This window comes from Hakea prostrata, chromosome 1, assembly GCF_041222555.1.
Source record: "Hakea prostrata isolate BN-2017 chromosome 1, UWA_Hpros_2, whole genome shotgun sequence".
Lineage (NCBI taxonomy): Eukaryota > Viridiplantae > Streptophyta > Magnoliopsida > Proteales > Proteaceae > Hakea > Hakea prostrata.
The window spans coordinates 40,272,406-40,344,494 of NC_142600.1; the positions used below are offsets into that span (position 1 = coordinate 40,272,406).

The 72,089-nt window shown below is 40.5% G+C and overlaps 1 protein-coding gene across 1 annotated transcript; it reads left to right on the forward strand.

Moving 5' to 3' along the window:
* Positions 1-5,386: 5,386 nt before the first annotated feature.
* LOC149028949 (uncharacterized) lies at positions 5,387-47,629 on the forward strand. Its single transcript, XM_089139623.1, has 6 exons — positions 5,387-5,747; positions 5,888-6,067; positions 45,611-45,692; positions 45,780-45,887; positions 46,052-46,210; positions 46,794-47,629. The coding sequence occupies exons 1-6, from the start codon at positions 5,490-5,492 to the stop codon at positions 47,003-47,005; spliced, it is 999 nt and encodes a 332-aa protein (XP_088995749.1). The 5' UTR covers positions 5,387-5,489; the 3' UTR covers positions 47,006-47,629.
* Positions 47,630-72,089: the final 24,460 nt, after the last annotated feature.

The following is a 72,089-nucleotide window of genomic DNA, read 5'->3' on the forward strand; positions in this document are numbered from 1 at the left end:
ACAAAATCTCATCTAGAAATCCAATTGCTTCCTAATCATTGGGTAAACTTCCCTTCTCCAAAAGACTCTCTCTTTACAGGTTATATACCATACCAATGGTGTAAAGCTGTCCCCCTGTTCCCCAGTAACACATCCACACTCTTCCATTTAAATTTAGTTGATTAAAGTAGATATCCTAATGGTTCCAATTTTATTCATGTTGTGGCATCTGTAATCTATCCCCACTTCATAGTGAATCATTGCACCCTTATAAAATAGACTTTCCTCATTAAAGAAAAGAAATTTAGGAAGACAAATATGAACATCTAATTATATGAGGTTAAGAGTTTCAATCTCCTTGGGGCCATTAAAATAGTAAGGGAAATTTTCAATGCCACCTTCTGAGTTATTAATTTCAGACAGGCCTCTATTATTAACATGTTAGTCTCAATTAATGTTTATTTATCTATTTTCAATTTTACCCCCACATCCTAAGTTTAAAAACATTACTCATGATGCATATCTTCCAAACTTTGTGAGGATTTACGATTGGGAGGGGAAGCAATCACAAATATTAGAGGGAGACAAAAAAACAAGTCAAGTGTGGATTCTTTGTGTATGGTTATTCTTGTCCATTTAAAATATTTAACTTATTTACATTAACACTTAACTGTGATTTTTAATGGTAAGGGGTGCCTTTAATATATTTTTAGCTTACATGGATCTAATTGATAAATTGGATAGCATAGAGGGTGGCATTAATATTAGGGAGTAACTCAAGGGTGGCACTGAGAATTTCCCAAATAGTTATCCCTCTTATATAAAACTATCTTAGGGATGTCAATCTTGGGCCCGGACCGAAAAACTAAGCCGAACTAATCTAGTAAAAACCAACTTGCGCCGGACTGATTATTAAACAAGTTGCTCTAGAAACCGGGCATATTACAAAGAAGTTAGTCCAGTTAAGACCGAGTTAAAGTAGCCTAAGACCGGCATGGTTAGACATGACCCAAGACCGAACCGGATTGGTTAAAATAGGCGGTTGAAAGTCTAATCTTTTTTGACCAATGGCAATAGGCCGTATTAGGCCAATGGACACCCGGGTTGACATCCTGTCTGCCCTCCCAGCCGGTACCCTATCTGGCATACCCGAGAGTGTGATCCACAGCCCGAAGATCAGGTATCGAGTGATCAACCTCCCACATAAACAATAACATAATCATGAACAATCATAACAAGAGTGCGGAAGATAAATCATAGATCCAATAAAGAAAGAATGAATCATAAATGAATCAGAATAATAGATATAATCAGAGTATCAAACAGATAAGTAAAGTGAGGCAAAAATCCCACTTTACAACCAGCGGAAAAGTAGCTCTAAAGAATAAACTAGACAAAACCTAATCCCAGTAGCAAGTACATTGGGTAACTAAATTGTTCTCCACTTTATAGACAACATCCTTGTAAGTGTAAATCTCATAAATGGCACAAGGACGCTTCCACTCAATGGTCGGACTAAGCATCGTACGGAGCATAACCACTCGCGGGATCTTCGGAGTAATTGTGGTAACCGCAATCACCTTCCCCGGAGATATGCCTCTTCGCCTTGCGCTTCTTCATAGGGACCGTCATAGTACTCAAGACTGCAGGATAGTCTAACAACATTGTACAATAAAGGAATGAGTTTCAAAGAAACTCGGTAAGGCGATTAAAAATCCATAATAACATAAATGGCAGGATTCCGAACAAACATAAATGCAATATGATATGAGACAAACAATGAATGAATGACTCTAACTCTATGTATGCTGGTCTCTATTGGCAGACATGCTTTAAGTCATAGCACCGTACTTCTTTAGGAAGGTCCACTCACATCCTCAACCATTTAAGATATCTTGGATTCTCTCACGGATCATTTCACCGGTCTTGAGCAATCGATTGGTAATGGGTCCTTCATCCCTCGGGACAAACCTTGGCGGGGGTTAAGTCAACACACTCTCTCACAACCATTTGGTATAAGTATTGGCGCATGTCGGGGTAAAACCTAGCCAAATGCAAGTCTTCTACTTAGTTACATCAAGTCGGATCCAGATACGTCCATTCCTCGTCCCTGACGATCCTTTCCGGTATCCTTCACACTAGAGTCCTCATAGTCCCTGACTACGGACTCACCAACCCTATTGATCATCCACATATGGTAAACGGGAAGCTCTCACGTCCTCTCACGGGTTGGTTACCGGTCTTAAGCGCCCGTGAGCCCAAGTCTAACCATATGCAACCCTACCAATAAATGGCCCCCACAATGTGATTCCCTGTCCTCTCACGGGTTGGTTACCGGTCTTGAGCGCCCATGAATCCCCATTGCTACCACGGGTCGTTCGGTCTCAATACCCCTCCGATTAGGGTCTCGACATAACAGGACATCCTAGCCAAACACTACTAGACAATCCTAGATATGTCATCCAACAGTTTAGGAAGGTGTCCAGAGGGCATCTCCGGAAACATCCCATAATATTCCCGTAGTAGTCCAAGAATAGAAGTGTCAAAAGGACACCTCTCCTTTCCAAACCATACTTAAGCATACACATGCATCAATTCATATCATCACATATATGGTAACTTCATATATGGAAAGAAATCAATAATTACAATCACTTTTATAACATTGGTAAGTAAATCATACATGAATCAATTTAATATGAATAAGTAATGCTACCGTAATCAAAGTTATGCAACAGTAGTATATCATTGTAAGAATCTAATTTAGGAATCATATCTATGATATTCAAATATAGAAACTAGATTCATGCTATCTATGTAATTAAGGAAATAACCATCCTTACCTTTTATAACTCGCAAAGGAATCCTAAGAAATCAAGTAAGATCTCGGCAAACTTGAGAAGAAGGTCCTAAACAAATATATACAACATATTAGGAAAGATCCCTAACAGAAAAGATACCAAAACATCCAACATAGACCAATTCTGGAGTTGCTGTACTCATTGGTCGAGTGGATTGGTCGATCTGGTCCAATCGACCAATCGATCGACCAATGCGACGATAGCCTAAAAAACAGAGTTTTAAGATATGAAATCCGAATTTGGTGGTTCAAAAGGGTACTAATCAAGGGGTAGACTACATCAGTAGTATTCTAACATATAGGGGACCTCAAAACACTAATCCAATCAAGATATCAAGATCCAAATTAGGAAACAAAAAGTTACCATAATTAAATCAACCATGGATCTTGATGAATTTGAAATAGAAAACAAAGACAAGAACAATAGGAGGATGGATCATTGCTTCAGGTAATGGTATCATGAAAACATACTTAGATCTTCAAGGAAAAAGCTTAGAAGCATAAATCTAAATAAGGAAATAAAACCTACCATATATGTAACTATCATGATTCATGAAGAACACATAGTATGGTAGAAGAGAACAGCTAGAGATTGATAGATCATAGATCATGAAAAGAAAACACAGCGATTAACTACTAACATGATCAATCATAGAAGATCCAAAGAGATCAGAATTCAGATTAGAAGTTTAACAAAGATTAGATCATGGTTTGATCATGATTCCTTCAAAAGCTTGCAATGATCATGGTTAAGATCATTGTTCTAGCCTCAAATCCTTAGGATGATCATGAGAACATGTTCAGAGATGTTTGCAACAGAGAATGCAGCATCTCTTCTACTGTCTCAACTCAAAAAGGAAAGAAAAACAAAGATGGAGGAGAAGAAGAGAGAGTAGACATACCTTTTGATGCAAAAAGAAGAGTTTCGACGAAGATCCGTCAAGAAAACACCAAGGATGCAAGAGAGATGACTTGCAGAGGTCTTTGGTTCGTTCCAGAGAGTTTGGAGGCAGCAAATACGAAGTGGACTTGAGATTGGACTTAAATAGAGCAAGAACAACCTAATTGCCAAAGACAGCACTCATTGGTCGAGTGGATTGGTCGATCTGGTCCGATCGACCAATCGGTCGACCAATCTCGACAAAGAAGACCAAAAACAGGGAATTGAAGGTCCAGATCAAATCCAATCCTAAAGGGGTTTTGCACACAAGTCAAGTGACTTATCTAATAGGTAGAAATGCCTTCAAACCAAGATAGAGAGCACTCCAAGTCCATCAACTAATCAGATCTTCATCAGGATTCAGTTTCCATAAATAGAACCTCATCATCAACTTTCATGGATTCAAAGCCAGACACCAAGTCCTCTACTGGGATGGCCCAAAGCTGACTTCTTACTTTACTTCGGGTCATCGGACCTACAAATAACAAGGTTTCCGGGTCAAGGTTAGGGCTGGGTTTTACACATCCTCTGCGGCACTCAATGTAGCGGCCATCCAGCGGCCGCTACTGGATGAACGCCACGTGGAGTGTTTGAAATCGTAACCGTCCACTTCTTATTCTTAGGAAAACATGTTTAAACCGGTCCAATAGCACGGCCCACTGATCGAACCTTGAGCAACACACAACTATCCTCGTCCCTACCTCTTCCCTCGCCGACCCGAAACAACATCATCGTTGCAATCATAACTCAACTCACGAAATCTCTGCAATGTAGACCGTCAAAATCATGGGAGCAATACCGATGCTGATTCTAGCAACGATTCAACCCACCAAGAGCCAAGCAAAGTTTGGATCCAAACCCATAATAAAGCTCCTAGAAAAAGATTATGGAAGCAAACAATATGCCGGAGCAAAGACGGATCCAGTCGGAAACTTGTCCAGGTTCGGCGGAGCCCAGTAAGGAGCAGACATTGATGATTCCCATTGGAATTTCTATCTGGGTATTGCTTATCTTTATATTGTTTTTTTTATGTCAGTTGTAGCTCTGCAAATAAGTCATAAGTACGGTACTTGAATAAAGAAGAACAAGAAAAAAATAAGAAATTAAACAACTGATAGATTAATGACCCTATGCAGTTCTTGAGTGCAAATTAAAGGAGTACTGACCATAGCCTAGTAAAATAGAAACCATTGAAGCTATACTTGCAGAAATCATAGAAAATTTGTTTCTCCTCCATTTGCTCTACGATACAAGTGGTTCCGATTACTGCCATTGTCGTAGCTCAGATTACCGGTAGACTTGGTGAGAAGAGTCATTCCATTTCGTGAGTTGAGTTATGATTGCAACGACGACGTTGTTTCGGGTCGGCAAGGGAAGAGGTAGGGACGAGGATTGTTGTGTGTTGCTCAAGGTTTGATCGGTGGGCCGCGCTATTGGACCGGTTTAAACATGTTTTCCTAAGAATAAGAAGTGGACGGTTACGATTTCAAACATTCCTCGTGGCGCTCATCCAGTAGCGGCCGCTGGATGGCCGCTACATTGAGCGCCGCAGACGATGTCAACCCGTCCATGGACACCCCTGCTATTGGTTAAAAAAAAAAAAAAAGAAAATTACCGGCAACCATTTTACGAACTGATAATTGGCGGAAAGGTTTTAGGCAGAAAGATTGAGGCGTTGTACTGTTCTACTGTTCTACGGTGATTTTTCCGATGACGATGAAAGCCGTGGTGATAACGAGCTTTGGCGGTCCCGGAGTTCTTGTGCTGCAAGAAGTGGAAACCCCTAAATTCGGAGACGACGAAGTGTTGATAAAGGTTGAAGCCACCGCACTGAACAGAGCTGATACGCTTCAAAGGAAAGGATCATATCCTTCTCCCAAAGGTGCCAGTCCATATCCGGGCCTTGAGTGTTCCGGAGTCATCGAAGCTGTCGGGAAGAACGTTAGCAGATGGAAAATTGGCGATCAGGTTTTTGAATTCGTTCGCCACCATTGCCGCAATTCTTTTTTTGTTTCTCTTTCTTTTGATCATTTACTCTGCATTTGTGAAAATGCTGGTTCATTTCATCATCTCGAATTTTGTGGTGATTCATGAAATGAATTGCTCAGGTGTGTGCTCTTCTTAGTGGAGGAGGCTATGCAGAAAAAGTAGCTGTGCCTTCTGGTCAAGTTCTTCCTGTTCCACCTGGTGTTTCTTTGAAGGATGCTGCGGCTTTCCCTGAGGTGGCATGTACTGTCTGGTCTACTGTTTTTATGATGAGTCGGTTATCAGCAGGGGAAACTTTCCTGGTACATCCTTCTTCCCCCGCCCCCCTTTTATGGTTCGTATATTTATGTTATTTGGCTTATCTGTGAGAACTAATGGTTGCCAGAGTGAGTTCCACATATCCACTTCACATGCTAGCATGTCCAGGGAAATGAAATTTCATTTTTATCTTCATATGTTCAACATCTCAACTCTTAAGGGGAGACTCCTGTGTGTTGCTTGCTGCCTTAGGGTCCACTCTGTTGGCATGTTAGTTAGAATGACTGGGTACTGCATGAACCCAAAAAAAAAAAAAAAAGGATTCAGCCTGGCGTGTTTGAAATCATTTGGCTGATATTCAGATGGAGGTCACTTAGATCCATGCCTTTTGCTCAATTCTCAAAAATGATGCTGTGTTGGAAAGTCAATCAATTTCAAACTGTGGAGGGAATGCTTACAATTGTTGCCGTACACCATTTCTTAGTTCCTCATTGGTTTTTCAATAAGTAGCCGCATTGGGATAAGAAGCCTTTGTAGTCAGACTTAACATTGATTGAAGAAGTTGTTGGAGAGAAGGCACTGGTTAGGTATCTAAACACTGGGTAGTATGCAGCAGCAGCTGTCAATTGTGCAATGTGCAGTCTAGTCTGACTTTGAGTGGTGTGAGTTGTCCTCAGTCTCCTCTGGGTCCTCCCTGTTGAGAAATGTTGATATCCGCAAAATGTCAAGCTGATGGGTCAGTTAGCCCGCAGTGACAATGTAAGGCAAGGCTTGGGCTAACAGAACTTAATTATAATGGGGTCTTTAGCGGTAGTAGTCTAGTAGATGAATTATTTTAAGTCTAATTAAATCCCAACTCTGCTTTAAGTTAGATCATGATTAGGAGTTTTAGTTTTAGTTTGCCTTTACAAGCTATCATATCCATGCAATCCAATGCCAGAACTTAACTGCTGGTTGGTAGTATCAAAGAGAACTGATAACAGAATATGGTCAATCAGCATATTAGAAACTAATCTTATCAGATGAGGTTAAACTCTGGTTGAAGATTAATAAGGAATTTAACAGCATGCAACATTCAGCCTAATTGAATTGCTGGATGCTGAGATACCAAGATGTCTCAGAAATAGGAAGTAACTGATACACGAAAACTGATGTAGATCAAAGCATGAAGTATAGAAGGACCAAAATCAGATACAAAACATAGTTACCGTTCATGTGAACAATTTCACAGCCAAAAGTTATCTTTTTCAGGGCTGAGTTTTAGATATCTTGTGGATGGAGATATAAGGCCGTGAAAGATTCTGTTATTTAGGTTGTTCTAATTTCAGTTTGTTACTATTAAGGATTTTTTATTTGGAGTTTGTCTGCTGGGTTTTATAAGAAGTGTATATTTTGGTTGAAAGCTACTTTGTAGTAAACACTTTCTATTTTGGGTTGACCCTGTATAATGTATGACGCTCCTAGAGGCTTCCGCAAAATGTAAAGAATAAAGTTATGTTGCTTTTTCAGCTCATTGTGCTGAGCAAGGCGGAGAAAGGTCAGATACTAGATCATTTTTTTCAACAGTTAAGTATATGTGAGTGAGAGATCCAAGACTGAGAGTACCATCTTAATGTAGCACTAGAGCTAGAATAGGTATAATCCCAGGCAGGATCTGATGTGAAAAAGGATTGATCCCCCTATAATTGGGTCCAGACACCTAGGCCCAACTGGCGCACCAAAGGGCTGGCTGAACCCTTATAGGGGTATTTTGGTCATTTTGACAAAGTTCGGGTGTCTTAGGTCTGGATCCCATGAGTCCAGTGTTTGTCTGGACCATAGTTGTCATGGCAACGAGGCGATGCAAGGCGGTTTTAGCTAGTTGGGGCGATGAGTCGACGAGGCACCCTCCGAGGCGCTTTTGAGGTGGTCGAGCGTTTTAAGTGAAATTTTTACTTTTTAGTGTACATCTCATACACTAATTCATTATAAACATATCTTATATATAATAAAAAAACTAATATTAGCCATTTAGCCTACCTCAAGTCATCCAACATACTATAAACCACACATAGTAGGTCCTAAATAAATTTCAAGTATCATACTATTATTAATAAGAATCAAGATACGATAAAATGTAACTAAATAGTAAACGCATAGATGCATGAGCAAAACAAATAAACACTAAACAACATATCTTCATTAAATGTCACCAACACCAGCACCACCTACAACTCCACGGCTCCACCTCCACCAGCACCTACAACTCCACCTCTTCTAAATTGTAGAGCTGTAGCCAAATATCCTCACAAGTAAAAGAAGAAAATGAAACAAAGCATATTATATCTAAATAAAAAGTGTTAAATATTTAAGCAAACAATCCCACTTATCTAAAATCTAAATCCAAATCCCAAATAAACCAACACACCCATATCCAAAATTCCCAATAAAAATCCACAATCCATATCCAAAATTCCCAATAGAAAAGTATAAGTCAGCTAGTCATAATCATCATCAAGCAAATTGGTAGCAAGTGGGAGATATTTCTTGTTGCTCCAAAGAGGTAGACCTCAAACCAAAATCATCTGCAATGTTCTCATCATCATGCAAATCTTCCTCTTCCATGTCTCCATCAGACTCAGAGTCATGTTCCTCAACCACCCTCTCCAAAGACCTGCGATGTAACATATATTAACTCCAGCAGATGTTGATCCACTTGGTTGACATCCCCTCGGTCTATTCTGGCCCTCAAGTGATGAAGATGCCCCTATAGCTCTATCAACAGTGCTCCAAGTAAGATCACCCTCAAGATGGACTAAATCATCAGGGTGATTAACGATCCACTCACTGCTCCAGTCAAGCTCATCAAGGAGTAGTGGATCATAATTTCTACTCTTTAATCGCCTTTCATTGAACCTTTCTTGAAGACGGCGATTGTACTGAACAAAAGCTAGATCATTCAACCTCTCATGTTCCAGCCTATTCCTCTTCTTGGTGTGAATCTGAATTCATGAGCAATTGAAAAGAATCCCAAATCATTCTTCTAAATTTAAATTTAAAAGAACTTTTAAATACTTGAATCACTTAATACTTACAAACTCAAATGTGCTCCAATTCCATTCACAACCAGAGGAAGAACAACAAAGGCCTAGTATCCTCCGTGCAATCCTTGTAAGCTCAAAAGCAATTCCTCCATGTGTATCCCACCATGTAATTATAGTATTAAAAAAAAAAAAAGATTAACTTAATAGGTAGAGTTACAAACCAAATAAGTATACCTAAAAATAAAATATACAAGTAAAAACTTACGAGGACTCATAGTTGTACGCTGTCTGATAGCCATAGCTGTGGAGAAAGGACCTCTACCTTGCTTGTATTCACTTGCCCAGGACAATATCTTATCTTGTCGATGTGCATTAGGCACTAGTCTTCCAACAACTTCATTGAAAGAAGCTTGGAGAGAAGTGATCAACTCATAATTATCTACATCATTAAAGTTGTAGAACTTCCCAAGGATTAAAAAAAAAGGCTGCACCATATAGAGGTCTCTCCATCTGACACTCCCATCGTCTATCAATTATTTGTATGACTTTCTTCCAGAGTCGTTCTTTGCCTCCAAAATTTTCTTTTATTCTTCTCTTAGCTCTTGCATGGCTACAAACACTTCAGGCAATGTGGGTCTTTCATCAACATCCACAATCCTCAATACAATCATAAGAGGTTGTGATGCTCTAATACAATCCTCCACACCATGCCAAAATGCTGTAGAAAAAGTTGTTTTAGCTACTTTCTTTCCTGCTTCTCAAAAATGAACAAGTGCCTTAAATCATCCTTGTGTATCAATAACCTTTGCAATGTCAATAATGAAGTGGCAAACCTAGTCACTGCAGCCCTCCCAAGATCCCTTCCATTTGTCTTCTATCTCAAGGCCTCCAGCAATCTTGTGTGCCTATAAATGAAAGTGCTAATTCTCTTCCCCTGAATTATCACTTTCTTATACTGTTTCAAATTCCCAATGTCCTCTAGCATCAAATCAAGATAGTGGGCTGCACAAGGAGTCCAATATAATTTAGTCCTATTCTCCATTAATAATGCCCCTACTACTTTGTAATTTGAGGCATTATCAGTCACCACTTGAATTATATGCTCTTCCCCAATTTCTTCAACTTTGCTATCCAATAACTGAAAGAGCATGTTTGCATTTTGCACTTGGCTAGATGCATCCACAGAACCAAGGAAGAATGTTCCCTCTGGACAATTGACAAGAAAATTGATGAGATGCCTACCCTTTTTGTCAGTCCACCCATCAGACATGAGTTTGCATCCATACATCTTCCAATACTTTTCATAATTTTTCCTCATTTCCATTTTTCTTTCTTTTGCACTCTTCAACAAAGACACCCTGACTTCATGGTAACTTGGGGGCATATACCCAGAACGATATTGTGCAATAGACTCGACCATCACCTCAAAGCTTTTAGCTTTAACTGCATTGAATGGAATGCCACACTGATACATCCAATCAGCAATGTGGTTATCCACTCGCTTCTTTTCTTCGGCAGATCTCATTCTATTCAAGATGGTTGTTTGAGTAGCACCCTTAGCCCTCCTTTCTTCAACAAGTTTTTCGGGAGTGCGTCTAACATGCATATCCATGGGACCCCTTACTGGTGCCTTATTAAGGGCACTTTTCAGTCTCTTTGATGCAGTCCCAGAGCTTGGTATCTTGGAGCACACCTCAACCTCAGACCCTACACTAGGTAATGTACCTCCTCCAGTAGAGGGCCTAGAGGCAAAAATAGGATGTTCTCCAATTTGAATGTCATCATACTCATTATTCAAATCAGTAACAACAGCCCTCTTTTTATTTTTCACCAACACTGCATTCATCTCTTTGGCAATTGCTGTAGTGGTCTTGGTGCACTTCACAACATCCCCATATCCACCCACTAGATGTTGCTTCAATCTTTTAATTCCTCCTTTAATGTTTTTGTTGCACAAATTGCATCTGACTGTATTCCTATCAGCAACATCTGGCCAATACCCATACTTCCACCCTGGGTCATTTGACTTGGCCTTTCTCTTCGGGTCTTTCGAGGGATCATAGGCTTCACCCCCACTAGGAATAGGCTGACTAGAAGCAGGAGCAGCCGCTGAATTATCACTTGAGGTCATTTTAAATAACTAGTAAATATCTACTATAAAAAACATGAAACATACACATATAATCAGCCAAATTAAAAACAATAATAAAGTTGATAATGATACCGTATAATTTTAATTTTGCACCATACCGCACCACAATAAAAATACTATGCATTCGTCTAATCATCTCACTTCATGATAAATTGATAATCAAGCTTCTATTCTGAAAAATCAGAAAAAATATACTGAAGTTAATAAACAACAATAATTAGTACAAAATTCTAGAATAATAGAGGAGTAAGTTAAACAAAGGAATAAGACAAGCATCCATACATGTTTTGTGGTGTACAAATACAGTAATACACATGAAAAGATACATAAGGCTGCTTAAATTATTATTCCAAAAGCAAATTAGTTGTATTCCCAACAAATCATCTCTTTTATTGCCATCTAAGTCATATTAAGGCAACTTTGAAAGTTCTAAAGTTGCAATTTCAGACGGAATAAAAAGGATTCCTAATGAAAGCATCGATAGATCAGAGAAGTGCAAGCACATAAATCAAATGCAAGGGATAAATAAATAAAAGCAGATAATATCAAAAGAATTGCAGTTCAAAGGAATCTCATGTACACAGTGCATACACCAAGCAATATATCTCAAGAATGCAAACCATACCAGAAAAAAAAAAGAAAAAAAGAAAAAAAAAGAAGCAACACAGTGCATACACCAAGCTATATATGAGTATATCTCAAGAATGCAAACCAAACCAGAAAAAAAAAAAAAAAAAAAAAGCAACACATAGTGCATACACCAAGCAGTATATCTCAAGAATGCAAACCAAACCAGAAAAAAAGAAGAAAAAAAAGCAACTTATAACATTGCTACCACACGCAGGAAAAAAAAAAATTCCGGCGACATACCGTCGCCTGAGTTGGTGACCAAAGCCGCTGCAACTTGGTCGCTACAACTACGGTGGCTTTCATATGAGCCTATGAGGGAATAAAAAAGGAAGCAGAAGTAAGAGAGCAGCAACAAAACTGCAGAAATCGATCAATTAATTCAATTTTGGACTGAAAAAGAGAGTATAGTACTACAATGGTGTTGCCGGTGATGTTTCAGGTTGTCGCCGACGTTGTTGGCTTTCCCCGGTGATGTCTCTAACTGTCGCTGGCTATTACTGGTGGTGTTGTTGAGGTTTGAAATTGGAGTAGCAAAGGGAGAGGAGTAGTAGAGAGGAAGAAGACTCGAGAGCTAGAGCCAGAAGCATATTTCGTTGCCGGTGTCACTGGTGGCGTCGTCGATGTCGCCGGTGGTGTAGTCGATGCTCTGGGAGAGGAGTAGCAGAGAGGAAGAACCAAAGAAGACTTGAGACTCAAGACTCGAGAGCCTTAGCCAAAACCAGATTTCGTCACCGGTGTCGCCGGTGGCGTCGTCTTCGTCGCCGGTGGCGTCATACCGTCGATGTCGCCGGTGGTGTCGTATCGTCGATTTTGCCGGTGGCTTTGTCGACGCTCACGGAGAGGAGTAGCGGGCGAGAGTAGCCAGAGGAAGAAGACTCGAGAGAGAACGATATTAGGGATTTCAATTTTTGTCTCGATTTTCCCTTTTGTTTTTTTGTTTTTTAATTGAATTAATGTTACAAAATGATCCCATGTTTCTGAAGTACCATTTATGTAACCATTCAGCCATTAGATGATTTCCAATTGGAATCTAGTTTCCAATTCTGTTTTAGCCTTTGATTTGGAATAAATAAAATGGTGATTTTTTAAAAACAAAAAGGCATTCGCCTAGTAGTATAATGCGTCCAATGCGTCGCCTCGGACGCCAAGGAGATGCCTCATACACTGAGGCGACCGCCTTATGTGTTTCCATTGAGGCGCCCCACACCTCACACCCATTTATTCCGCCCCGACGTGTTGACAACTATGGTTTGGACCCTAGGTCTATTTTTATTTTGTTTTTTTGTCTATTATTTCTCAAGTTATTTAAAAGTCCTTGTGTAGGTGAGTTTCCTAGTTAGGTTGAGATCCCACGACTTTAGTCCACTTTAATCTTGTAATTGTTAGGACTACATATCTACTCTTAGAATTTGGATTGTAGTCCTCTAAAATTAGTTATTGAGTTTTTTTTTTTTGGGGGGGGGGGGGGGGTCAAAAATACTAAGTCAAAATAAGAGTTTAAGATGGAGTCTAATTGGAATCTATTCTAAATTAACATTCCTTTTGAATAATTAGGTGTTATTTTCGCGGATGTGCTTCTAGTACAGTGGTGGCAGCCTCCTAGGTAGAGGCAATAATTCCAAGAAGGTCATGTACTCATGTGTTCGAACCTCCGTCCTTACCACACTTTCCACCTTCCACCTCCCCCCGAGCCTGTGGGCCCCCAGTCGCTGTAATTGTTTTGATGATGACCAAAAAAAATAAATAAATATAACAGTAGATGTTATTTTCCAAGATGGTTTCTCTTTATTTGTGGTCGTTATTGAGTTGTAAAGGGGATCCTAGTCTATAAGGGATTCCCTAGTTGAGTCAAGTTAGGTTTTCTTGTTAGAGTTCAACTCTTTTCCTTCCACTCTACTTTATTATAATAGAAGTTGAATTTGATGAATACAATTATGAATTTGGAGGGAAGTAATGTCGTGGTCTTCTTGGGAGGGCCACGGCAGATTTGAGTGATCCTCTTCTTCAAGTGGCGCCATTCTTCTTCAATTTCAGCAATCAACCTTCAATTCCAGCAGCAGTCCAACCTAACAGCGGCCTACCTTCAAACTCCAGGTAAGTATACAGCAACCCCAACCCCTTCCTAGCCTTAGCCACCCTCCCAAACCCTAAGACCATAACCCTAATGCCCTTATCACCCTTTTTCTATTTTTTGGAAATTTTCTGCAACCTTTGGACTTTTTTCTATACCTGAAAGTCAAGGTCAGATCTATTGCAATCTAATCGTTAGATTTGTCCCAAACTTTAAGAACATCATTCCCCTAACCCTGGTGACCTTCCCTCCCAATTTCAGCTCAACTGGACCAAACGAAACCCTTGTCTAACCCTAACCCAAGTTCCACTGAAATTCTCATAACTCCCAAACCCCTGAATCAAACCCTAAAACCTTGTAGGATTAGCATCCCCACCCCTTTTCTTACACTCGATCCCAGTCCCAATCAAATCCAAGGATCCCAAACCCTTTGGAACTCTTCAAACACATCCTAATCCATCTAGGACTGACCTAAACTTATTAGACTTGACCTAAAATTAGAGAACACTAACAACAGCCCTTTCCTAAGCCGAACCCAACCCTAAAACAGCTTCCCTTAAGGCCCTAATCTGGAATTTTAATTCTGGAATTACATTACAGCAACCACCAAAACCCTAAGATCTTTCTGTTCAGCCTTAGAGCCCAAAAACCTTATTCTATATTTGATTTCCCATGTCTGAAACCGTATTACTGCATGGTATCAACCCTTAAAACCTACATTCCTTCAACCCTCAGCTTGGCTGTAACCTGTAAGACCTAGCCCTAACCTTTGCCAACCTCAAGAGCTCTTCGATTACAAGTTTCTACAACCTTAGAAGACTGCTGATTCATAGAAAGAGGATCCTGAAGTGAACCCAATTCTAGGGGTAGAATTTGGGTTTACATCAATTGGTATCAGAGATAGATGAGCCAACAACCGACAGAGCCATGGATAGAGTGAATGAAGTCACCTCTAGTGAAGATTATTTCAGCTGTAGACCCACTGTGAATATTCTTACAGAGATCCTTGGTACTGAATCTGAAGAAGAAGACTGGAGGAGCAGCCTCTTCCATACTTGATTGAGGACTGGTGGATCCGAAGCCAGAGCAATAGTTGATAATGGCTGCAACTCCGATGTCATATCTGTGTTTTTTGTTCGGAGGGCCAAATTACCAGTTGAATAACATCCCAATCCTTACACAGTTGGACTTCTCAACCACGAGATTACTGAGGTATAATTCAGATGTCTAGTTCCTGTTAGTTTACATGCCTATGCTGATGAAGTCTGGTGTGATGTAGTTCTCATGAGAGTGACTGATGCAGTTTTGGGTAGACCTTGGCTTTATGATAATGATGTAACAATTCATGGGTGGGAAATACCTGTAAATTTAGGCATAAATGGAAAAATATTGTGTTCCTTCCGTGAATCACAAAAGCCAGTACCAAAAGAGCATAGTCTTAACCCTACATCCATGGGGTACAAAGTCCAGTACCAAAAGAGCATAGTCCTAACCCTACATCCCAAGAAATTGAAGGAACCACTCTAGAAGTTTAGCTTAAAGACAAGCCTCTGCCATTACAGGAAAAGTTAAAGCTAGAAGATTCAATCAATGAGGTTATGCAAGAAGAGGATAGTACCATTAATGATCACAGAGGCATGGGCGAACCCCCTCATTCAGATAGCAGACATTCTCCACCAAGCTAGAAGCTTTCTCCAAAGGTAATGCCAGAGAAGTTAGATAAAATCAGCAACTCTGGAGCTTGTTTTGATGAAGATCACTTAGCCAGAGAGCACCACCAAGAAAAGGAAGTTCCTGTTTGCCACATTCGCCAACCAACTCCTAACAAAGAGGCCCCATGGACACCTTTAGAGGTAGCCCTAGAAGATCCCATGGATAAGGTAGCACATTGTTAGAACCCTGAGGTAAGAAAGAGAGTAAGGGGGGAGTTACTGTCATGGTGGGAGATCTCGCGAGATATCTCGTTTTTTAACCTTGGCGAGACGAGATGGAGGGCGAGAGCAGAGAGTTGGGATATCTCGCTCGAGATCTCGCCATATCTCGCCCTGGGTCTCGCTAGAACTCTCAATTTTTACCTTTTTTTGTGGATTTTGGCTGAATTTTCACTTGCAACTACTCTTAGCACATTTATAACAAGGAAGATCAATCATTCTCTACTTGTCTTATGAATTTATGATTTAATGACTTATATAGAACTTCTAATGGATGTATAATTATTTTATTCTTGAAAATTGAGATTGTGATGCTCATATGGATGGAAATTTGATAACATTTAAGTTAGTTGATGCATTTGATATACTTGCTTTTCATTTATATGCCTTAAATGTTCTATATTACATGTTGTATAACATTGCATTCCCTAATCCTACTACATTTCGGTTTCACAATATGGGTAGACTTAGAAATCATGTATAGGGTTGTTTCTAACAAATCCAAGGCCACCAACGTGTTCAAAAGACCTTAAATAAGCTAAATACCAAGTTTCAACCCAATTGGGACCCTAAAACCCACCGAGATGGGCCACCGAGTTGACGCCAAAAAATTGTATATCTTGACCGAGATCTCACCGAGATGGTCGAGATCTCTCTTTTTCAAGGTGGCGAGATCTCTCTTGAGAATGAGATCTTCTACCATGGTTACCGTAGCTAAAAAAGGGGGATTATAAATAGAGGGAAACAAGGAAGGAATGGTAACAGTTATTCTATGTGAGGTTTAGGCAGCCTTTGGTTGAGGGCACCAGTTGGTGTAGGTGGTGATTGGCATGTTTCAGATGTTCAATACATGGGTTCCTATCAATAGGTATTAGAGTGTGTTCCGATTTGAGGGAAGGTAGATGGAAGATTGGATTCTCCATATTTTCCAGTGAAGGGAATGCACGGGAATGGATTGCAGAAGTAATACACTTCTGTTGGGCACACTAGATTGAGTAAAATTATCGATTGGGTGTGGCTAGGATGCATTGGAGTGGGTTTATCAAAGAAAATGGTTTGAATTTGATTGGAAAGGTTTCAAGGAAGCCCTGCAACTTGATTTTGGTGAAGGAAAGATGTCAAATCTGAGAGTGGAATTGGATGCCACCCAGTTTGAGAGTGAGGAAGGGCTGCGAAAGTCATACAATCATGGTTGAGAGGACTGATCGTTTGTCAAAGGATTTCAAAAACCAACTGTACAACCATTGTGTGCGAAAGGGTATCCGAGCTTGGCTAGTGGCGAAGCATCACCAGATCAATGAGGGAGTCGGAGCGAAAAGCAATCTAGTCAAACTCCCAGGGGATGAGGCCCAAAGTACTAGAGGAGGCATTAATGAATCTCTTTGGTATAGATCAAATCTTGGAAATTATGGGATTTTGTGAAAACATAACAACACATATTGCGCCTTCAATGATGACAAGAGCTACATTTGTAATCCGACTTGGATTGCAAACTTTACAGGAGGAAGAAGTGGCTGAAGGGAATGGGGAGTGGAAGAAGCTTTAAAGATTCAGAGAGAGCGACACTGGGCGTGAGGATTCCTTCGAAACCACCATGGCAGAGGGTGGCGACATCAGTGGGTGGAGGCAGATGGTTACAGCACGGGAAGAAGGGGAACAACGATGTGCTGTGGAGGTGGTTACTGAGAAACTCCATAACACATGTTTACTAGTACCATTTGACCACGACACAGGGGAAGAGGTGGTTGCAGAATTGGCAGTTAGGGTTTGCTGCAAAGAGAGAGATGTCGCAGAAGAAGAGAGGAAGAAGATAGGAGTTGGACCAGTGGTTTGGGTCCAAACGGGGGTCGAGTCAATTAAACCCCCAAGCCTGGTCTGGTCGACTTACTTGGCCATCAACTTAAGACAAGGTATTGGACCTTAAAGAGCCCAACTAAAGCCCACCTCTTAAATAGACGACTTCTGGTCCATTCAACAGAAAAATTGGCTCTAAAGAGAACTAATAAGCCCAGCCCAACAAGTGGGTTATTGCTTAAGCAATTAGGGGCATAGAAAGCTTCTAACCCATTTGTAATTTTAAGCTACCAAGGGCATTTTAAGAAAAACACTATTCATCCATCCCTTACCTATATTCCTTTGACCAAGATTGCGCACTAGAGAGCCCAGCCCGTGGTGGTGGCGAAAATCCCTCATATGAGGGCAGCGGAGGAGGTCTGTTACCTACAACGGAACCTTTGGATCAAGGCATTGACTCCACTAGAGCAGGGATTACCGAATTTTGCCTCTGGTAATGAATATATGACTGGGTATCGGCTTACGGCATGGCAAGGAGTTCAGATCTTGTCTTTTCAGCAACCTAGATCCACACCAACATCGTCAGTCCACAACCACTACAATCATGATGGGAAGAACAAGCGCAGCAAGAAAGGAGATGGGACCTACACAATTTACATTATCTAGCAGCTGGAACTTTGTTTCAGAGGTCAAAAGATGCAGCCAGTTCCAGGACAGTGAGTGGAAGAACCTGTGTTCATTCCAGTGGCTGTAAGCCTCCTAGAAAAACATGGGACATAGATGCAACTTCCTTCTGTGTATCATGAAGAGCTGCTGCAAGTAGTTGGAAAGGAGGGATGATCTGTTTCCGCGCCGATCTCCAAGTGCAAAAGAAAAAAGATGACTTTGTACTCTATGGTATACCAGTGCAGCCAACTCCAACTCTGTTGCGGGTTTATAGCACCCCTAACCAACTTGGGACTGCTTATGTTCGGGTGAATTTAACCATGGGAAGGCAAGACAGATATTGACAAGGAAGCTCATGCTCGACTTAGTGGTTGGTCACTAGGAGTCTAGGATCACAAAAAGTTGGTTTTTAATCCCCAACTTGAGGTTTGAGGATATCAGATTGGTTCTTATCAACCTAACTCTGGGATTTGGCCAAGTACTAAGAGGTTGCTGCAGAGGTGCACTTCCCGTTCAAATAATTTTTTTTCCACTTGGACGTGGAGAAGTTGGGGGAGAGGTTGCTTCACAAGAAGTTTGTTTTTGAGGTTGCGGAGTTGGCATGGTTGGTGTGGTAAACATGTGAAGACTACACTTCTGACTTCCCTTCACCTTTGGACAAGGTGAAGTTCAAGGGAATGTTGGGACCCTGGGAAGAAAGAGAGTGAGGGGGAGCTACCATAACTAACAAAGGGGGATTATAAATGAAGGGAAACATTGGAGGAAGGGTATCAGTTACTCTATGTGAGGTTTGGGCAGCCTTTGGCTGAGGGCACCATTTGGCGTAGGGGGTGACTGGCACATATTTCTGCTGTTGAATATGTGGATTCTGCTGCCCAAAGCTCACATAGAATAATCAATACCCTTCCTCCCATTTTCCCCTCTATTTATAATCCCCCTTTGTTAGTTATGGTAACTTTTCCCTCACTCTCTTTGTTACCCGAGGGTACACTCTTGGACCATTGCCAAGGTCTTATCGTGATGACAAAAGGAACAAAGCTGCTGTCCATGCCCACTACAGCCAAGCTAGAAGAGTTTGATGGTGCCCTAGGGCTAATGGAAGACAAGAAGGCTCAAGTCCTTGTTTCAAGGACATAACAGTTGACGAAGGTGCCCCATAGAATGTAGATACATGGCCAAATCAGCAACACCAATCAGAGATGCAATTGATGAGGTACCTACTCCACTTAGAGGTTCCCTATGCCCTTGACATTATTGGTAGAGTGTTGCTGCCCACAGACATTAAGACCACGCCAGCCCCTATTCCATGCGAGATTGGACTTCTTTATGGACTCTAATTTTGTTTTGGAGTACAAGCAAGTAAGAATGAAACACACCACAAGGTGATCACAAGCAAAGACTCCAGAAGCATGCCCATCGACCTCAAGTTCGAGCCCACTGATTTCATCTTTCCTCCTTGGGTGTTTGGCTAGCGGACCCTTAGGATTGAAGAATTCGTTCCCGCGAGTCCTACCTTACCAGAGTTCTGTCCAGGAAAGGTTAAGTGGCCACCCATATGCTACTACCTCCCCATTGTAAGATGCGAGGGAGACTACAAACTACAGGCTGTAGAGTATTGACCCAAGAGCATTTGATCTGCACATCATCAGGAGATGAATACTTTTAAGAGGGCGAGAATTGATGTGATCAAGGTTGACCCCCCTATAATTGGGAGCAAACACCTAGGCCTAATAGGTGCACCAAAGGGCTGGCCGAACCCTTATAGGGGTATTTTGGTCATTTTGACAAAGTTTGTGTGTCTTAGGTTTGGTTCCCATTGAGTCCAGTCTGTTGTCTGGACCGTAGATCTATTTTTATTTTATTTTTCTGTTTATTATTTTGCAAGTTATTTAAGGGTCCTTGTGTAGGTGAGATTCCCGGTTAGGTTGGTATCCCACAACTTGAGTACACTTTGATCTCCTAACTATTAGGACTCCATATCTACTCTTATCATTTGGATTGGAGTCCCAAATGAAATCTATTTCAAATTAAGATTCCTTTTGGATAATTAGGTGTTATTCTCCAAGATGGTTTCTTTTTATTTGTGGTTGTCGAATTCATTCATAGTTTGGTATCAGAGATATTCCTGGTTATCTCCACTTGATTTCTTTATTCCTGGTTATCTCCACACAACAAAGTGTGACTGGGATTCACTAGTTGAGTCAAGTTAGGTTTTCTAATTAGAGTCTTTACTCTCCCCTGCTAAGGCTTTAAATAGCCCACCCTACTTCATTGTAAGACAAGTTGAATTTGATGAATAAAATTATGAATTTGGAGGCAGGTAATGTCGTGGTCTTCTTGAGAGCACCATGGCAGATTTGAGTGATCTTCTTCAGGTTCAGCCATTGTCTTCAATTTCAGCAATCAACCTTCAAGTCCAGCAGCTGTCCAACCCTAACAGCAGCTTACCTTCAAACTTCAAGTTAAGTATACAGCAACCCCAACCCCTTCCCTACCATTCGCCTTCCTCCCAAACCCTAAACCAAAACTGTAATGCCCATATCACACCTTCTCTAATTTTTTTTTCCTGGATTTTTTCTGCAATTTGCGGACTTTTCCTGTACCTAATAGTCAAGGTCAGATCTACGACAATCTCATCGTTAGATCTGTCCCAAACTTTAGGAACATCATTCCCCTAACCCTAGTGACATTCTCTCCCACTTTCAGCCCAATCGGACCAACCCAAATCCTAGTCTAGCCCTAACCCTAGTTCCACTGCAACTCTCATAACTCTCAGACCCCTCACCAAACCCTAAACCTTTTTAGGATTAGCATCCCCACCCTTTTTCCTACACTCGATCCTAGTCTCAATCAAATCCAAGAATCCCAAACCCTTGGGACTCTTCAAACACATCCTAGTCCATCTAGGACTGACCTAAGCCCAACTGACCCCCGGAAACCCTTAAAGCCCTAACCTGAAATTCTATTCTGGAATTGCATCACAGCAACCACAGAAACCCTAAGAACCTTCTAGTCAGCCTTAAAAACCAAAAACCAAAAACCTAATCTTATACTTAATTTCCAGGTCTGAAACCCAATTACAGCATAGTATTAATCCTTAAAACTCATATTCGTTCAACCCTCAGCTTGGCCAAAACCTGCAAGACCTAGCCCACCTTTGCCAACTGCAAGAGCTCTTCAATTACAAGTTTCTAGAATCCTAGAAGACTGCTGGTTCACAGAAAGAGGATCCTAGAGTGAACCCAATTCTGGGGCAATAATCCTATAAGTCAAAACCTATAATTTGGGTTTACATCAGGATCAAGCAGGAAGCCAAAAAAAATCTATATAAAACCAAGAGAAAAATGGTATCTCCAATGAAATCTTAGCTTCTCTCTCGAAAACTGATGGTAGGGACGGGGTAAGGGAATGAGACCAATCTTCTTGAGAAGGAGAGAGAAGAGCCCGGAAGAATAGAAATCATGTCTGGGATAACAATCCCACATACAAAGCTCACTTACACCAAAAACTCTTTGAAAAAAGTTCTTTACTCAAATCATCTCTAATTGAGGGGGGATGTATACACATTCACACACAAAACAGAATCCTACCCAGCTATTAAGTATCTGAATATAGCTTCAAATTTTCATCTTAATTTCTAAGCTCATGTATTAACATTACCAAGCTCCGCTTTCTCTATTATCTTTTGGCTTCTCATAAATTTGGTCTATTACATTGATGGCCTAAACCAAGCAGCTTAAGGTATGTAGAAACCAACCATTGGCAGAGTTAAAAGTTTTTGAGGCCCAGCGGACCCAACTAGGTGTCTTTGAGGCCCAGTTGACCCAACTGGGCTATCTTAATTACATCAAATCCTGTTTATTTTGGAAAAACTTGACTACAAGTCTTATAAAATGAGTGGATCAGCCCCATTTGATTGGCCTCATCTTGTAAGGGTAAGGTTAGGAACAGTTAGCTCCAATTGACTCAGAAACCAATGAATTAGAAAGGTTAAATTTCATGTGTCCCCCATTTTACATTGGATAATAATGTAATATAATGTCTCACCCCTGTTTTGTCAAAATATTATGTACGACACCTGTTTTGCCAAAATATTATGTACCACCCTCATTTTTATGCTCAAATGTGAAATTAGTTCAATCTATTCATAGATTTTTGTTAAGTGCTGAGATCACCCGGTTATGTTTCACTTTGTTCTAAACTACCCTTGCCAAAGGGTAAATTTGCCTTTTATACTTTGATTGATTGATGTAACCAAGGTTGGGCCCAAAACCAAGATCCAAAAGACCCAATCCAAAGCTGGCCGAATACCTCAGGGGTATTTTGGTTATTTTTCAGCCCTTTTGGGGTTCAAAAGTGGCCTGGTTTGAACCCTTTCGGTCCAAGGGTCATGGTTCTATCTTTATTTATTTCTTTTTCATCTAGATTAGTATTTTGTGAGTTATGACAGAGTCCTAGTCTATAAGACTGTGAGTTAGAGTCCAATTTTGAAGTAGGACTCTCCTTCCAAGGGTTAGTAATTTGATTCCTTAAGGATGTCTTATGTAAGAGTCCAATTAAGGTTTCTTTTAAGAGTCCTTTTGTTATTAATTAGTTGAGTCCTTTTTCTTTTTGGATGAATAAAAAAATTCATTACCAAATGAAAGAAGGGGGTTGGAAATACAAAGAGAACCAAGAGGGTTCAAAATGTGGCACCAAATCATACACCAAACCTAAGAAGAAGCATAAAGAGAAAGAGGAGGATCCAAAACATCAAGACATAATGGACCAAAATACAAAGTCAAGAGGCAAATGATTACTATTTTTCTTCTTGACTCAAGCAATGATTTGCAGGTGACAAAGTATCAAATTTGATTTACGCTTCAACAGCGTAGACTTAAGAAGCATCACATCGATCAATGGTAAGAGCCAAAATAGGAAACCAAATCATCGCACAAGAGGGCTTGGGTAGATCCCAGCAAGGCAAGAAAAAAGCAAGAGTAAAGAAAGAAAGAAGCAAAGCCAGGAAAGGAGAAAGAAGAAAATTAGAGATAGTACAATAGGGAAAAGAGAGACGGGCCCAAGAGAAAAGGATGGACAACACCTAGAAAAAGGGAGAAGGATGAGGGTAGAGAGAAGAAGGGAAAGAGAGAGGAGAGAGATAGAACAGACAGATTTCCCTTCTCAGAGGGATATGCCTGCTCCGGCTTCCTGCAAATCTCGGAAAAGAAACCGAAGGAGAGAGGGGGAGAAAGGAAAGAGAGAGAATGAGAGAAATAGAGCAACCAGATGTCCCTTCTACCAGAGGGATATGCTTGCCCCAGCTCTCAGCAAATCTAGAAAATGGAGAACAGGAAGAGGGAGAGAATGAGAGAGTCAGAGCAAGCAGCTGTCCCTTCTCCCACAGGTATATGCTTGGTCTGCTCTCAGCAATTCTCAAAGAATAGAGAGAAGGAAGTGCAGGAGTGCGAGAAAGAGAGGAGGAAGGAAGAGAGAGAAGAGAAGGGAGAGAGAGAAGAAAGAGATAGAGCCGGCGATAGGAGCATCGCCTGAGAGAGTCTATAAGTTAGTAATGAGAGCAGTTCAGAGTTTATAAGGAAAGCAGAGGCTTGGGTCGTGGGGAAGAAACCCTACAGCCTCAGGTGAAGAGTGTCTATAAATTCTGGAAATTTATGAAATTATTCTTCAAGCCTCCATCTTCATCACAACTTCACTCCATCTTTGTCAACGAGCCTGCTAGAACCATAGCATCACAGCTACAACAGTCTTTTTCAAGTAGCAGCCACCAAACTACAAGTAAGCAAGTCCCTACCCCATCCCCTACCCCTTACCCTCCTCCCTCTCCATCCGCAAGCTTTCCCAACCCTTCTTCTCTCCTGTGGCAAGCCCAAAATCTGCAATCTTAGATCTCCCTCATGCTCATGTGATCCACCTCCTATTACCCTAGTTTCAGTCACACCCCTTCCCCTAGCCAGCATCTACTCTTAGATTTCCTTAAAAACATCTCCATTTGGGTCGCTAGAAAAACCTGCAATTCATCTTCTTCCTTGAGCCGCCGTTAAAACCCTAAACCCTAAATCTCTGGCAACTCCTAATCCAACCATTGGATCTCTGAGCCCTTTTAGGATCCACATCTCCTAACCCTATTACACCTTCCCAACCCAATCCTACTGTAACCCAACCACTTGTGAGTTACTCCAACAAGGACTGCTACTCCTTAAACAAAGCCTAAACCTTGTAGGATTCAATCTGAAATTAGAGAACAAGGATAGACTTGAATCAAGGCCAGGGATTATCAATTCAGACCTGATCAGACCTTCCTAGGGCTTCTACACCAAATCCAGCCATTGAGTTATAATCTGGAACTTGTGGGCAGAGGTACAGCAATAGCGTTTCAACAATAGGACTTGGATCCAGGCCTGGCTGAACCCTTCTCAAGGCCTGAACTTACTTCCAGACGTCCCCAAGCAGAGCCCTGAGTACTGAAGTTCAATTCAGACCTTCTTCTCAGAGTTTACAGCAAGATACAGGGTTATTTTAGTTGCTGTACTTTAAGATCTAAACCTGAAAAGCAAGATTCTGGCCTATAGTGATCTGCTGTTTCTTGGAAAAGGACCTACACTTGGCTCAGTAATCCTGGGTTACATCACACTTCCATCAGATGTAGTAACTTTGTTATTGATGAGATTGTCGGTCTGGTGGATAAGCATTTATATTTTATATATCGATAATTCAAACTTAATGCAGCTGGTGTTATTGATCACATTTTAGAAAGGACAATGCTTTAAATTTTCTATAATCTTGCTGGCAACACCCCGAAAGTTTGGAGGCCTTATATTATCTTTGCCTAGCGTAAGAGGGCCTTCATAACCTTCGCAACTCTTTTAAACAATCCTATACTGGTCTCTAGAAAATTTTGGAGATCTTCTGTTATTCTGTCTCTATACAAGTCATTTATATCCAACCATACAGAGAAAATAGCTCATTATGTCTCTATACCAGTCATTATGTTGAACCATCCAAGATTTCACATTAACAATTCAAGATTGTAGAACACGTGTTCTTCCATCTTATACTTATTCATAACGTTGGCCTACATGTCCATTTTAGACTTCACGCACACATTTGATCTTGTTAAAGCACTATCTTGAATAGGATCCTTCTCCTATATTGACTCTTCTATGTGCATTAGAAAAACTATAGGCAGTAAAATTTCTTCTTGTTAAGGGTTGGTCAGTGGACCACTTCCGGTTTGGTCAAAGAAAAACATTACACATTGTAGGTAACTAACAATCTTCTACCACTATTATTATTTTGGTGAAGAGTAATGGCAATAAATTGTCGGAAAACAATTTCTGAAGGAACAAAAGAATTTCATTAATCGGTTCCCCAAATACTTGGATGTACTAGGGAAGAGCCAACATCATACTTTTGGGGATGCATATGTTCCAAGAAGAATCAGCATTACCCAAATCAATCTGCTTTTCATCACATGTAAGCTGTAGTGTGGCATAAACAATTTGTTAGGGTGAACAAACAGAAAATAAACATAAGGTATTATTTATTTTTTCCTTTCCTGATGTTATTATAATCATAGTTGTCAAGGCGTCGCTTAGGCGTCGGGGCGGAATAAATGGGTGTGAGGTGTGGGGCGCCTTAGTGGAAACACATAAGGCGATCGCCTCAGTGTATGAGGCGTCTCCTTAGCGTCCGAGGTGACGCATCAGACGCATTATACTGCTGGGCGACCGCCTTTGTGTTTATAACAAATCACCATTTTATTTATTCCAAATCAAAGGCTAAAACAGAATTGGAAACTAGATTCCAATTGGAAATCATCTAATGGCTGAATGGCTACATAAATGGTACTTGAGAAACATGGGATCATTTTGTAACATTAATTCAATTAAAAAAAAAAACAAAACAAAACAAAAGGGAAAATCGAGACAAAAATCGAAATCCATAATCTCGTTCTCTCTCGAGTCTTCTTCCTTTGCTACTCTCGCCTTGCTACTTCGACATCGACGACGCCACTGGCGACATTGAACCATGCCACCGGCGACATCGAACGACTCCACCGGCGACATCGACGATGCCACCAGTAACACAGGCGACGAAATCTGGATTTGGCTAAGGCTCTCGAGTCTCGAGTCTTCTTCGGTTCTTCCTCTCTGCTACTCCTCTCCTAGAGCATCGACGACGCCACCGGTGACACCGGCGACGAAATCTGCTTCTGGCTCTGGCTCTTGAGTCTTCTTCCTCTCTACTACTCCTCTCCCTCTGCTACTCCAGTTTCAGACCTCGACGACGCCACCAGTGGCAGCCAGCGACACCGACGACAGTTAGAGACATTATCGGTGACAGCCAGCGACGTCGGCAACAGCCCGAAACATCACCGGCGACACCATTGTAGTACTGTGCTCTCTTTTTCAGTCCAAAATTGAATTAATTGATCGACTTCTGCAGTTTTGCTGCTTCCTCTTTTTTTTTCCCCTCATAGGCTCATATGAAAGCCCATCGTAGTTGCAGCAACCAAGTTGCGATGGCTTCGGTCACCATCTCAGGCGACGTATGTCGCCGGAATTTTTTTTTCCTGCGTGGTAGCAATGTTATAAGTTGCTTTTTTTTTTCTGGTTTGGTTTGCATTCTTGAGATATACTACTTGGTGTATGCACTTGTGTGTTGCTTTTTTTCTTTTCTTTTTCTTGGTATGGTTTGCATTCTTGAGATATATTGGTTGGTGTATGCACTGTGTACATGAGATTCCTTTGAACTGCAGTTCTTTTGATATTATCTGCTTTTATTTATTTATCCCTTGCATTTGATTTATGTGCTTGCACTTCTCTGATCTATCGATGCTTTCATTAGGAATCCTTTTTGTATTGGCATTATTCTGTCTGAAATTGCAATTTGAGAACTTTCAAAGTTGCCTTAATATGACTTAGATGACAATAAAAGAGATGACTTGTTGGGAATACGACTAATTTGCTTTTGGAATAATAATTTAAGCAGGCTTATGTATCTTTTCATGTGTATTACTGTATTTGTACACCACAAAACATGTATGGATGCTTGTCTTATTCCTCTGTTTGACTTACTCCTCTGTTATTCTGGAATTTTGTACTAATTATTGTTGTTTATTAGCTTTAGTATATTTTTTCTATAATTTTTTCTGATTTTTCAGAATAAAAGCTTGATTATCAATTTATCATGAAGTGAGATGATTAGATGAATGCATAGGGTTTTTATTGTGGTGTGGTATGGTACAAAATTAAAATTATATTGTATCATTATCAACTTTATTATTATTTTTTAAAATTTTGACTGATTATATGTGTATGTTTCATGTTTTTTATTGTAGATATTAACTAGTTATTTAAAATGACCTCAAGTGATAATCCAGCAGTTGCTCCTGCTTCTAGTCAGCCTATATTCCTAGTGGGGGTGAAGCCTATGATCCCTCGAAAGACCCGAAGAGAAAGGCCAAGTCAAATGACCCAGGGTGGAAATATGGCTATTGGCCAGATGTTGTTGATAAGAATACAGTCAGATGCAGTTTGTGCAACAAAAACTTTAAAGGAGGAATTAAAAGATTGAAGCAACATCTAGTGGGTGGATATGGGGATGTTGTGAAGTGCACCAAGACCACTACAGCAATTGCCAAAGAGATGAATGTAGTGTTGGTGAAAAATAAAAAGAGGGCTGTTGTTACTGATTTGGATAATGAGGAGTATGGTGACATTCAAATTGGAAAACATCCTATTTTTGCCTCTAGGCCCTCTACTGAAGGAGGTACAGTAGTGTAGGGTCTGAGGTTGAGGTGTGCTTCAAGATACCAAGCTCTAGGACTGCATCAAAGAGACTGAAAAGTGCCCTTAATAAGGCACCAGTAAGGGGTCCCATGGATATGCATGTTAGACGCACTCTTGAAGAACTTGTTGAAGAAAGGCGGGCTAAGGGTGCTACTCAAACAACCATCTCGAATAGAATGAGATCTGCCGAAGAAAAGAAGCGAGTGGATAACCACATTGCTGATTGGATGTATCAGTGTGGCATTCCATTCAATGCAGTTAAAGCTAAAAGCTTTGAGGTGATGGTTGAGTCTATTGCACAATATGGTTTTGGGTATAAGCCCCCAAGTTACCATGAAGTCAGGGTGCCTTTGTTGAAGAGTGCAAAAGAAAGAACAATGGAGATGAGGAAAAATTATGAAAAGTATTGGAAGATGTATGGATGCACACTCATGTCTGATGGGTGGACTGACAAAAAGGGTAGGCATCTCATCAATTTTCTTGTCAATTGTCCAAAGGGAACATTCTTCCTTGGTTCTGTGGATGCATCTAGCCAGGTGCAAGATGCAAACAGGCTCTTTCAGTTATTGGATAGCAAAGTTGAAGAAATTGAGGAAGAGCATGTAATTGAAGTGGTGACTGATAATGCCTCAAATTACAAAGCAGCAGGGGCATTATTAATGGAGAATATGACTAGATTATATTGGACTCCTTGTGCAGCCCACTGTCTTGATTTGATGTTAGAGGACATTGGGAATTTGAAACAGTATAAGAAAGTGATAATTTAGGGGAAGAGAATTACCACTTTCATTTATAGGCACACAAGATTGTGGAGGCCTTCAGACAAAAGACAAATGACGGGAATCTTGTGAGGGCTGTAGTGACTAGGTTTGCCACTTCATTCTTGACATTGCAAACCTTATTGAAACACAAGGATGATTTAAGGCACTTGTTCATTTCTGAGGAGTGGACAAATTCCAATTTGTCCAAGATAGAAGCAGGGAAGAAAATAGCTGAAACAACTTTTTCTACAGCATTTTGGCATGGTGTGGAGGATTGTATTAGAGCATCACAACCTCTTATGATTGTATTGAGGATTGTGGATGTTGATGAAAGACCCGCATTGCCTGAAGTGTTTGTAGCCATGCAAGAGGCTAAAAGAAGAATAAAGGAAATTTTTGGAGGCAAAGAACGACTCTGGAAGAAAGTCATACAAATAATTGATAGGCGATGGGAGTGTCAGATGGAGAGACCTCTATATGGGGCAGCCTTTTTTTTGAATCCTGGGAAGTTCTACAACTTTAATGATGTAGATAATTATGAGTTGATCACTTCTGTCCAAACTTTTTTCAATGAAGTTGTTGGAAGACTAGTGCCTGATACACATCGACAAGATAAGATATTGTCCTGGGCAAGTGAATACAAGCAAGGTAGAGGTCCTTTCTCCACAGCTATGGCTATCAGACAGCGTACAACTATGAGTCCTCGTAAGTTTTTACTTGTATATTTTATTTTTAGGTATACTTATTTGGTTTGTAACTCTACCTATTATGTTAATCTTTTTTTTTAATACTATAGTTACATGGTGGGATACACATGGAGGAATTGCATTTGAGCTTACAAGGATTGCACAGAGGATACTAGGCGTTTATTGTTCTTCCTCTGGTTGTGAATGGAATTGGAGCACATTTGAGTTTGTAAGTATTAAGTGATTCAAGTATTTAAAAGTTAAAACACTTTTAAATTTAAATTTAGAAGAATGATTTGGGATTCTTTTCAATTGCTCATGAATTTAGATTCACACCAAGAAGAGGAATAGGCTGGAACATGAGAGGTTGAATGATCTAGCTTTTGTTCAGTACAATCGCCGTCTTCAAAAAGGTTCAATGAAAGGCGATTAAAGAGTAGAAATTATGATCCACTACTCCTTGATGAGCTTGACTGGAGCAGTGAGTGGATCGTTAATCACCCTGATGATTTAGTCCATCTTGAGGGTGATCTTACTTGGAGCACTGTTGATAGAGCTATAGGGGCATCTTCATCACTTGAGGGCTTGAATAGACCGAGGAGATGTCAACCAAGTGGATGAACATCTGTTGGGGTTAATATATGTTACTCACGTCGCAGATCTTTAGAGAGGGTGGTTGAGGAACATGACTCTGAGTCTGATGGAGACATGGAAGAAGAGGAAGATGTGCATGATGATGAGAACATTGCAGATGATTTTGGTTTGAGGTCTACCTCTTTGGAGCAACAAGTTCGAGAATATCTCCCACTTGCTACCAATTTGCTTGATGATGATTATGACTAGCTGACTTATACTTTTCTATTGGGAATTTTGGATATGGATTGTGGATTTTTATTGGGAATTTTGGATATGGGTGTATTGGTATATTTGGGATTTGGACTTTATATTTTAAATATAATTGGGATTGTTTGCTTAAATATTTAAAACTTTCTATTTAGATATAATACTTTGTTTCATTTTCTTCTTTTACTTGTGAGGATATTTGGCTATAGCTCAACAATGTAGAAGAGGTGGAGTTGTAGGTGCTGGTGGAGGTGGAGCCGTGGACTTGTAGTTGGTGCTAGTGTTGGTGACATTTAATGAAGGTATGTTGTATAGTGTTTATTTGTTTTGCTCATGCGTCTATGTGTTTACTATTTAGTTACATTTTATCGTATCTTGATTCTTGTTAATGATAGTATGATACTTGAAACTTATTTAGGACCTACTATTTGTGGTTTGTAGTATGTTGGATGACTTGAGGTAGGCTAAATGGCTAATATTAGTTTTTTTTATTATATATAAGATATGTTTATAATGAATTAGTGTATGAGATGTACACTAAAAAGTAAAAATTTCACTTAAAACCCTCGACCGCCTCAAAAGCGCCTTGGAGGGCGCCTCGTCGATTCATCGCCCCAACTAGCTAAAACCGCCTTGCATCGCCTCGTTGCCGTGACAACTATGATTATAATTGAAAAATATAAAAGGAATACAGCTCTTCCTAGGATACTTTCACATCAAGAAAGGATACAACCGCCTGGCAGCCAAAATGCACAGATGATCTCTTTTGTTTTAGTTTTTATTAAGTTCTGAATCTGATATGTGGAAACAGTACTGGTGGGAATAAAGATGGTAAAACACTAGTAGTTACTTTGGACTAGGGCCACAGGCATTTCACATTTTCACCATACACTTGGCATCAAAGAGAGTTATTATATTGTGTTACCGAAAAAGGCATTTACGTAAATTTATACCCAATTAGAAACAGTGGGGAGAAAGTAGAACTTGAGGTTTGAAACAAGAACCAGCCACCAAAAGTATGATCTGCCTTGGTCCTTTTGAAGCTTGTATGTTGGTGAGCTACTCTTTTAATTATGCAGCCCAAAATGACAAGTCCATCCAAGTAAGGAGACCTGCCCATATTCAAGCTCGGTCCAACTCTAGCCTGGTTTGGTTCAAGTTCAAGTACAATTCCAGCCCCAAGTATTAGTTCAAATATTCCATTTTGACTTTGTTGTTCTCTATATGTTGGAGCTTGCATCAAGGAGCATTGGGACAAAGATACTTCATCAAGGAGCATTGGAAAAAAACACTTCCTTCCACCCTCCCTCCAAAATACCACCAACAAAAAAAAAAAACAAAAAATAAATTTTTATTTTTGTTAGTTTGAGAAAGAATAAGGTGAGGAATGAGGGAGAGGAGAAGATGGAAGCCACGACTTAGTTGTGGAGGCTCTAAGAAAACTTATGAGCACACCTCAAAATAACTTCAATATATATAGGCTGATTTACAAGTCTATTCTATATAGGAAAGCATCAACCAATTTAAAATGGTATAAAACTCTTAATTACCACTATCTTTTTCCTATCGAGAGTTAGCGCAAGGCACTAACTCTCGATGGATCAGTCTTTCCCAAATTGCCCTTTCCTAACACTCCCCCTCAAGCTGGAGCATATGTATTACTCATGCCCAGCTTGTTACAAATATAGGTAACCCTTGTATTCCCTAGAGCTTTGGTGAACAAATTTGCGAGTTTTTCTCCAGTCCTTACATGCTTGGGGGATATTATGCCTTGTAGTAACTTCTCACGAACAAAGTGGCAATCTACTTCAATATGCTTGGTACGTTCATGAAAGACTGGATTTGATGCTATATGAACCGCAGCTTGATTATCACACCATAACTTCATTGGTGTGTCATCAATAATTCCTAATTCTTGGAGTAATTGTTTTATCCATACCATCTCGCATGTTACCTGTGCCATAGCACAATACTCAGATTCTGCGCTTGATCTTGCTACCACAGTTTGTTTCTTACTCTTCCATGATACAAGATTTCCTCCAACGATTGTGCAGTAGCTTGTAGTCGATCTTCTATCAATAGGTGATCCAGCCATATCAGCATCAGAGAATCCTTCAACATTTCTATGTTCATGATTAGTGTAAAGAAGTCCGCGTCCTGGAGCTTTCTTAAAGATACCTTAGAATTCATATAACTGCATCCCAGTGTGATGTTCGTGGGGCAGACAAAAATTGATTCACAACACTGACAGGAAAGGCAATGTCAGGTCTAGTCACAGTTAGATAATTCAGCTTCCCAACAAGCCTTCGATGATCATCAGAATGGTCCGGCCGGGGGGAATTTTCTTGTAAATAGGTCTTTAACCTATCAATTCCTGAAGTGTCATCTCCTGTAATGACGATATCATCAACATAAACTACAAGAAAGATCTTGCCTGCATTAGAGTTTTTAAAGAATACAGAGTGATCACTTTCACAACGAGTCATCCAAAATTCTATTACAACAGTAGTGAATCGTCCAAACCATGCTCGAGGTGACTGCTTGAGACCATATAATGATTTACGGAGGCGACAAACCTTATTCTTCTCCCCCTGAGCAACAAACCCAGGTGGTTGCTCCATATACACTTCCTCATGCAGATCTCTATGAAGGAAGGCATTCTTTACATCCAACTGAAACAAGGGCCATTGGTTGGTAGCGGCAAGAGAGATTAAAATGCGGATGGAAGTAAGCTTGGCAACAGGCAAAAAAGTATCAACATAATCTACGCCATAAACTTGAGCATAGCCCTTGGCAACGAGACGAGCTTTCAGGCGAGCTAAAGAACCATCAGGATTAACTTTCACAGTGAATATCCACCTACAACCAATAGCTGTCTTTCCTGAGGGTAAGGGCACAAGATCCCAAGTCTGATTGTCTTCTAAGGCTTGTAATTCTTCGTTCATTGCACTAACCCACCCAGGATTAGACAACGCTTCAAGAACATTCTTAGGAATAGGATAAGTCTCTATAGTAGATAGAGCAGTAGAGAATCCAGGTGATAAAGTAGAATATGAAATAAAGTTAAAGATGGGATACTGAACACAAGAACGAGTACCTTTCCGAAGAGCAATGGGAATGTCAAGGTCAGATTTGGTAGGAACGTCCGCAGGATCAACAGACGAAGTCGGCACAGAGGTAGAGACCGTAGGTGCAGAGGGGGGAGACGGTGGTTTTGGACGGCGCGTGTACACTTTGGTGATGTCTGGTGGAGGTGGAGGTGAAGGAACTATATCCTGTGGAAACACACTTTGAAAAATACATAGATCATCATTTAGGTTAGTTAAACTATGAGATTCAGCAGAAAACGGAGTGGACTCAAAAAATGACACATCTGCAGTAACAAAATATCTGCGTAAGTCAAAAGAATAACAACGATATCCCTTTTGAGTGCGAGAGTACCCCACAAAAATACACTTAAGTGCACGAGGATCAAGTTTAGAGATCCTTGGACGATGATTATGAATGTAACATACACAACCAAATACGCGAGGAGGCAAGGTAAATAAGGGAGATGAAGGAAATAAAAGAGAGTGAGGAATGCCACCTTTTAAGACAGATGAAGGCATCCTGTTAATAAGATAACAAGCAGTTGAAACTGCATCAGCCCAAAAGGATTTAGGAACCTTCATCTCAAATAAGAGAGAACGGGTGACCTCCAATAAGTGTCTATTTTTTCTTTCTGCAACCCCATTTTGTTGAGTATCGACACAGGAGGATTGGTGAAGAATCCCATTAGAAGCCATAAATTTACAAAAAGGATCAGAGAAATATTCTTTGGCATTATCATTACGAAAGGTTTGAATAGGAACACCAAATTAAGTACGAATTTCAATAACAAAATTGCAAAATATGTCAAATAATTCTGAACGATTTTTCATTAAATAAAGCCAAGTGACTCTTGAAAAGTCATCTACAAATGTAACAAAGTATCTGTAACCTGAAGTAGAACTAACAGACAAGGGTCCGCACACATCAGAATGAACTAGAGAGAAAGGGTGGTCTGATCTATTATGTATACGAGGAGGAAAACTCACACGATGAAGTTTTCCAAATTGACAAGACTCACAGTCCAGCTTAGAAAGAGAATGAAAACTTTTATCTACCAATTTTAGGGTTTCCAAAGACGGATGCCCCAACCGACAATGTATTTGTTGGGGGATGGAAATACTAGAAAAAGCAATAGAGGATATCTCCTCGAATAGATACAACCCCCCCGACATACGGCCTCTACCAAGCATCTTCTTCGTCGTAAGATCCTGAAATAAACAATATCTAGGAAAGAATTGCACCAAACAGTTATTAGTAGAAGTAAATTTATGAAAAGATAATAAGTTAAATGGCAAATTAGGTATGTAAAGAACTGAGGGTAGGGTAATGGATGGAGTGAGTTGAACTGTACCCACTCCTTTAACATTGATATGAGAGCCATCAGCAAGTGTAACCAAAGAGGATGATGGAACAAAAGAGGAAAATATACTTGTAGCCCCGGTCATATGATCAGAAGCTCCTGAATCAATGATCCATGGGCGAGATGTGGTTGAAAGGCAAGCAGTAGCATTACCTGTCTGAACAAGGGTGGCAGCGGATGATTGTGGTTGAGTGGCCTGAAGCTGAGTGAAACAAATATAATCTTCCTCAGTCATCTTTACAGTCTTACCCTCAAGATGAACTTTAGTAGTTGTAGACGCTGATTCAGAGGTAATGATTGCATTCGCCATGTGTGGGGGCTTCCCATGAAGCTTCCAACAATATCGTTGAATATGTCCTGGACGACCACAATGATGACAAGTCTTAACTTGTCCTATACTGTCAGTAGAGTTGTGTGAACTTGGATATTTTCCAGTATTATTTCCTCTTGTTCGTCCTATATTCTGTCCACCAGGGGCTTGTCCTCCAGAAGTGCCTCAAGAAATTGTTGCTAAAGCTGAATTTTCTGGAGAGTTATTGGTACTCTCCCTTGCAACACGAAGAACTCTTGAAAATGTGTCAGCTAACGTGGGTACATGATCACTACCAATAATCTGTGCTCTAACTGCCTCAAACTCCTTTCCAAGACCTCCCAAGAAACCCATAACAGCTAATTGCTCTCTTTGATTTGCATAGTTTTGACATCAGAGGAGATAGGTAGAATAGAGTTTAGTTCTTCATACATTCTTTTAAAATCTGCAAAATATTGGGTAATCTCTACCTTTCCTATCTACTCGATAAAATTCCTGGGACAATTCGTAGATTCTAGCCAAATTATTCTGACCATAATACAACACATTCAAATACTCCCATAATTCCTTCACAGTTTGTTAGTGAGTAACCAAATCTATAATATTATCGGCCAAGGAATTAAACATCTGCCCAAGTATTCGAGCATCAACAATCGCCCAAGTATCATCCTCTTTAGGTACAGTCTTAGTCAAATGATCTATTTGTCCCCGTCCAGTAAGAACAATTCTAACTATAGCCCTCCACTGGTGGAAATTTGATGCACCCTCTAATTTCTTCTCAGTTAACCGATGAGAGGATGAAGAAATTATTTCAGTCATGGTATTTTTACTTGAAGTTTCTCCCATATCCAAACACAATTAAAACCAAATCAGATTAATCTCGGAAATCAGATCCGGATTAGTTTCGAAATCAGAATCGATTAATCCCAAAATCGGAAATCGAAACAGATTATCCCAGAATCAAAAATCGGAAACAGATTAATCTCGGAATCGGAATTAATTCCAGAATAATTCCGGAATCAAATTAATCTCAGAATCAGAATTAATTCCAGAAACAAACCACCAGATATTGAACCACTTGAACCAATAGAGCAAACCAAACCAACTCAAAACCAGTCTTAAAATCAGGAAACTTGGTCACGAAGGCACTCTTCTCTTTCTCTCTCACTCTCTCCAGTTTCAAACAGCGTCGGAAACAAGAAAGAAAAAAAAAAAAACAGATCGACTACTCCGGCGGCACCAGCGACTACTCCGGCGACTTCTTCTTCTCCTAAGAATGGTTATTCTCTCAACCCTCACTCCTCTCTCTCTCTCTCTCTCACTCTCTCCAGTTTCAAACAGCGTCGGAAACGAGAAAGAAAGAAAGAAAGAAAAAAAAACAGATCGACTACTCCGGCGACTTCTTCTTCTCCTAAGAGTGGTTATTCTCTCAACCCTAAACAGATCGAGAGACACTCTATTATAAAACGAAAAGTATCTCAATACAGTTTATTCGTACCTGAAAATTGCATATCCGATATCAATTTTGGGCATTCCCTTGCACCGATCTTCAACGAAGACATCAAAGTAATGGCAGTGTAAGAAGCTGCGTCAATCTTCAAATAGAAATCACCAACAAGTGCAGCGTAAGGTGCTGCATCCCTTTAATTTCTGGAAACGACTCTCATAGGTACGGTTTCTTTTCTTTCTATAGAATCAACTGTTTGTACTAGTAATTCTTAGAATCGAAAGGAATAAGATGACCTACAACTCTAATACCATGTTAGTTTGAGAAAGAATAAGGTGAAGAATGAGGGAGAGGAGAAGATGGAAGCCACGACTTAGTTGTGGAGGCTCTAAGAAAACTTATGAGCACACCTCAAAATAACTTCAATATATATAGGCTGATTTACAAGTCTATTCTATGTAGGAAAGCATCAACCAATTTCAATTGGTATAAAACTCTTAATTACCACTATCTTTTTCCTAACGAGAGTTAGTGCAAGGCACTAACTCTCGATGGATCAGTCTTTCCCAAATTGCCCTTTCCTAACAGTTATATTTATAGGTTGTAAGATAGCTCTTAGTCTTCTGACAGTCTCAACTATTAAAATCCCCATTGTGATCAAGAATTGAGATTTCATAGTAATTAAATTCCTTTCCTCTAGTTTGCTTATAAAAAGGCTATCTTGTTTTATAAATGGGAGATATATGGGAGTTTGAATGAAAACTTTTGCTTAAGTGCATTTTCTTGAATCTTGAAGAGTTCTCCCCTTGAAAACCTTGAAGAGTTTTCACTCCTTCCTTGAAGAGTAGGATCTTTCCTTAATGTGCATCCTTGAAGAATTCCACCTCATCAATATAGAAGAATTGATGCCCTCAGAGCTTTCATAGTAGGCCTAGAAGAGCAACCATTGAAGTTCTATTCATCCCCATCATTTTCTATCAAAAACCCCCAAATCTGTCCACCCATATTCTCTCACTTCCATCCTCATTTGGGTCCTGTTCCGATCCTTCAGGAAACTCAAAACACAAAAGTTTTAGATCTTGAGTCCTTCAAATATTGGCTTTTGAATCAGGTCACTCCGATCTATATTGAAGAAGATACACCATTTTTCCCAAACCACTGTGGGACAGAAATTCTGTTCGTGGTTGTGACCACTTCCAGCATGTGCTAGTCACTCTCCCGGTCCTATCATTCCAGCAGTTCCACTTGGGCTACATCATTTGGTATCTGAGCTTTGGTTGGAGAGGACAGTGCCTCCAAGACAAGTAAGGTGACGTGGAGTTAGAACCATTCCTTTGGACGAAGTGCACACACTTGCTGAAAATATGCAGCAGTATGTGCAACAACAAATTGATGAGTTGACACGAGAAGTTCAAAGCTTGAGAGCGGAAGCAAATTATCCTCCACCTCGTTCTAGAACTAGAGGGTCCTATGATGACTTGTCTTCTTCTCAGAGTGCTCAACCTTTTTTTTTGAAGAAGGATCCCTCCAACTATGCACAAAGAGTTCATGAACTGGATAGGGAAAAGGAAATCAAAAGAGATATTCCTAAAGCAAGTCCTATAAGAAAGCCTGAGAGAAATGAGAAACAACAAATGATGAGTGCCAGAGAAGAGAACATAATTGAGCAGCAACTTCCTAAATCTTTTTGTGTTATGCTTAAAAAGAAGAGATTGGATGTGCATAGTTATTGGGCATTGTTCAGCCGTCAAGCAAGGATTTTTAAGGGGAAGATCTTCTTCAAAAGTTGAAAAGAGAGGCTAACCAGTCTAAATGAAGAGCTGCCATATTGAAACTAGTGATTCCAAAGTAGTTTAGAAGGATGCACATGAATGCAATGAGACAACAGAAGATGAATCAATTAAAAGAATTATTTCAGTTGGGCGGAAAATTCATGATGAGGAAAATTTTGATGTTGAAAGTGAACATAAAATGCTTGTACTTGAGTTTGTTGATCTCTCAGGGCATTCTCTGTAGATGGTGCAACGCAGAAATATGAGGAAAATTTTAATGAGATGATGGTGGACTCTCCGTGGAGGAAAGACTTTCAAGAATCCGAGTTAATGGTACTTACTTTTTTTTGTAGGTAGATTACTTGATGCTTAGACTTATATGGGAGGAGCTGACACAGATGGAAGTCTTAAAAGGAAGAGAGATACAGTCGATATGGATTATGATACTTTTGCAATGGAAGCATGTAAAAAGATCTGCAGTGCGCCAGCTGATGCTGTATCTTCATCACCACCTGGGAGCAAAAAGGTTAATTTTGTCAAGTGATGTCTATCCTGCTCTGAAAGACAAGTGCTGGACATTGAGTCATATGATCTGTGGTTCTGCTCTTGCAACACAAAAGAATCCATGTGCAAGAAACTTCTTTGGGAAATGTTGATAAAGAGGGACTGATTTGTTCCCACATTGAAAGGGAGAACAAGGCTGAATCCTATAAGCAAGGCATTGACAAGCAGCGAAGAAAATTTATATTTGATATTAGAGATATTGTTTGGTATATGCCATCGGAGTGTCATCCTGCTGGAAGGCGGAAGCTACAATAGTGATCAAAAGCTCGGACCACTTGAAGTTCTTGAACAAATCAACTCTAATGTCTTTCGACTGAAGCTTCCTCTTCACATGAAGATTCATGATGTGTTCAATGTTCGACACTTAACAACTTATGTGGGAGATTCTTTCAATGATGCTGACTCAAATTTGCAGACGGACTCTTCTAAAGAAGGGGGAAATGATGCAACCCAATATGACAAGCCCACCCCAGTAAGGAGATTGGGCCGTATTCAAGCTCGGTCAAACTCTTACGTCTTCTAGTTCTAGTTCAAGTACAGTTCCAGCCCAAGTATTAGTTCAAATATTCCATTTTGACTTTGTTATTCTCTAGACCCATCTAGATGTGAGTCTAGGACTTTGAAGACATAGTATGAGTTGAAGAACAAGTACATACTGGAATATATGTGCGCAGAAAGCTCTCCTTTCAACAAGAGTGCTAGCCATGTACACCTGTACACTTCTCTCATACTTTGATAGATATGCCATCATGATGATGAATGTTTCATCCAGTAATGAATATGCTATTCTACCCACTCTTCCAAAGAAAGTTGCATTCAGACCTTCATTTTCCCAAGGTATCATGTGTGCCACCTTGGCATGTAATACTGAACTAAGTATTTAACAGCATCAAATATCATCAAAAACAGGCATTTCAATCTCATCATTTCCAAGATATCATATGCGTGCCACCTCGGCATTAAGGTAACTGTAAGTAAACTTTTGTTTTCCAAATTGTCTCTCGCATCTTTCATTGTATCGGCTGAGATGTGTTTTACAATGCGATACACACCGATACATAGCGATTCGATGCGATACACAATGATACATACTCATAAGTATATATCCAACTTAAAAGAGGGAAAAGCCTGGTCTTGTGATGAACTGCAAACTCTTCTGTTTCTTACTATTTGTGACTAGTTCACCCCATTGACACTGAATCTTGTACATGGGGAGAAATTTCCTGGATTTGCACATCCCCAAAACTTAGGGGAACTTATGTTCGGACTGAAGGATGTATTATGTTGAAGAGAACAGCTTCCAAACCCCTTAGGCCTTGGACATACACTAGAAGATGCATTTGATACCAATTTGAGCAAAGATGTGAGGTGAAACCTTGAATCTTTGAAGGCATGAACTGCTTCAGAGCAATCTTCATGCCATGTGACTAGCAGTTGCAAGATAATGGGTTGGACATACGAGCCTCTCAATTAAAAGATGATTTTTTGTTCTTATGGCCATTTTCCTTCTTTCTCAAGTTAGAGTCTACTGTTTTCTATTTAAGACTTTAAGTTAGATTACTTTCATATGTATTTTGATAATTTCTATTCTATTATTCAACCATCGATATGTGTCTTCGATACGATATGATACGAACCGAAATGTCTCTTACAATCGCTCGACTGATACATTGCCGATATGCGATACTTTAAACCTTGACTGTAAGTAATGTGATACTGAATTAAGTTATTAAAATAGTAGCAAATATTATCAAAAACTGGAAGAGCAAAAATCTACATTAGGGAGAAATTGTATAACAAACTCAGACCAACAGATGTAGTCTAAGAATCAGGTTGAGTTCTCCTAATACAGTAAGCAACATTGCTGACTAGTTCTTCTAATCTACCCATTCCTGACTAATTCAAGAATGGGTAGATTTGGATCTGGGATAATCCTAGATTCCTAGTGACACTAGGAGAAGGATGTAGAGTCAACTCATGGATATGAATGTTAATCAGATAGCAGAATTATGATATCCAATTAGCACTGACATCTGTATAAAATCCAGAAGAATTAAACAAACAGAAAGTGAAAATCAAAGTCAGCAGTTAAAGAGCCAAGGCAATCCTGCTTGAAGTTGGACTCCGCTAATACGCCAACAGATTTTTATTCTGGAAACAGAATAAGAACACTGACAGATTGATTGGGGCATTCTGTGAACAGATTGCAAATCAGCTATGAAATTTCTCCTTCAAATCAATAATTCCTACAAGCAATAGGACTAAAAGAATTGCAAAAAACAAGTGTTCTACTGTGTTTGGCATACAAGTATTGCTGCAAAAGGGTAAAAGAGTTGATCCATTGGGTTGGGTTGTACTGTACCATGGGGCTTTGCTTTCATACTTTCGATTGACCCGGGTACTTGGGATCCCTATGGATGAAGACATGGTCGCTATGGGCCTCATTGAATTTCATTCAGAGGATCCTTGTAGAGAGCGTAATTGGGCACATCCCTACGGAGAAAGAGATCAGCGATGGGCTATTGCAGACCAATCTTTCTGCTTCCACAGATCTCAGAAAAACGGCATGTCAATACAGTAGTATGTCAGAGTGGGTCAACCTTTGAACCGGGTGAAAGAATTCTAGGCACACATAACAGCCTTGATGTTGATGTAGATAAATAATATAAAGCTCTGCTGGCCTGGAGAGACAACCAAGATCCTGTTTCAAAGTTCAGACCAAGAAGACTCAAGACAATATCCAACCTCTAGTTCCAGTTGGGTAGTTAAGGTATTTTACCTTTTATTGGGGATGTTTGGGCAAACAGTATTTTAGCTGCTGGTTATAGTTTATGGAGTCTAATCTGGTTAACTCTATTTCAATTTTAGATTGTGATTAGGAGTCTTAGTTTTTGTCTGCCTTTGCAAATCTAAATGCATGCATCTAATCCCGTTGATCCAACATATAGTTGAACAGAATAAAATTTCCTTTTTTTCTCAGACTTGCAAATGTTCCACAACTGCTGGTTGATTGGCTGCTCTTCTTGTTCACTTGTCAATTCTGACTTGGTTCTCTCCTCTTTGATGTGTTGTTCTCAACTTGTCTCCCCATTCTCCACTAGTGTTGCTTCTAATTTCCTTTTTTCTCCGTCTGGTTCTACCCACTTTGAATCAACTTTTAGTTCATTATATCCTCTCAGATCTCACTCAATAATCATTAGATTGCATTCCAATTTGTAGTTGAATTTCTTTCTTTCTTCTTCTTCTTTTTTATTTTATTTTTTATTTTTTTTAAATGATGGAAAAGGAAGTACAAGAAAATATTACATAATAGTGTACCGACTTTCATCCTTAGATACAACTAATGGGTTATTTGTTGAACAAAATGATGGTGCTCCTTAAACTGAATGTCTTCTAAGAAGTTAACATTTACTAACAGACTAGGATCTAAGTAATGAGGCCACGGTTGTGAAGGTTCTGGTAATCACTTCCTCCAATCAAAATCTGAGATAAAATGGTGAACCGGTATCTGCTCCCAGTCGCTGTTAAGAGGCCTTCCTTCAATGCTTCAACTAGTAGGTAGAGACGATCATTAGAATTAGAAACCTGCACCCTGGTTACCCGACAGTACTATTTGCAAGACAAACCATCCCTGGGTTTAAGCCATACATGGGGAGATCTGTGACCACCAAAGAATGAGAAGGGTGCAAAGTTCAATTAGGAATTTCTGCAGTTGAGAGCTACTGAATTCCAGTTTCAAACCTTAAGTTAATCTTCTATACATTGTAGTTCAAACTTATGCCCTGTTTCTAGTTTTTATCTACTTAAAGTTCCTTTGAAATACTTTTTTCATGGTTTTAAAACAATCACCAGAGCTGTCTGATTCCAGTCTCAAGAGTTACAGTTCTGTTGACTTGCCTTGGAAGTTATCGCCATCTTTCCTTATCCCTGACTCCTTGTTTAACATCATCTTCTTATTCTAATTTCTGAAATCAGTAAACCATCTGCTCATAATGCATTCACTGGTTAGTGTCTGGTAATTCCAGTATAGTCAAATTTTTCTGAAAATGCGGATTAAAAATTTATTGATTTTTTTTTAACATATCAGACTTCTTCATTCTCCCCATTGATTCTGGCTAATGATGTGGTTCTAAAACTCCGTTTTGTTTTTCATTACAATCAAAGACTGAAACCTGTAACCCTTGTTTTACAGTTAAAGAAACTAGAAAGGACTTGACATGATGAGAATTTAATCATTTTCAATATTTCAATATTTCAATATTTCAATATTTTCCAATACATCGTGGGAACTTATAAGTAAATGGCTTGGATTTTTAAGATAATTGTGTACTTAACCAACTTCATTCTTGCACCAATAAGCCATTGGGAGGTCTAGAAAAACTTGCATGAAACAACAACAAGAAGAAGAAACCTTATTCCAACTAAATGAGGTTGGCTACATGGATCCTTGCCTTCCAATCAGTTCTATTTGAGCCCCTACTAGATACAAAGCCTATCCCATGATAGCCTTTCTCACCGCTTTTCCTAAGGTTATCTTAGGTCTACCCTAGCTCTTTTAGTTCCTTCAATCTGGATTAAATCACTTCTCCATGCAAGGGCCACTTAAGGGCCTTTGTTGAACGTGGTTGTGCCACTTTATTCGATTTTCTCTTAACTTGTCATTAATTGGAGCTACTCCTTCTAATATGATCATTCCTTACCTTATCTTTCCTAGGTTCGCTGCTCATACATTTTAGTATCGTCATTTCTGTTACATTGAATGATTTATATGATACCTTATAATAGGCCAACACTATGCACCGTACATTATAGTTGGTTGTACAACAATCCTGTACAATTTTTGTTTGAACTTTAAGGAATACGTCGATCACACATGACCCCAAACACACCTCTCGACTTCATCCACCCTTTTTAATTCTTTAGGAAACATTATCCTCTATATCACCTTCGGTATTTATGATTGGGCCAATGTACATAAAATAATCACTTTGCGGAGTCTCCTTCTAATCAAGTTTTAGCATCTCATCATCCATCTAGTGACGACCAAAGTTACACACTAGATGTTCCATCTTCGTTTTACTTAGTTTAAAGCCTTTTGATTACAAAGTTGCTCTCCATGATTCTAACTTGGTATTAATCACTACTTGTGTCTCAGCTACCAAAACAATATCATTAGCAAGAAGCTTACACCAAGGAACCTCATTTTGAATGTCTTTGGTAAAATCATTCATTATAAGTGTAAATAAATATGGGCTTAAAGTTGATTCTTGATGTAGTAGAACTATGATATGGAATTTAGCACTTTGTTCTTCCATTGTCATTACACTTGTTATTGAACCATCATAAATATCTTTCTCCACATATTTACTTGCAACATTTCTTTTTTCGATTACTTGCCAGATTAGTGCTTTAGGGACTCTATCACAAACTTTTCTAGGTCAATAAAAACTATATAAGATATTTCTTAAATTCTCTATACGTTTCCTTAAGTTTCCTTATAAGGTAAATAGCTTCCATTGTGGATCATCCCAACATTGAACCAAATTGGTTCTTTGTAATAGTAGTATTTGCCTCAAATGGGTTTCAATTACGTTCTCCCATAAATTCACAGTATGATTCCTTAATTTTATGCCTCTATAGTTACTGCAAATTTGAATATCTCCTTTATTTTTATTAATTTAGACCGAGATACTTTTCCTCCATTCATCTTGCATTTTCCTTGTGCTCATAATCTTATGAACAATTAGGTTAGCCAAGCTAGCTCATAAGATCCTAAGCTCTTCCATACTTGGTGCCATGGCAAATGGTATGATCTTCCTAATTGACAATTACTTAAAAGTATATCCATTTAGTGGGTTAGAGAACTAAACTTTCAATCTCTTCTTAGTGTCCCCATCATGTAGGAGTACTTTACCATCTTCATTTTTAATACATCTAACATGGTGGAGATCTCTACTCTTCCTATCCCTTTTTATCTTATAAATAGCTTGTTCCCCTTCCTTTGTTCGTCGGTTATTATATAGATCTTCATATTTCTTCTACCTCGCTTTTCCCATAATTTTCTTAGATTTATTTCTAGCAACTTACACTTTTGTAGGTCCTCTACATCTTTAGTCATTTGCCATGTCTTAAAGTTAGTTTCTTATTCTTAATGGCTGCTTGAACCTCGATGTTCCACCACGAAGTCTCTGTATAAGAATGGTGCTTTCCTTTTGATTCACCTATGACATCTTTACACCTTCCTAACATGTAGCCATCTCATTCCACATCGTATTATTGTCCCCTTCAAATGCACACTTTCCTTGTTTGACTATTTCGTTAGAGAAAGATTTCAAGCGATCTCCTTTTAAGCCTCTCCACCGTAGCTTAGGATAGTTAACTAAATACCTTTTATGAGTTTGTGGAGTGAGGCCCACATCCAAGACCACTAGTCTAGAAAAACCTATATGTTTTTTCAATTTCACTAGATTGAGGTTCTTGTACTCCTTTTTTTTAAAATTTTTTTTATATAATAAATAAAATTCCTTCCTATTGAGACAACTGTGTTCATCATTTCTCCTTTGAACAAACAGAAAAATGGGTGCCCATTGAGTGAATTAATGGTGCTAAAGTAGTTGGTGTTGAGACAATTTTCCAATGCATGTCTATCTATAAAACCTCTTATATCTCCCTCATTTTAAATTAAAAAAATTTCAGGTCCATGGCGGGTCTAGTGGAATTGGGACATTTGCAATTCAGATAGCTAAACACCTAGGAGTGATGGTGTTTGTCACTGCTGGTATAATGGCACTGGGCTCTAGAACTCATGTTTGTAATGCCTACATTATACATGGTTCACATCTTGTAAAGTGCTTTTATTTTTCAGGGAGTGAGGAGAAGTTGGCTTTTTGCAAGGAACTTGGAGCTGATGTCTGCATCAATTATAAGAGCGAAGATTTTGTTGAGAGGGTGAAGGAGGAAACAGGAGGGAAAGGTCTATTTCTTGCCTGCTATTTTAATGCATAAGTCAATCTCAAGTTGTGGGTGTCTTGAAACTTTTCATACTGATAGTAATCTTGCTTCAAATCGGACAATCTTCTCTCTCTTACTCCCTTCTGTTGGTAGTGGAACTTAGACCTTCAAAATGTTTGGTTGCAGGTGTTGATGTTATTCTTGACAATGTTGGAGGTTTGTACTTCCAGAAAAACCTCGACAGCTTAAGTGTTGATGGCAGGCTGTTTATCATTGGCTTTCAAGGTGGAGCACTTACACAAGCAAATCTTGCAGGCATTGTTGGAAAACGCCTTACAGTGCAAGGTATTTTAGATCTTAATTTGCTTGGTCTGTTCTTTGGTGTTTGGTTTGATGTACTGTATATCTGAAGGTAATTGATCAGAATCCCAGTGTGTTATGTGCACGGCTACTCAAATTGGTGGTCCTTGTATGCATTCCAAGTTTCTTCGAGGAAAACCGACTTCCAAAACTATATTAATGAAGTCAGAAATCTGACATTATTATTGATAAATGAAAGTTTTATATTGATTACAACCAACAGACAACTTGTAACCACAGTAGCCTTTAAACCACTTCCTATTATATAGCTTCACATGTTCAGCTAATAACCCTGTCCTAGAGACACAATCTACCTAAGGAATAGGATTCAACACCCTATGAACTCCAAGAATAACCACTTACTTTATTAATAAACTCGTAAAACAATTAGACTATTCTGGGAAAGCAAGGACATATCTATTTATGCTCATTACATAAAATTCAATGTCTCCCTGTTCACTAGATGACCGTTTGTAGTACCATGTTTCTGGTTCATTTCAAGTACTTTGAGCTTGTGTGTTAGATATAGTATACTGCACAGGTGCCTATGGATTTCAAATTCATGCAGGTGCGGGCTTGAGGAACAGAACCCGTGAAAACAAAGCGGTGATTGTGAGTGAAGTGGAGAAGAATGTTTGGCCAGCAATTGCTAAAGGCAAGGTAAAACCTGTGGTGTACAAGTCCTTTCCATTATCTGAGGCAGCAGAGGCTCATCAACTAATGGAAAGCAGCAAGCATATTGGGAAGATACTGCTGGTTTCAAGAGCATCATTAGATTAGGCCAACCAATTGTTTGCACACACACCTGCAAAACCAATGTGTGAATTGTTGATCTATGAGCAAATTATCTTTATCTTGGATTTTCATCATTTTGGAAATAAAAGCAGTATGGTTTATGATGGTCATGTAGACAATAAAGAATCCAACATCCCCAAGGTGTTGATCTCTGTGAGATTAACCTTTTCTTGTTTCTGTATCTGAATCCATAGATGGTGCTGCATTGCATGATGCAGTTTGCAGCACCACTCACAAGCCTCCAGATCCTCTCCCATGTGTGAGGAGTACCGGCAAAACAAGCTTTTGGTCTGGCACGATACACATTTAGTTTTGAGATGGCTGTAGATTGAAGCAGTCCAACCGTTGGAGGTGAACTGGTGCCTCAACTGCACAGGAGATGATCCTCTTCCCATTCATACCCAAGAAAGCTATAGACACCAATAGGCTTTTACACGCCTAAGGTTGGTATGATGATGATGGATCATGAGATTTTAAGTTCATGCAACAAATAGTGACAATGGATGATTGAGACTTTAAGGAGGAATTAGGGGGCCTGTGGTGATCATGTTTTACTGAATTACACAGATGGTGTCTGCATCCTCTATTTTCAAATTCCCATATATTTTTTTTTTAAATTTCGGTAATAACTGACCGTCGTCAATGGTCAGTAATGGGTTGGTGACGAGCGATTGACATAGTGAGCTCAGTGATAAATGAGTTGCATGTGATCATTAACCGTCAGTAAATGGTTAGAAATGAGCTACAGGCCAATATAGCAAATGCTCAACAAGTTTGGTGACCAAATTTCGGTCATGGAAAAATGAGTCAGTTATGATAATTGGACTATGTTTCAAATTTAAAATGACGGTTGCAGTGTTTAAATTTCAAATTTAAAATAGAGATTAATTAGTGGAGATTATGATGGCTACTAAAAGTTATGGTGGTTCAAGTAGAAGTTATGATGGTTGAAGATGAGGTTATGTTAGTTGCCTCTAATTGATTCGATTTAGAGGGAAGTTATGGTAGTAATTGAACATCTGTGTAATCTCATAAATTCTCCTTGAAGGGCTTGTCTAGTTTTATCAGCATATATCAGTAGTCTCTCAGGGCCGAAGTGATTCTCAGGGCTTGTCTATTTTCTCACGATTTGTATATATCTTGATTGGGACAACTTGACTTTTATGACTATAGCGTCAGCATGAGGAGGGGTATGTATGTACATCTTTCAGATCCTTGCTTATGAATGTGATTGGCTTCAAACATTCTTCTAGTTTACTCTTTCTGGGTGCTTTTGCTGACCCAATGAACCTTGCCTTCTATTTCATCGTTCTTATTGACTGGACCTCTGGACACCACGTACACCACCGGGGGATTAAACCTCAGTTTTGTCTCGGTCTACTTTCTTTGAATTCGGCTCATGATCTTCTCATCTTTCTTTACTTCCTGATTGGCTCCTCTTCCAATGTCCTTCACATACTTCCTGAGATGGCCTTCAGATATTAGCTTCTTGATCTCTACTTTCAGATTTCTGCATTCGTCGGTGTAATTAATGATTGTAGTCGTTATGGAACCTACTATACTTGTTCATATTCATGTCTTTAGGCCTAGACTGCAATTTTCCTAGACATTTGAGAAGTTCCTTATCTCTGATTTGCATCAGAATTTCTGACGTCTTAGTGTTGAGTGATAGGCTTTGGCCTCGTGTGACCTATTCTTCCAATCTGACTGACACTTATAGCTTCTGTTATGTTCCCAACCTCTAGAACTTTGAGCTTGCTTAGCAGCTCCTTATAATTTCTTTGTTAGTTGCCTTTGCATCTTCTCTTCGGGCTTCAATTATTTCTAAGACTGTGGCTTGCTTGTGACACCTCTTAAGCAATCTTGCTGATACGAGGAAAATTGCACCGAACCTACTGGACCGAGTTCAATCCCTTCGCCTTGGTTGGACCACAATCGGGACCCACTTTAACCTAATCGAAATGATCGAGTGAGCGCTGCTTTCTAGCTATCCGTCACGAACGGCCTCCCGAATCTTGCGGTAGATGGAGCTAACTTGTAGGAAGCACTTACCGTCAAGGCGTAGAGAGAATCGTGTGTAGATTGGTAACTACCTACACCCCTGAATATCTAGGGCAAAACCCTACGATCATACGGTCCTCTGAAGAGATCGAGAATCAACTCAACGGTCAAAGAATTGGAGGTAAAATCTATATAAACAGATGATCTATTCACCCCAGAGGTATCTGAATCATTTCCCTACAATTCGTATTCATTTTAGACTCTGCATCTAGCCAGAGCATTGTGATCAGTTCAGCGACTGACTTAAGCTTCGGAGGTGGCCTCCCGACCATAGTGGTTGGGCCACGTCTAACCTTGTTTTGCAGATTATCTTCACAATCTGGAGGCTTAACATTTTCTGGACACATCATTTGGCGTCGTCTGTGGGAAATGCTTCAAGAAGTCATGGTCATTAGATCAGCAGCAACGGCTTTGGCAGCTCAGCGAGAGTTGAATCTTCGCCCTCCTCATGATGGGGATGATCTATTGGATATTCCTGAGGGAAGCCGAGCCTAGGAGGTTCGACTAGATGGAGTGGATGGCAACGAACACGAAAACCATCCGAATCCTCTTCAACAACAACTGAATCAAATGTAGGTCCAGTTCTTAGAGATGCAGTAGATGCTCCATACGCTAGTCAGGCAAGTAGTTGCTCCTCATGCTCCTGATTAGTGGGAGGCTAGAAGACGTGAGGGAGAAGCACATAGGTGTATACCTCTCACACGACGCCTTCTAACGAGGCGAACAACAGGCCCAAGGCCAGAATTTTGGCCCAAACGCTCAGAGGGATCCCCTAAGGCGAGTTAGAGAATTGAGAACTATGGAATTACCCAGGAGAGACGATCGGCACCACAGGCCGCAAGCTAGTCAAACTGAATCCAGATCGAGATTGCTGAAAGGAGTTCACACTCACTCCCCAACATCCAGATGTTCGGGTCGAGATGCCATTCGGGCTAACGATAGAAGATCCTTGCATATTGGTCGAGAGCTGGCTGATATAAATAAAAGATTGGGGCAGCTCTCCCGAGAAAGAAGGACCGATGACATCTATTTGGTCATCAGAGAAACTCCATTCGTGGAGGCCATTGTGGGGTACGAGTTTCCACACAATTTTTGACTCCCCACGTTCACTTTGTTTGACGGTTCGGGAGATCCCATAGCCCATATTAGTTACTACCAACAGACTATGGCGGTAGCAGGGAACTTTGATGAAGTTCTGTGCAGAGTGTTCGGTTCATCCTTAACCGGGGCAGCACAGAAGTGGTTCTTGAACCTTCCTTTAGGAAGAATTGTCGATTTTGAAGAATTGTCCCAAAAGTTTATCGGTCATTTCCAAAGCGGCATTCAGATTAAGAAGACAGAGGAAACCCTATTTATGATCAAGCAAGGGAAGAATGAATTGATTCGGGAATACCTGAAAAGATTCAACAAAGTCACTATGGAGATTGAAAACTTGGACAAACAGGTGGCAAAAACTACTCTGTTTACTAGACTCATAGATAGAAAGCTGTTGGAGTTACTACTTCAAGACATGCCTACCACCTATTCAGAATTGGTGCAACGGTGTCAGAAACAATCAGAAGTGACGGAAATACTCGACGCACGTCAAGGAGAGCCAAAAGCGTTCAACAAAGAGCAGAAGGCTCCCAAACGAAGCCAAAAACCGAAGTAGCCCATCCTCGATCAGCGAGAAAGCCATGATCGACATGGAGACGGCGTTCTCCCAATCAAGATGATTACACGCCCCTGAACGCTCCACGATCGAAAATCTTGATGCAAATCAAGAATCAAGATATTTTGAAATGGCCGTAAAAAATAATAATAAAGACGGGAGAAACGAATATGGAGAAATATTGCTGCTTCCACAAGGATTATGGGCATTACACAAATGAGTGTAGACACCTGAAGGCTAATATTGAGAGGTTAATAAACCAAGGACACCTGGCCAGCTTTGTTGAAGGTCGAGAAAACGAGCAGAGGATGACCGTCGAAAAAAGGGATTGTTCGGGAAGCAGAGAGCGCTGCATTGAAGCTCCAAGATCAAAGAAGGGGAAAGAGGCGGTCGGACCTAGCTGGTCCCCCATTTTTACAATATTTGGAGGTACCAAACCTGAATCCCTAAAGAAATTAAAGGTGAAGTCCAAGTTCGTGGGAATAGGAGAATCCCAGAAATGAAAGAAATTGGAGGAGAATCCAATCACCTTCGATGAAGAGGATGAACGAGGGGTATGCCTGCCTCATGACGATGCAATAGTAATCAAAGTAAAAATTGGGCGATGAGAGGTGCACAGAGTCTTAGTTGACAAAGGATCCTCGGCCGACCTTTTGTCTTACAAAGCTTATAAGAAACTAAGGGTCGAGCAAGACCTAATGATTCCATCATGCACTCATCTTTAAGGATTCGCGGGTTAGTTCGCTATAGCCGAAGGATCGGTTCAGTTTGATCTTTCGGTAGGAAATTTCCGAAGGAATCCACTATTCGAATATTTCTTGGTCGTTTGGGACCTCTCAGCTTACAACGTCATCCTTGGTAGGCCTTCCCTAACAAAGCTGGGTGTGATAGTATCACCTAGGCATATGAAGATAGAATTCCCAACTGAAAAGGGAATCGGTCAAGTGACATTGGATCAGAGGCTCTCTTGACAGTGTTATGTAGCTTATCTAAAAGATAAGGTTGGACCTGAAAAGGCCACAACCTTACCAATCGAGGTAAGGACGATTGGGATGAAGACACCATGCAGAGACCCGAACCCGTGGAAAAGTTAGAAAGAATCTTGCTGTAGCCAGGAGACGAAGCAAAAGCTACTTATATTGGGTCTGAGCAACCAGAAAGCTTCAAGGAAGAATTAAAGGCATTCCTTCGGGAATGCATAGATGTGTTTGCATGGTCAATCGACAATATGCTAGGTATCGATCGGGCGGTAGCCGAACATAAGCTCTGGATCAACTCAAACGTCAAGCCAATGATCTAGAAAAGACAAAACTTCTCAATTGAAAAGCACGAGGCAATCAAAGGAGAGGTCGAGAAATTGAACAGCTCGGGCTTTATTGAAGCCATCGAGTGCCCGACATGGCTTGCTAACGTTGTGATAGTAAAAAATTCGAACGAGAAGTGGAGAATGTATACCGATTACACAGATCTCAAAAAGGCATGCCCGAAAGACTGTTACCCGCTCCCCCGAATAGATCTTCTGATCGACGCAACTGCAGGTTACGAAACGCTAAGTTTCATGGATGCTTATTTTGGATACAATCAAATCCTGATGAATAAGGAAGATGAGAAATTCACGGCCTTTATGATCGATCGGGAAAGTTACTTCTACAAAGTCAAGCCGTTCGGGTTGAAAAATGCAGGAGCTACATACCAAAGGGCTGTGAACAAGATCTTTAGTGATCTGATCTGGAAAAATATGGAGGGGTACGTAGATGATATGTTGGTAAAAAGTCTTCAGAGGGCAATGCATATTGCAGATCTAAGGGAGCTATTTTATGTTTTAAGAAAATACCAAATGAAACTGAACTCGGAGAAGTGCGCCTTTGGGGTATCTTTGGGAAAATTCCTAGGGTTTAATTTATGGTTTCCCAAAGAGGAATCGAAGCAAACCTTGTTCAGATACAAGCCCTAATCAACATGGAGTCTCCAAAAACTGTTTGGGATGTGCAACGCCTAACGGGGCGAATAGCAGCTCTAACTTGATTCATTTCACAGTTGGGAGAAAAGTGCTTACCTTTCTTTAAAGCCCTAAAAGATTTAAGGGGAAGTAAAGAACCTCGATGGACAGATGAATGTTAGAAGGCATTTGAGGAGCTAAAAAACAGGCTCGGGTAGCCACCTTTGCTCTCTAGACCAGAGAAAGGAGAAACTTTACAAATATACCTAGCAACTTCACAGTCGGTCGTAAGCCAGTTCTCATTCAGGAAAAGGAAAAGAAGCGGTGGCCTATATATATGTCAGTCACGTACTCTTGGACGCAGAAACAAGATATTCGGCGATCAAGAAGCAGGCTCTGGCGCTTATGATAGCAGCCTGAAAGCTAAGACCATACTTCCAAGCTCATGCAATCGAGGTACTGACTAATTTCCCACTCAAAAAGGTTTTATTTAAGCCAGATTTATTTGGAAGAATGATGGCATGGTTAGTAGAGCTGGGAGAATTCTAAGTGGACTTCAAACCCTGGACCGCTATTAAAGCACAGGCCTTGGCCGACTTTATAGTAAAGTCAACAACCCCGATTGAAGAAGAAAACCTACCAACATTCTCAAACATGTGGCATATTTATGTTGATGGATCTAGCAACAAGTACGGATAGGGGGCAGGCATCTTATTAAAAAGTCCAGGGGGATTTCTCATTTGATATGCTTTGAGATTCGGATTCAAGGCAAGTAACAACAAAGTGGAATATGAGGCTTTCATTACGGGGCTTTAACTCGCTAAAGCTCTGGCGGTTGCATAATTAACTATATATAATGATTCTCAACTCATAGTCAGCCAAGTAGAAGGCAAGTACGGAATAAAAGAGCCTCGATTACTGAAGTACCAAGAGCTGATTCAAACTCTTCAAAAGAATTCCGAGATGTTAAGGTAGGCCAGATACCTAGGAAGGAGAACACTATAGCAGATGAACTTTCAAGATTGGCCAATAGTAAGGAAAAGACCCTAGGACCATCGGTCTATATTGAGGAACTGAGCTTCCCAAGTGCTCAGACGAACGAGGTATCTTATATAGAAAGTAAAGGATGTTGGATGGACCCAATCAGGGAGTACATTCGAGATAACAAAATCCCTGAGGATTCAAAAGAAGCTCGGTCCATTAGAGTTCGGGCGACAAGATATACCATTCAGAATGGGAGGCTATACCGAAGGTCCTTTGTGGGACCATTACTTCAATGTGTTGGACCAGAAGGGGTCGAAACGGCCTTGGCGGTTCACGAAGGAATTTGCGGAGCATATATGTGGGGTCGAGCGTTAGCACATAAGATCCTCCGCTACGGGTTATTTTGGCCCAAGATACAAGAAGATGCAATGAGATACGTTCGGTGCTGCAACCAGTGTCAAGTACATTCGAATGTGCCAAAGCTACCAGCCACGATCTTAACATCAATTCTTAACCCAATTCCATTCGCGATGTGGGGAATTGACTTAGTAGGAAAGTTCCCAAAGGCATCGGGAGGAAGAGAATTCCTAATCGTTGCAATGGATTATTTCACCAAGTGGGGGTAGAGGCAGCTCCTTTGGCCACAATTACATAAAAAAAGATGGAGAAATTCGTGTTGGAATTAGTCATCCACCGGTTCGGGATCCCAAAGATACTGGTGACTGATTACGGAATGCAATTCGACAATCCTCAATTCTAACTTTTTTGCAATACTTACATGATCGAGCACTAGATGTCGTCAGTAGCATATCCTCAGAGTAACGGCTAGGTGGAAGTGACGAACCGAACATTGTTGGACGGAATCAAGAAACGGATCGAAGCTAATAAAACCTTATGGGTTGAAGAATTGCCGAATGTCCTCTGGGCATACCAAACGACTGTTCGAACACCCACTGGAGAGACTCCATTCAAATTGACGTATGGCTCAGAAACATTAGCACCAATCATAGTAATGGCAAGAACCCTTTAGGAGAGGGAGTTTGAAGAAAAGGTGAATGAACAAGGTCTGCTAGATAGCCTCAAGTTACTAGATGAGGTTCGAGAAAAGGCAGTTGCCCGAACCCAGCAATACCATGAAGAATAGCGTCTCATTATAATGCTCGAGTAAGGCATTGACAATTCAGAGCAGGAGACTTGGATCTAAGGAACACCCTAGCGTCCGACCCGCTCCACCAAAGAAAGCTGGATCCCGCATGGGAAGGACCATTCATGATTACAAAACAAGTAGGTTCGGAAGCTTATAGATTGAAGCATCTGGCAACCCAATGTGAGCTTGACCGATCATGGAATGTGAAACATTTGAAGAAATATTTTCCTTAGCTAGTCCAAGTTTATTCAATGTAGAAGACTGAAAGTTATTTAAGGGCCTGTTTGGTTACATGAGTCTGGAGATTTCAAATATCTAGAGATTTCAAATCTATAGACTTCAAATCTATGGAGTTATAATTTATAAAATTAAGTGTTTGGTTGTGGAATGAAATCTGTGAATTCATCCTAAAAATTTATTTGATCGACATGATTTTTGTGAATGTACAATTGTATAGCTTTTTTGAAATCTCTGGATTTCACCCCTTACCCATAAATCTACAGATTCACCTTTTTACACTAAAAACGTGAATTTGTAGATTTCATGAATCTAGAGATTTTTACAACCAAACGGGTATAATTCTCAGATTCATGAATCCAGAGATTTGAAATCTCTAGATTCATGTAACCAAACAGGCCCTAATGCAAATTCTGGAATTCAATTACCAAAGCTTTTGATTGGAGACAACACAGCATAAGGAGAAATGATATCTAGAATCAAAAGGCTTCGGGTAACACCGAGTGGGACCTTCGAATGCCTCGAAAATTCCAGGAATTTTTAGGTCTAAGGCTTTAGGTAGCACCGAATGGGACCTTCGAAAGCCTAGAAAAATTCTAAGTAATTTGTTAGGACTAAGGCATCAGGTAAAACCGAGTGGGACCTTTGAAAGCCTCGAAAAAAATTCCAAGGAATTTTGTAAGGTCAAGGGCATTGGTCAATACCGAATAGAACCTTAGAAAGCCTACAAAGCTCAAGGAGTTCTGTAGGTAAAAGGCTTTGGGTAACACCGAATGGGTCCTTCAAACGCCTGCAAAACTCAAGATTTTGTAGGTAAAAGTGTGAAATCCAGCCCAAACCTAACCAGAACACCCTAATTGCTTTGAGATAAAGAAAGACTTGTTTGATGTTAGACCTTAATATTAGACCTTGATTTCAGTGTTTTTATCTTTGAAAGCTTTAGGAGGTTATGTCCGACCTTTTCCTTAGAGTAGATCCAATGTCCCGAAGTGAAGGAAGAAGTCCTTGTGGGCCCTCTTTGTGGAAGACATGGTGTTTGACCCGAAACCCATGGACATTGACGATGATACCCCTTGGGTACATTGTTCGTGTTTAGTGAGAACTTGTGCATCGAAGAGGGGTGAACTATTTGAAGTACCTAATGAACTCCCGTGCACAATCCGAAGATATTTCTCGAAACTAGACTTCTTGATTGACTAGTAGGAGAAAACCCCACTCAATTTGACCCCGTATAGCCCTCCGAATCCCTGTCCAAAGTTGCTAAACTATTTCTGGATTTTCTGCTGAAACCTGTTTTGGTCGATCATCTTTGGTCGATGCCATCAACCAAAGAGCATCGACCAAAGTTTCCCAGATTCGAGTAAAAGATGCTGTTGGAATATTCTCTCATTTATATATGCTAGCCTCGTGTTTTGAGCCCTATTACACTCATTTAGACCACTGAGAATGAGAGTGGAGCTTCCCAAGGCACTCTCTTGGTGTTTGTGAAGGATTCTTGCCCCCAGTCATTGCAATCATTGTCTCTTGACTCCATTATCATCTTCTAAGGTATGATTCTCTCTCTTGCTCTCTATTTTACTCACTTCCCTTCTTCTCTTTTTTGATGAGACCATGGCCAAGGTGCTGCAACCTTGCAAACACCTTGCCATGAAGGTCTCTTCCCATTTACATTGATTTTCCTCCATTCTTGCTATGCCTCACTTGCATCTTGATCCTTACATAGGCATTACCATAATTTCTTGCTTAGCAACTTGATTTCTTATATTAGACTTAAACGTGGAGTATGATTAGTCAAATCTCTGACTTGCAAATGATTGTAATCTTGTTCCTAACCCATTCCCCAACTAATTCTTTAGCTTCCTTTTCAATTACATCGATTCCTCATGAATGCTAGGATTCTTGTCTTTAGAACATAGGACCTCAATTTGGGGGTTTTCATTTGGACCATTGGATTATGATAATACTTGCTAGGTAGTGTTCTTACATTGTTATTAATCATCTCTCCAAGTTTCGGATCGATCCGAGCCCCGGAAGACTGATTTCGGACCAAATCACCAAAATCCAACTTGTTGTCCGAAACCACTTTTGGTTGATCCTCTTTGGTCGATGCCATTAACCAAAGGGCATCGACCAAACATGCTACTGACAGCAACCTTGCTCCATTTTGACCCGTTCGACCTCCAATCTTCCCGATTTCTTCTCTAATCTCTTATTTATGTTTGTTTAGGGTCTTAACACTATTATTGGATCATTCCTTTGTGACTCTTGGATCGTCATCAACTCAACTTAAGGTAAGGATGGTTATTGCCATAAATACATAGGCTATATACTTATGTCTTGATGCTCATAACTTAGTGAACATAGCCTCTTAAGTGCTTTTGAATGTCATAGGACTGCTATACATGTTTTAGAACAATAGTATTGTGATTTCATATACTCTTGTCATAATGATTTATTATTCTTGCTACTTGTATATATGATGGATCATTTCGATGTTATGATTTAACTTCTATCATGATGATGTATCAAATGTATGCGATATGATGGACTTGAGTATGTGATTGCTTCGGCATAACTTGGGATTGGGGAGTGTTCTATTGACGCTTTTGTCCTTAGGCATCGGAGGGAATAGTATGGGATGTTCTCCGAAGATGCCTATCGACACTTTCTCAGGTTATTGGATGACATACATAGGATTGTCTAGTTGTTTGGCTAGGATGTCCCTGTCGTATCAGACCCGAATCGGAAGGGCATTGAGACCGAATGACCCGTGGTAGTAGTGGGGATTTGTAGGCACTCAAGACTAGTGAAATGATCCGTGAGAGGTCATAAATCTCATTGTGGGAGCCATTTATTGGTAGGCTTGCAAATGGATAGACTTGGGCTCACGGGCGCTCGAGGATCGGTGGGTCATATCTGTGAGGGACGTGAGAGCTTCCCGTCTACTATTTGTGGATGACTAAGAGGGTTGATGAGTCTAGTGGGTAATATCTGTGACTTTAGTGTGAAGGATACCGGAAAGGATCCTAGGATGGGAGGAATGGACGTATCTGGATCTGACATGATATGACTAAGTAGATGACTTGCATTGGGCTAGGCTTTACCGTGACATGCGCCAATACTTAGACCAAATGGTGATGTGAGAGAGTGGTGACCGAAACCCCAACCATGGATTTGTCCGAGAGGGATGTAGGACCCAATTCCCCCTGGTGATTGAGTGACTGGGACTTATCTAAAGAAGTATGGTGCTATGACTTAAAGCATGTCTACCTTAGAGACTAGAATTCATAGAGTTAGAACCATATTCGCATCATGTGTTTCATATCATATTGCATCATGTTGTGGTTTGTATCATATGGCTTATGTTTTATGGAATAACTACCTCGTTGAGTTCTTTTGAACTCACTCCTTTTTGCAATATCTTTTGTTAGACTCTATTGCAGGTACTACTACTGTTGACTATGACAATCAACACTCTGAAGACCAAGTTGGTGACTCGTACCACACTGGTTATGGTGAACAGGCTAATAAAGACTAGTAGTCCAAGATTGAGACTTATCCGGAGTAGTCCGGTTTTGCACTTGGGTGCTAGGGATGGGATATTGTGTCATTCCTTTATTAACCTTTTTATTTGAATTGTCAAGACCGTAGTTTAGTTTGTTCCCTTGTCATTTTGGGAACCGGTTGTAACCCTTAATTTTATTCGATCTACCTTCCGCCAATGTTGTAGAGGGAAGTTCCACCTCATTTCCGCATGTTGATCATTTATTTTATTGGTATCTTTTCCACACTCTGATGTCCTTTGTGATCCCTCTGAGATCCTTTCTTGACTTTTATTATTAAATTATTTGAATACAAAGAATTGTTCTTGCTTTTGATTATATTATTGTGCTAAGTGACTATGATTGTTCCTAAACTTGATCGGCGGGACCGTGATCCACTCCCCTGGGTAATCTAGATAGGGTACCCCCTTGGTGGATTTAGGGTGGGATGTGACAAAAAGGCTTTGGGTAACACCGAATGAGTCATTTGAACGTCTGATGATTCAAGGGGTTTTCTATGGAAAAGGCTTTGGATAACATCGAGTGAGTCCTTCTAACAATCAGAAAAATTCTCCCAGAATTGGAAAATCAATAACAAAGTTCGACAAGATTGAAATACAACAGTCACAATCGGGCAAATTCAAAACAGAAATGAAAGCTATTCAACAAGTTCTTTTTCATTTATAGAAGGGCCAGCAGGGGCCAACCTTTACAATACTAAGGATATTTTACAAATTGCTTCTGATGCAAACACGAACATCAACAAGTAACCTCTTCGGTTGGGACGAGGAGCTTCTGATGCAAAGATGAATGTCGTTAAAAATCCTTCGTTCAGGCGAAGATAGTATCTGGAAGGAGGAATATTTCTCTAACGAGAACAAGAGCCTGACCAATGACTGGGAGGAACAATTCCATACCCTTCATCTAGCTTTTCTAGGACCAAACCCTTCAGTTGGCGGAAGAACTTCATCTTCGGTCGCTGAGAAGAGTTCCGTAAGCTCCCACCAACTAAAGGTTAGAAAGAAGGACGAGTCGGACGATGAGTCCTAGACTTTGTCTCCCGCCCTGATAATGGTGGAAGAAAGATTGACGCCTTCGGGATTGACATTTGGGGCATCATCTTCTTCCTCTTCTTCTACAACTTCTTCTACAATCAGAGTCACAAGAGGTGAATTGTCAAGAAAGAGGGTTATATCCGGATCAGGAACCGGCATATCTACAACTTCTTTGGTCCAATCGGGAAGAGGAAGCTGTAATTTGGAGAAGACTTTGGGATGATAATAATGTTTCTGATGAGGAGCCGTGTTGAAGTTCGGATCCCTCCTCAGAATTGATTGGAATACCTCATTCTCACCATCCCGATAAGCTTGATTATTGAAAATGTCCATCAACTTATAAAAAGGCTTACTGTCCAAGTATTTATGGATGCAAGCCTTCCGGGTTTCGGCAGGGATACAATCGAGATCAGGAGGAACTATTTGATTCCGTAGGTCAGCAACCTTCGCTTCTGAATCATTCAGTTCCCCCGAAAGACTCATGATCCTCCCCTCGAAGCCATGGATGCTCCCCTTAGAAACTTCCAAATTCGGGTAAAGACGCTCGATCTCAATGTTCCTTACCTTGACGTCCTCCCAAAGTCTAAATGCATCCTCCCAATCCGATAGGCTGCCTCCGCCTGTTTGTGGAAGTTATCCACGGTACTCCTGCAACATCAATAGATTCGTTCGGGAATCAGAAGTATATAAAAAAAAAAGGGGAAGAAAGTGATTTCAGCATTATGAGACTTACATCACTAATGATTTCACAAACGCATCGTCAGGAACAGAATCAAAGGCCCTACTTTCGGCTGGCGTATGGGCGAGAGTGCACCACTCCAATGCTCTGTCAAAGTTGTCCGTCATGCGATCAGACCTTCTCAACTTCCAGGAAGGCCTGTAAATCTCTTCGCCAGACTGTGAGGGCCTCTTTGATGCAGAAGAAGCTGTCGCCTTAGAAGGAGAACGTTTTGAAGACACTGCAACAGGAGTAAAAATGTCAGCCAAGTTCGATATCAAAAGAAGTAAACTAGGTGAGAAGATACTTAAATCCTAAGGAACCCAAGGGGGTTAATGGAGTTTAAATAGCGTGAATGGAAGATTGAAAAGACTCGTACTAATAAATCAAGAGTCACAAATCAGTGACGGTTTGAATGCAGTAAGATGAACGGTGGTCATTGAGCAACCTTTCAAATTTTGAAAAAGAGTTCAAACCTATCACATCCATCCACGTGGCGATTTTGTCACCGGTTACGAAGACGGCTGAGCTTGGGTAGTGAACCGTCAATCAAAGCAATTAAGACTAAGTGATGTTTACACTTCCCAATTAAGATTACTCAAGTTCAGAAAATCAAAGGATCGGGATTAACCGCAAAAAAGCTCAAACGGTACATCATGGACTAAGAATACCAACGTATATACAAGGACGTGAGTCTGCCCAAACACCAAAGTGTCTAATCTTTTGAATGAGGGACCATATAAAGAAATAAAGGGTGTGATAGTATAACACAGTCAATTCGAAAGGTTTCGGCTTTGGCCGATTGAGTCTTAGAGAGATGCACACCCGAACGAGGACCTTGAAAGTCTACGGCTAAGCCAACTACAACAAGGCGATGTCGAAGAAGAAAATTTTCATTAAGGTTAAAGACCCAAAAGGGGAGGGTCTACCCTTATAAAAAAAATAATAATAATAAAAAAAAGACATCATGAGAATTCTTGAAAACACTATATATTTGCAAGAGGATCAGAGACTTGGTCTGTGGCAGCTTCGGAGTTTGATTCTCAGAAGCTTGATTCTGGGCGTTCGGCTGGGCATTGTTCTCAGCTGCACCCTCCTGCTCGGGAGACATCAGAGGCTCATCGCTTAAATATCCTTCAATGGTCGGATCAGCAGATGGTGGATTGTTCTTTTCCATAACCCAACTCAGGATAGGCTGCGGCAAATCCTCGAAATCATAGATAAGATCTTTGTGCTCTTCGATCGGGAAGGAAGGCTCCACCGTCAGAATACTTTTCCAGACATCATTGACGCCAGCTCGATAAGCTATCACATTATACAGGTTGAGCAGATTGCCGAACGGCTTGCTATTCAGATACTTATGGATATAGGCCTTCCGAACCTCCAGCTTTAGATCTTTGGGACACTTGGGAGCGACGGTAGCCCTTAGTCTTTCCTCTAACTCTTGCTTTTCCCGAATCAAGTCCCCGATCTTGGATTTTGAGGTCGAGACAGTATTCCTTAGCTGTCCCAGCTCTCTATCCATCTCCTCCATTCGGGATTTGGCCATCACAAGTTCCCCGGCAAAAGAGCGCAGTCGGGCAGTCTCCTCTTTCAGCTTTGAGACCTCCCCTAGACTTTTCTCAGCGATATCATCGCTGCGTTTTGCCCGAGTGCTCAGCCGACCAATCCTCAAGTTTGCTTCCATCTCACGATGGAAGTTCTCGACAAGAACTCTGTGGCAAATAAGCATTTGAGAACGAGTCAGTAAAGTATAACAAGATTAGCCAAAAAAAAAGGATGGGTGTTTGGGACGTACCTAATGTTGGAATTCACCAACTCATCATTAGACACCATGTTCAAAGCTTTACCATCTCTCGACGCCCGAGCATTGACATCCCAATCAATGGACGCATCTGTGTCCATGAGGATCAGGTCAAGAAGATTTACTTTCCATTTGGGGGCATAAATGGCCCCCTCAACCTTGCTTCTTTTAGAAGCGGCATCAGCGGTCACCTCCCATCTCCTCTTGACTAGAGCAGCATCATCACGGGTGGACTCCTCAACCTCCACCATCTCTTTTCCTTTGGCAGCATGATCTTGCCTGGTCCTCAGAAGCCTCTTCGGGGAAGGAGTTACCCCCTTTGGGGCAACAGCCCATGAAGTTCCCTTCGGGGAAGGGGCACTCTCGGGAGCATCCCTGTTTTTTCTTTTCGGGGAACTCTCTCTTCACCAGCAGCAAAACTCTGCTGAGCCAGCGATCTAACATCATTATGGTTGAACTTAGGAGGCACTGCAAGATCAATAGAAGACCAGAATTATCACAAGTGCAATAAAGAAATAACCATAAAGATAATTAAAGCTTCGAGCGCTCACCATTGCTCAAGCCCCAGTAGCGGAGAATCACTTCGTACTCCGTGGCATACCCATGGATTTTCGAACGCCAGGAAATGGTTTTGATGGCCCAAACCGCTTCTTTTTTGCGGTCGGAAAGGAAAGAAGAACGATTGAGCTGAGTGAAGGAGTCCGGGGTGCTCCATCTCATCGGGAATTTCAGATTGGATTCGGGAACTCTACAGAAAAAAAATATATGTCCCACCATCATTTATTATTGGAAGGACAGGTACCTTTGGCAAGGATTCCTCCCTGCCAGTTTAAATCTGTTTTCGGGCACTTGGAAAAGAATACCCACCCGGGAGGATTCGACTTGCTCAAAGTATAGAAATAACAAAAAACACCTAAGGAGGGGGATAACCCGAGTTCGTGACAAAGCCCCAGGTAGCCAATGATATGCCTCCAGCTGTTCGGGAGGAGCATACTAAGACAAATATCTCAGTGGTCAAGAATTTTGGCGATAACAGGAGAGTAGAAAGGAAGTCAAATCCCACTCTTGAAGGAATCGAGGTAAATGGAAACTCCCCTGGAGGATTGGAGTTGACCCTCTCATTTGAATCCAGGGCACGAAGGACGCAAGAACGCGGAATTGAATAGTCAAAATAAAGACCCTTGAGGTCTGCTGGAAGAACCTCAGAAACATAGTTTGAGGGGCTAGTGGTAGGTCTTTTTGACGGTCGGGAACTCTCCGCCATCAGTTTCTTAGGAGCTTTCATCTTCTTTGAGGAAGTCCTTTAAATGATAGGGGCATTACCAGGTGGATCTCTAGGGCTAGCGGGGGCTGAGTGCAACCAATGTTCGGTTACCCTATGGTCCCCATCACCGAAAAGCTCAACAGAAGCCGTAGGGGTTCTCTGTTCAGCAGATTCCTCACCCTCAATCATACGATCGATAGAATCATCCTCTGAAGTCTTACCACTACCCATTCTCAGAGAGAAAGTAATGGACGAGGGGGGTTTGAAGCGGAAAATGAAAAAGAGTAGCAGAGGTAGAATAGTCTGTTCAAATGCAAAAGAGAAAACAAGAAAGATGTAATAAAGAAAAGAGAGAAAACTTACTTGTGATTTTGGGAAAACTGGAAGAACAAAGCTTGAGTTGCACAGGCTTAAACTAGAAACTTGTAAGAGCACAAGCTGAAGAACTTGAAAGCAAGAGTAGGAGAGCAGCGAAGTGAAAAGAGGAAATGAGGCAAGAAGAGCCTTTTATAGATTTAAAATTCAAATGAACACACTGGATTGAATTCGATTAACAGGCGAGATGGTGCGTCGGTTCAAGTAGAATGAACAAACAACTCAGATTAAAGATCATCAACGGTCCTTAATCAAAGACGGTTCAAAAATCTTAGCCATGATGATAAAAGCCTGAGACACGACGGTTAGAATGACAAGACGCAATGTCTGCACTTCCCCGATTGCCATGTGGCTCACTATGCACAAGGAGCGAGGCGTTAAAACAGCTCGATGGCACCTTGTTGGAAATAGATGTCAGGAGCATTAAATGCAAAGATATCTTAACATGAAAAGACTTCTTGACCTCACTCATGTTCGGTAAAAAAGGCAAAACCAGACCAATCATTCCATGGCGTTGCCCGAACGCTCGGTTTGTGGGGCAAATGATACGAGGAAATTTACACCAAACCTATTGGACTGGGTTCAATCCCTTCGCCCTGGTTGGACCAAGATCAGGAACCACTTTAACCTAATCGAAACGATCGAGCGGGCGCCACATTCTAGCTATCCGTCACGAACGGCCTCCCGAATCTTGCAGTAGATGGAGCTAACTTGTAGGAAGCACTTACCATCAAGACGTAGAGAGAACTGTGCGTAGATTGGTAACTACCTACACCCCCAAATATCTAGGGCAAACCCTACGATCGGACAATCCTCTAAAGAGATCGAGAATCAACTCAACGGTCGAGAATTGTAGATAAAATCTATATAACTAGATGATCTACTCACCCCAAAGGTATCTGAATTGTTTCCCTACAATTCGTATTCATTTTAGACTCTGCATCTAGCCAGAGCATTGTGATCAGTTCAGCAACTGACTTAAGCTTTGGAGGTGGTCTCCCGACCCCAGCGATCGAGCCACGTCTAACCCTGTTTTGTAGATTATCTTCACAATCCGAAGGCTTAACATTTTCTGGACGCGTCACTTGCATAGGTCTTCAATTTGTTCAGCAGTAATAACTCAAGCAATCTGGGATGTATGATACCTTTAAACAACGCACCGTACCCTACCCGTTCATCCAAGTCCTCGATCTCCACAGAGACTTTATTGAACCTAGTCAAGTAATCTCTGATTGACTCGTTTCTCCCTTGCTTCACAGCTAATATACTATCCTCAGTTTCGTACTCCTAATCTTACTTTGAAATCGAGCGATAAACATTCCCCCAAGATGGCCAAAATTGGTGATGGATCTGGATCACAAACCAATAAACCACTTAGTGGCCTCTCCTTCAAGTGAAGCTAGAAAAGACTCATCATTGTCTCCTACCATAGTCATTACGGACCTCAAATGGCAATATGTTCTACAGGATCTTTCTTCCCATCATATAGGGAGAAGGTCAAGAGTTTAAATCCTGTGGGTAGGGGAACTCTCATCATCTTTGCCTTGAACGGGTTTCTATTGAGGACTGAATAGATGTTGTCGACTTCCCAATCATCCAACTCCTTCAATTGTTCATTCAACTTGTCCAATCTCCGATCCAGGTTTGTAACTCTTCTTCTTTGACTGTATAGAGTGTAAGTAATGTGTTCTTTTGAGGTGTAGATTGGAGTACGTGTCACATTCACCCAGTCGGTACCCTACCAGGCATACCCGGGTATGTGATCCATAGTCCAAAAGATCAAGTATCGAGCAACCATGCCTCACACATACGCGATAACACAATCCTGAACAATAATAATCAAGGTAAAAGCGTATAATAAAAGAAATCATGAATAAGATAAGAACAAATAAACAGAGTGCGGGATAAAGATGATACCAATGTTTAAATATAATCCAAAAGGGAGAGAAAGTGAGCGGAAATCACTCCCTCAGTGGCAGCGGAAAAGAGTATATCAAAAGAAAGTTAAGTTACAGATCCAACATCTAAGAGTATATCAAAAGAAAGTTAAGTTACAGATCCGAGTTTCCAAATAATAACAATAAAAAGGCCTAAACAAAGGTCTCCTCAGTCTTGTACAGGACATCCTCGTAAGTGTACACGAAGGAAACCAAGCAGGGCCTCTCCCACACCAAAGTCCGGCTAATCTTGGTACGGAGGGTAATCACCCTTGGCACCTTCACAGTAACTTTCATAATGGCTAGGACCTTCAGTGTAGTATGCTGAATCCTAGTCCGCCTCGAAGTATGTGCCATCGGCTTCTTCGGTACCTATGGAGAAATCTAACAAAACAATTGTACACAAAGGAATGAGTTCAAAAGAACTCAGCAAGGCAGTTAATCCATAATACATAAACCATATGATACAAATCATAACATGATGCAAGATGATATGAAACACATGATACAAGTATGATACTAATTCTACATATGCTAGTCTCTATGGTAGACGTGCTTTAAGTCATAGCACCATACTTCTTTGTGTCAGTCTCCATCACTCAAGCCGGGAAACTGGGTCCTGCATCCCTCGGGACAAATCCATGGCTGGGGTTTAAGTCACCGCTCTCTCACTTCACCATTGGTCTAAGTAGTGGCGCATGTCAAGGTGAAGCCTAGCCCAATGCAAGTCATCTACTTAGTCATATCATGTCAGATCCAGATACGTCCATTCCTCCCATCCCGGGATCCTTTCCGGTATCTTTCACACTAGAGTCATGGATATTACTCACCGGACTCACCAACCCTATTGGTCATCCACAAATAGTAGACGGGGAGCTCTCATGTCCTCTCATGGATATAACCCATCGGTCTCTAGCACTCGTAAGCCCAAGTCTAGCTATTTGCAACCCTACCAATAAATGGCCCCTTTCGGGTATCCATAGTATGATTTATGTCCTCTCACGGGGTGGGTACTGGTCTTGAGCGCCCATCAAACCATACTACTACCACGGATGGTTAGGTCTTAATGCCCTTCTGATTCAAGTCTGATACAACGGGGATGTCCTAGCCAACACATCTAGACAAGTCCTATGTATGTTATTCAATAATTAAGGAAAGCATCGATGGGCATCTTCAGAGAACATCCCATACTATTCCCTCCGATGTCCAAGGACAAAAATGTCAAAAGGACATTCCCCAATCCCAAATCATACTTATCCAATCACTTTCTCAGTTCATCATTTCATACATACATGATACATCATCATATTGAAAGATATGTCATAACATGACACGATAAAGTGTATAAGTAAATGACAAGAATGAATAGACATGATGAGCAAAGTAATAAACATGGTACTATAGTTATAAGGTAACTACAATAGTCATATGATGTCTAAAACAACTAATAAGCTAAGCCTACTAAGTTGCCAACATCAGTGTAATAATCACATAGTCTATGTCATATGGGTATAACCATCCTTACCTTAAGCCACAATGATGATAATCCAAAGGCCACAAAAGAATGATCCACTTATGGTATTAAGACCCTAGACAAACATAAATGAAATATTAGAAAAGAAATTGGGAAAATCGGATGTCGAATGGATCAAATCGGCGAAGTACACAATTCAGCAGTTCATTGGTTGACTGATTGGTTGAGTGACCCAGTCGACTAAGCAGTCGACCAAGTGAATAGTGCTCGAGGCCAAAAAGTGATTTTCGGCTCAAAATCGATCTTCTGGGGCTTGGATCGATCCAAAACTTGGAGGGATTCATTGTAACAGTATAAGAACACTACTACTCAAGTAATTAACACAATCTAAAGGTCTAATTAGAAACCCCCAAATTCAAACCTGATGTTCTAAGTGCAAGAATCATAGCATGAATTGAAATCAAATGAAATTGCATTGGAAATGAATGAATTAGCTAGGGGAACTAATAGGAATTGGATTAGAATCATATGCTAACAATAAACATAGACATAGACTATATACCTCAGTTTAGGACAAGAATGCATGAAGTTAAGAAGAGAATCAAAGGAATGCATATGCAAGGATTGAAATGAGAGCATAGCATCAATTGATATGGAATGAGATCAATGATTAGCTAAGAGTGAACACTTGGAGTGATGGTTGCAAGGTTGTAGCATCAACTCCAAGGTTGCAACAACAAGAAAAGAAAAGAAAAGAGTAGAATTGAGAGTGATGAATGATACCTTGAATGTGCAAATGGAGACAAGAGGCAATGATTGCAATGATTGGGGGCAAGAATCCTTCACAAACACCAAGATAGTGCCTTGGGAAGCTCCACTCTAGTTCTCAGTAGCCTAAATGAGTATAATAGGGTTCAAAACACGAGAAACACTTTAATAGAGTGAGGAATATCCAAAAAGTATCTTTTTCTCAGATTTGTACAACCATTGGTTGACTGGCTTTGGTCAACTAACTCAGTCGACCAAGCATGTACAACAAGCTTGAATCAGGGAAATAAAAGGCTATACGGGTCCAAATTGAGTTGGATTTTCTCCTACAAGTCAATAAACTAGTCTAGAGTAGAGCAATACCTTCGAAACAAGACCGGAAGCGCATCAAGCACTTCAACTAAGCTTCCCCTCTTCTAGGTGCAATTTCTCACTAAACACTGACAGTGTATCCAAGTAAGGGGCTTCATTGTCAATATCCATGGGCTCCGAATCATACACCAAGTATTCAACTATGAGGGCCCACAAGTCTCTTCTTCCACCACTCCGGGTCTTCGGACCTACACACATCTAGGATCCGGGTCAGGGTCAAGGTTAGGATAGGGTTGGGTTTCACAGTACGAGTTCAAGTTGCTGTTGTCATTTTGAACCTAGTCTAGGTTCTTGTCCTAGTTCGACTTTTGTTGCCATGATCTAGTGGCCATCCTTCTGGCTGCCTCTAGGGGAGGTTGGCCGTTCTCTGGGGGCATGATAAATGATTGTACACGTCAACTGCAGCCAGTATTTTCCCGTTCTCTATTTCTAAGGTGTTGGGATTCTCCTTCATTCCTTGCTTTTGGTCTGGCTTCTTCACTATGGGTAGTCCTTTCTTGTCACTGGGGATCTTCGAAAGGTGGTCCATTGAATTCCGTTTCTGTTGTTCTTTGCATTTTCTCTTGATTGTAGGGGTTGGGTATCTGGAAATGCCAATCATGTGTGTGAAATCCAGCCCTAGCCTAACCCTAACCTTGACCCAGAAACCTTGATGTTTGTAGGTCCGAAGACCCGAAGTGGAGGAAGAAGACAACTATGGGCCCTCTCAGTGGAAGACATGGTGTTTGACCCCGAACCCATGGAGATTGATGATGGTGCTCCATACTTAGAAGCTTTGTTAGTGTTTGATAAGAAACTGCACCTTGAAGAAGGGGAGTTTAGTTGATGGACCTAATGCACTCCCGGACTTGAATTGAAGGTAACTCTTTGACCTAGACTAGTCAATTGAGATGTAGGAAGAAGCCCCTTTGACTTTGAGTTGATCTTGGCCTCCAATTCCCTGTCTAAAGTTGCTGCCAGTGCTTGGTCGACTAGCCAGTCGACCAGCCAGTCAGCCAGCTGCTTTATTAATCCGAGAATCTTTGATTTTTAGGTCATTTTAGGTTCTACTTAAGTGGACTTCGTGGTTATAAGCCTATTATATTTCTAGAACTCTCTAAGAACGTGGGAAGACTCCTCTTAGGTCTCTCCTTGGTATTGGTGAAGTGCCCTTGCAAGATTCTTAGTTTCTCTTCTCTAAGTTCATCTCCAAGGTATGTAATCTACTATTTTCTCTCTAATCTACTTTTGTCTAATCTTATTCTTGCTACTGAGACTATGAGGTAGGTGCTGCAACCTTGCAACCACCTCTTCTATTGCCTTTTTGCATTTGTATAAACCCCCTTTCATTCCATTAATGCTATGTTCCTTATACATGATTCTTAACCTTGTATTCTTATGATTTTCTTTCATGACAACATGATTTCTTTCCTAATCTGATTTCTCTAACATATTAGGTCTGATTATATGTTAGTAATTATCTCTAATCTATTGCTCATCATCCTATTGATTGAATCCCTGATTTCTCTTTGCATTTATAGTTGATACCATTGAAGAGCATGGTTTTATCAAATTAGAAAGCTAGGGTTTCAAATTGGGAAGTCTTGATTTGATCCTTGTTTGATGTTAAATCTTCATTAAATAGTCTTAGTTCACTGTTCCTAACATTCGTTTCAAATTTCGGAGTGATCTGAGTCCCGAAAGCTAGGTTTCGGATCAAATATTCAATTTCAGCCCCGTTACTGTTCATCTGGTCGACTGCCTGGTCGACTAGGTCAGTTAGCCAATCAGTCAGCCAGCTGAATACAGCAATAGTTTTTTCGTCCGATTCGATCCGTTTGACCTCCAATTTTCTTGATTTTTCTTCTGATATTGCATCTATGTTTGTCTAGGGTTCAAGTACTAACCTTGGGTCCATTCTCTTTGATCTTTGGATTATATTCGATTCGATTTAAGGTAAGGACGGTTGTTACCATAATTACATAGATTGCATGAATCTTGTTTCTATTTTGGGAACTCTTTAGATTCACTTTCATTATTGTATTTCTTAATGTTGTATTACTGCTGTAAGTACTTCAAGTACAGTAGTACCATGTTTATGTATTCTTTGTTATTATGAATATTTATTCTTGTCATTACATATGCGATTGATCTTGTTAATTGGATCTTCTATATGATGGAATATCGATTGTGTATGCTATGTCTGAATTGGGATTGTGATTAATTAGGTATGATTTGGGATTGGGGAATGTCTTTTTGACATTTCTGTCCTTGGACATAAGTGGGAATATTATGGGATATTTCCGATGGTGCCCTTTGACACTTTCCCGGATTATTGGATGTCATACCTAGGGCTTGTCTAGCGGTGTTTGGCTAGGATGTCCTTGTTGTATCAGACCCGATTTGGAAGGGTGTTGAGACCGAACAACCTGTGGTAGCAATGTGGATTTGTGGGCACTCGAGATCGGTGTGTTATATCCGTGAGTGGTCATATATCACATTGTGGATACTCGTGAGAGGCCATTTATTGTTAGGGTTGCAAATAGTAGACTTGGGCTCGTGGGCACTCGAGACCGGTGAGTTATATCTGTGAGAGGACATGAGAGCTTCCCGTCTATTACTTGTGGATGACCAATAGGGTTGATGAGTTTGTTGTCCGAGTTGGTTGTAGCCATAGGATACGCTAACTCTAGTGTGAAGGATACCGGAAAGGATCCCGAGAGGCGAGGAATGGACGTATCTGGATTTGAGTTGATATGACTAAGTAGATGACTTGCATTTGGCTAGGCTTTACCTTGACATGCGCCAATACTTAGACCAAACGGTGATGTGAGAGAGCGGTGACCTAAACCCCAGCCATGGATTTGTTCGAGAGGAATGCAGGACCCATTTCCAACCGATGATGAGTGATTTGAGACTTTTCCCAAAGAAGTATGGTGCTATGACTTAAAGCATGTCTGCCATAGAGACCAACATATATAGAGTTAGATTCATACATGCATTGTCTGTTTCATATCATATTGCATCATGCTATGTTTTGTATCATGTTATTTATGTTATTATGAAATAACTTGCCTTGGTGAGTTCTTTAGAACTCACTCCTTTTTGTGCAAATATCTTTGTTAGAAAATCCTGCAGGAACTGAAGAACATGATGGCCAATACTACGAGATGCCAACTAATGAAGCATACTACTCTCAAGGTGCTGGCGGTTATGAAGATTACATTGAAGATCCCTTGATGGATTATGTTGCATACCAGGATTAGTCCCACCCTGGAGCGGAGGCGGCCTTGTCTTGTTTCTTTTGTTTATGTTTATGAGGATATACTTTATAAGACCGAAGAGACATTAGCTTAGTTGTTTATCCCTTTCTTTCCTTTATTTTGAGAACTGGTCGTAACCCTTAATTGTGTTCGAACTACTTTTCCGCTGCGATATGGTGAGTGATTTTTCTTACATTCTGCATTTTGACTAATTATATATTGGTATCATTTCTTTCCGCACTCTAATTGTGTTGTCTCTCTTATTCTTATCTTGATCTTATTGTTCTTATGATATTACATGATTACATCTTGTTCATGATTATGTTATTGTATATGTGGGAGGTTGGTTTTCTTGATACTTGATCTTTGGGGCTGTGGATGACACACCCAGGTATGCTAGGTAGGGTACCGGCTGGGTGGATGTGACAATGTGGACTAAGATTTGGAGCATACCCTGTAATTTCAGAGCTGCATCTACATTGCCCGAACCTCCAGTGGA

Bases quoted from the DNA above. Each gene is read 5' to 3' on its own strand.
- LOC149028949 (XM_089139623.1), top strand. From the start codon at position 5,490: ATGACGATGAAAGCCGTGGTGATAACGAGCTTTGGCGGTCCCGGAGTT. The intron at 45,693-45,779 runs GTATAATGGCAC...TTTATTTTTCAG, and splicing joins GATGGTGTTTGTCACTGCTG to GGAGTGAGGAGAAGTTGGCT. The intron at 45,888-46,051 runs GTCTATTTCTTG...GTTTGGTTGCAG, and splicing joins GGAGGAAACAGGAGGGAAAG to GTGTTGATGTTATTCTTGAC.